The following is a 72089-nucleotide window of genomic DNA, read 5'->3' on the forward strand; positions in this document are numbered from 1 at the left end:
TTATTACTTTTAGCAGTGAGAAGCTATTATCAGCATCCATATCTTGCATCATCATTAGAAAAGAAACAAGATCATATAAGCAGGATACTGTAATTCTTGTGTATTTCAGGTATGTGCTTTGAACTTGTCAGATATAGTAGATGTATCTCTGCACCCCAGGATAAGATCTCATGAGAGCAAGAGTAGTCTTGGGTGCTTGTCAGTACAATGTAGAAAACATCCTTGTGAACATCATCATGGAAAGGTATCTCTGTGTAACAGTGAATGTAGTTAAAAGTTTTGAAACATTGAGAAATAATGACCCAGAAGTCATACTCCACCATACCTACCTTCCACAAATAAAAAGAAAACAATGAAAAAAGACAGGATATAAGAATGATGACAAGATTCTGAATACTTGGGCATCACATTACAATTTTCATGTGTATCACATATCACCTGAACATTCAGGAATGAAAGTGTTTTCAGCTGCAAAAGGATATTTTTCTGTCAAGAATTGGAAGCATTGCTACATGCATGCAATCCAATCTATCTTGCTTGGTAACCTACTGATAACACAGCCATCACTTTTGAGGTCCTATCAATGTTGCCTCCTGCTAGGGAATTGGAAACAATTCCTAGCCCATCCTTTTAAGGATTCTAATATTTGGTTGAAACACCTAGAGATGTTGGACAGCTTAATTTTGCAAACCAGAACTATAGAGGTTTTAAAAGAGCCTGAAGCCTGAAAATGCAACAAGCTCAATATTTTGACAAGATCAGGTATAGCATAAAGTATGTCTTTAAGGTCCTCATATAAAGCTACAATGGCCATTGAGCTCAGTTGGGAGTTTCTTGCATCTTCCTCCTTTGAAAAGCCAAACAGTGGGGTACAATTATGGAAGGTTTGCTGACCCCACTGCCTCCATAGCCTTTTGTGCTCTTCAGTTTTTAAGCCCTTTTCCTTCTTCTTGGCTCCATTGAACCTGCTCCCTACAAAGCATGGCAGCAAACCTCCATCCTATAAATAAACAGCAGAGCACCAGTGCAAATATTCTGAGAAAAAGCATGTGACATACTTGTGTGTCATTTTATAGGTTGTCACCTAGGATGATATGAGTGCCTGCTTGCTGTTAGTGAACCCATGTTAACATCTGAATTAATGCTAAATCGTAACACAAACAGATTAACTATACCTCTGGAGGTGTAGGTAATTTTTAGGCATTAATGGAGCCATTTAGCACTTGTGGTATTCGACTCTCATTAACAAATCCCATATTAGAGCACAGTGAATATATTTGCACACATTTGCAACTTATCAACTCATTAAAATGAATGTTGGCATTATGTTAATGCAGGCCTACGTTAGGGTTAGTGCAAGGCTCTTAATGCTGCTACACCATGCATTAAGGCCCCGAGGATCTGTACATTGGCAATTGAGGTTGTTAACACAGGTTAACCACTCACTGTAGTACTAAAGTTATTTTGTACACTGACCCTTTAGTTTCCTCTGACAGAAATGTCTGCCATTTCAAAGTATTCTTGAACTATCATTTCACATTTCTTGCTAGAGCCCTTTTCTATTAAACCACAAATCAATACTTGCATTGAGAGCAATTTGGAAATTATAGTCAAGAACAAGTAGCAAATTTCAAAGTGATAAAAATGGGAAAGAAAATAAAAGAAAGGAGAAATACCAGGGTAAGAATAAAAGGTTTAGCTGCAAAAAGGATTGAAATAATGGATCTGATATACTATGCTTTGCTCCCTTGTACATGGAATGGGGTGAAAAAAAAGTCTTAGTAAATCAGGTCCAATGAGAGATCATCCCTGTTCAGATGAAGTTAGATGTTTTAATGAACTATCTAGCTTACCTCTTTCCTAGAAGCATGCTCGTTATGCACTTTGTAATTGTGAGTACAATAACATTTTATTTTCGGAATCTGAGCACTAAAATATAATCTTACCTACTTTGCATTTTAATATCTTAAAGCACAGTACTGTGGAGCCATTTTATTTTATGTTTTTATAAAACTGAAGTTGAGTCTTTTGAGTATATGTCTTAAATGAAATGCCATGGGCATTTGTTTAAACAGCTGCTGCCAAAGAAACTCTTACCATACAATATAAATTCTATTTCTGCATAGTGAAAATTCCAATGGGTAAAAAAAAAAAAAGATATTTTATTTTGAAAATGAAGACTCAGAAAGAAATAACAACTTAATACATCATGTTTTCATTGTAAAAGCTTTCTTTTTAATAATAATCACATAAATTAATTTATTTTAACATTTTTAATGAGTACAACTACTGAGTTTAGTTTATTGTGACATTGTTACATAGCACACTATTGTAAATTAATGAAATGGGTATTAAAGTAGCACTAAGATATAACTGTGATTTTATTAATTAATTAACTAGTTAATTTATTAATTGATTTATTTATTTTATTATTTGTTGCTATTTATATTCTGCCTTTTATCATTGGCCTTAATGTGGTGAAAAATAAAATCATCATAACAGGGAAACAAAAAGAGGTCCATATTCATCTGCTGTGTTGCTAGTTATATGAATAAATTTATCTGGCTAACCTAGTCCATATATTCAATAGTATGACTGCATCACTGAATATATCCAGCTATCTTAAAGTACTTTAGGACAGGTCTGCAGGCCAACCAGAGTTATCCAGATAAGTTATCCCACTAATTCTGAATATCAAAGTTAGCCATATAACTTATCCAACTAAAATCTGGATTCATCATTCATCGCTGAATGATGAATTCAGCGAAAACAGGGGGCAGAGGGGTGAAGGAGGGGGGCGTGCCTGAGAAAGCTAGCAGCCTTCGCACCACTGCGGTGTCTTTGCTGCTGGCTTTCGCATCGAATAGCGCCACCGTGAAAGATGGTGCTATTCGGTGTGCTATTGGCGACGATAACGCTAACCTTATCACCGCCAGCAAAGACATCGCTGAGTCAACCCCCTCTCCGCCCCAACTCCAATTTCCATGCTATTGCATGCGAAAAGGGCCTTTTCGCATGTGATAGAGGTTTATCGCATGTGATACGGCCGTATTGCGTGCGATATTTAGAAAATAACCCCCCAACTCAGCTTCTCCCAGGTACACCCCAGGAACACCCCTAACTTAGCCACATAAATTCTAGTCATTTAATGTATTATCTATGTAGAATTTAGCCAGCTAAGGAGGTTATTTACTAAAGCTTTATCGCGTGTGTTAGGGCCCTAACGCACATGATAAGGCCAACCATATCGCATGCAAAAAGGGCCATTTCACATGCGATATAATGCAAATAAGGGGGGTGAGTCGGGGCAGGTAGGGGAGGAGTCTGGGAGGGGGAGGGGGAGGGAGAAGTCAGCTGCGGCACTGCTACCAGTGATAATGTGAGGAACATTATCGCCAGCAATAGCTCGGCGAATAACTACACCTTTTATGGTGTCGCTATTCGCTGCGAAAGGACATAGCCAGCCCTACCCTGGCATTTGAAATCGCACTGCCATGGTGCAAATGGCTGCGGCCTTTCGCAGGCCCATCCTCCCCTTCGCCCCCCCGCCTTTTTCACGGGATTCATCATTCCGCGAGGAATGATGAATCCTGCCCTAAGTGCCCAAATATTCATTTTGCCAGATAACTTCTGAGTTATTCAACTAAATGCTTTTGTATATGGACCTCAACATAAAATTGATGCATATAACTAAAAACAGACTACAATATGAGAGTCATAATTCACAAAGAATAACCATAAATGTATACATAGCAATTAATAAAAAAAAAGAGTCTAACCTATCTTTCCCTCTTTAGCAATAAGCCATTGCTCTGAAAACAAGTATATATTATACTATTATACAGTATAAAGTACCTGCTGGGGATGGAAATAAAGTATCTCCTAAACTTCAGGACTACTTTTGGTCCATTATATCTGGCTGTCCCCTAATCTCTGATGGGCCTGATCAAGAAATGTCACGTGATGTTTACAACTTGATTGGATTCATAGCAGTTGTGTTCTCAGATATAACTAGCCAAAATATTATAGAAGATTTTTGTAATATATTAGAGCAAAAGTACATATAAATAGTACTTAACATTTATTTTTATGCAGGGTTTCTTTTGCAGATGTTTGGAGCTAGGTAGAAGAGGTTAAGGTCACAAACATTGCATTAAGAAGCTACTTAGATTTAGTCACCTATCCTGAAACTGATAAATTACCCCAATTGATATTTTAAAAATTTCAGAAATATTGGATGAGGATATATTTTCTTTTAGTGTGTATAAAAGCTTAACCTGCTGCATATCTGGAGATGTCTTAATTCAGATGAAAAAAAGACTACTTTCTTCTTTTCCTCCCTCAGTTTGTTTTTTTTTTTTATCACACATTGGTCATATTTTAGGTGACTGAGCTTGAACTATCTATTTATCTATCTGAAAATGAAAAATGATATTGAATGTGCTCCAAAAAGCAGAGCACCTGACACAGACTATCAGCAGAAATAATTAAAGCCACAGGAGACTTAGGAATAAAATGGCTTTATATTTTGAATCAGCACAGATATAAAAGGAAATACCAAACACTTGGCTGGTTGTTATCATGTAGTTTCAAATTTTGTTTTTATTGATTTACATGCTTTTTATTTGAATAAATTATTATTTATCATTTTGTGTTTGTCAATGGTTTTATACTTATTAAGGTAAATTTTAAAAGTTCCTCGATTGCCAAAACTGGGACAAATGCGCACAAATCAGGATGGCTTACCCCAAGCGGATTTGAAAAGCTTCACAAGGGTGCGCGTATCTCTCGCTGTATGCACAAGGAAAAAATCTGCAAAAAGGGACAAAAGTGGGTATGATTTGGGCAGGGCATGGGCATGTCGGGAGAAGGCCAAGAAAAGTGCACAAAAATACTTATACACACAGGTGTGCGCCAGGATCTCCTATTGCATAAATTTACTACTGCGATGGATAGCATGAAGTAATAAAAACTAAGAAATCTAGGCTAGTCATTGGGGTTTAAGGGTTGGGACTAATAGATGGAAAGGGAGGCTATTACATTAGAAGGCGGTTACCTGAATGAACTGGTAATGAACTGGAAAAACTGGTAAGGAGGTCGGACTCGGCATGTGTCCCTTATAAAATTCCCCTACTTATGAAGTAGGGATGTGAATCGTGTCCTCGATCGTCTTAACGATCGATTTCGGCTGGGAGGGGGAGGGAATCGTATTGTTGCCGTTTGGGGGGGTAAAATATCGTGAAAAATCGTGAAAAATCGTTAAAAATTGAAAAATCAAAAAACCGGCACATTAAAACCCCCTAAAACCCACCCCGACCCTTTAAATTAAATCCCCCACCCTCCCGAACCCCCCCCAAATAACTTAAATAACCTGCGGGTCCAGCGGCGGTCCGGAACGGCAGCGGTCCGGAACGGGCTCCTGCTCTGAATCTTGTCGTCTTCAGCCGGCGCCATTTTCCAAAATGGCGCCGAAAAATGGCGGCGGCCATAGACGAAAAAGATTGGACGGCAGGAGGTCCTTCCGGACCCCCGCTGGACTTTTGGCAAGTCTCGTGGGGGTCAGGAGGCCCCCCACAAGCTGGCCAAAAGTTCCTGGAGGTCCAGCGGGGGTCAGGGAGCGATTTCCCGCCGCGAATCGTTTTCGTACGGAAAATGGCGCCGGCCATACGCGTATGGCCGGCGCCATTTTACGTACGGAAAATGGCGCCGGCAGGAGATCGACTGCAGGAGGTCGTTCAGCGAGGCGCCGGAACCCTCGCTGAACGACCTCCTGCAGTCGATCTCCTGCCGGCGCCATTTTCCGTACGAAAACGATTCGCGGCGGGAAATCGCTCCCTGACCCCCGCTGGACCTCCAGGAACTTTTGGCCAGCTTGTGGGGGGCCTCCTGACCCCCACGAGACTTGCCAAAAGTCCAGCGGGGGTCCGGAAGGACCTCCTGCCGTCCAATCTTTTCGTCTATGGCCGCCGCCATTTTTCGGCGCCATTTTGGAAAATGGCGCCGGCTGAAGACGACAAGATTCAGAGCAGGAGCCCGTTCCAGACCGCTGCCGTTCCGGACCGCCGCTGGACCCGCAGGTTATTTAAGTTATTTGGGGGGGGGTTCGGGAGGGTGGGGGATTTAATTTAAAGGGTCGGGGGTGGGTTTTAGGGGGTTTTAGTGTGCCGGCTCACGATTCTAACGATTTATAACGATAAATCGTTAGAATCTGTATTGTATTGTGTTCCATAACGGTTTAAAACGATATTAAAATTATCGGACGATAATTTTAATCGTCCTAAAACGATTCACATCCCTATTATGAAGTAGAAGCGGCATTTGCGTGCGTGTCCATTTAAAATCGTATGTACATGTATGCATGTCAAAGCTTTTTTATAACATGCGCACATATATGTGCATATGTTATGAAATGGATGTATCTCTGGATGTAAGCAGGCAAATATGTGCACATTAGGGGTGTGCATTTGTTTTCGACATATTATGAATCCACAACGTATATGCCATATTCATGGAGGTTCTGAAACGTATGGCGAACCCCCACGAATACAACGGATCACCAATGAATAGGCCCCCCACCCTCCTCACCCCCCCAAGAATTGCCAAAAGTATCTGGTGGTCCAGCATGGTTCCTGGAGCGATCTCCTGCACTCGGGCTGTCGGCTGCCGGTATTCAAAATGGCGCCGATAGCCCCTATGACATAGTAAGAGCAAAGGATATCATCACCATTTTGAATACTGGCAGCCGACGACCCGAGTGCAGGAGATCATTCCAGGACCCCCGCTGGACCACCAGGGACTTTTGGAAAGTCTTGGAGGGGGGTCAGGAGGGAGGGGGGTTGTAGATAAATAAATTTAAAGGGTTGGGATGGGTTTTTTTGGGGGTAACGAATGTGTTCTGACATATGAATGGATCAGGGGCCCCCGAGAACGGATGCAACGGATTTGGGCCCCCTACGAATGTGAATCCTGAGTGGGATGAATCCGTCCCTGCTGCACATCCCTAACACACATGTGCGCTCATGTGCCAACATTAAAGATATGTCCCTATGTTTTGAATTTGTTGTTCACATTATATACATATTTTGTAAAATGCCTAGAAGTGTAGATAGACAGGTATAAATATTGCATGTAAATAAATAAATACATAAATAAATAAATAAATAAATAAATAAATAAAAGGGGCTTATGTAATAAGGCATGCTAATCCTTCTGCCAATCTTATTTTGATTTATTTATTTATTTGGCTCTTGATATTCCTCTTTATGCCATGAATTACCTAAAAGCGAATTTTTATAAATTTAAACTATGTTACAATAGTATTAGATCAAACACCATTGGTTGAGGATATAAATATATATATATATATATATATATATATATATATATATATATATATATATATATATATATATATATATATATATATATATATATATATATATTTAAAGACAGATTCATTGGTTATTTTATTATTGCTGTAGAAATAGTAATAATTCTGTTTAAATAGATTGTTGGACAGGAAGTCTCTATTGGGAATGCTTGGCTAAACAGGTGAGATAGTTTGGCTACAAGCATGTTTCAGATCTTTGATGTGTAACATCTAAAGGCCAAAATCTGGTGAAGGACACTCTAGCAGAGGCCAGAAGCAGGGTAGAAAGTAAAGCCAGTTAGGAAGATCTCTCTTGGGGATGTAAAGGAGACGGAGTTGTGTGAGATATTCTGGGAGCCCTTTGCTTTTGCATGCAAGGCAATTTAAGAATATAAGAACATATGACTTGCCATACTGGGTCAGACCAAATGTCCATCAAGCCCTGTGACAATTCAGGTGACAAGGAACTGCCAGGATCCCACCAGGCATGTCAAAAGAAATCAAAGGATAACCTTTCTGGATTGGGTAGCTATAGCCATTAGGGTTGCATATCACCCAATTGTATGCTGTTTGGGTATAGGTACCCACAAGTGCTTACCCTTTCATATCACTTGTCGAACCTTGCACTAAAGGTCTTGTATGCAAATCTGTACCCAAGTCAGGATGCCCAGTGCCAGTCTTGCATGCAAGGTCATTTTGATCACACTCCTTCTAACGTCATGGTCTAACTTCTTTACTCATGTTTCAAAAGACTTTTTAAAGCATTTTTCTTATTAGTGTGGATTTTTCAGATTAACTGAAATTTTAGTGCTTTTTTTCATTTAGCACACTTTTGTTTTCACTTGCTAGATTTGCATCCTATTAGCTTACTGCATCCCTCTGGGACTCCTGGTTTTAACGTGAATGTTACATAAATCCCACACTTAAATTTAACTCTGATTTTAGCATGGGTTTTATTACATCAGACCTTACATTAGATATGTTCCAAGGCTGGGCATTGTCACCTTTGCTTTTTTTACTTACCTTAATATTTATGAAAAAAAAAGGCAAACTGCTAAGATAGTAAGATCATCAATGACTATGGCCTGGATTTTCTAATGGCGCACATGTCTGTGAATCCCGCAGTAACAGGGGGCGGGGGAACGAAGCAGGGGACGGGCCTGCGAAAGCCGGCAGTGATCGCACCACTGCGATCCTTGTGGCACTCCTGTTTCAAGGGGGATGGCTTCAGATGAGTTGTTGTTGATGGAGACTTTGAAATATCTGTCTTTTAGGAAGGATGTGAACCAGTCTAGGATTCTGCCTGAGAGACATATGTTTGTCAGTCTTGATATTAGGCTATTGTGGTCTACTGTGTCGAATGCAGCGAGTAGGATTAGTAAATGACTTAGTTTGTTATCAAAACCTCTTAGGATATTGTTTGATAAGTTGAGTAGAAGGGGATTCGGTGCTGAGGTTTTTCCTAAAACCATATTGGGTGGGATTTAAGATTTTATTGTTTTCGAGGTGTTCATTGAGTTGTATCAGGGCTGCTTTCTCTTGCAAGAAGGGGTAGGTTTGAGATTGGACGGTAGTTGTTCAAGTCGTCTGGATCTAGGTTCTTCCTCTTTATAATTGGTTTTATCGTTGCAATTTTTAATTTCTCTGGTAGCTCACCTTCTTCGAGTGATTTGTTTATAATTGTTGTTAAGGTTGGAGCTATGGTATGAGCAATTTCCTTTAGCACTCATGTTGGGATTATGTCTAGATCATGTCGTGCTGGGTTTATTTTTCTTAGCATTTTTTCTTTTTCAGTGGTTGAGATTGGTTCGAAATTGGACCATGGAGTTATATTTGAAGTGGATGTATTGTCTCCTGTGATTGAGGATTTGTTGATGTTATCAGTTATTTTGCTTATTTTATTCTTGAAGAACGTGGCAAGGTCTTGGCTAAAGTTTTTGGTTTCGGTTGTGGGGGAGTTGTTTTCAGAAATGAGGTTGTTTACGATGTTGTATAGAGATTTGGAGTTATTGGTTGAGTTTTTTATCTTTTGACTGTAGTAGTCACGTTTAGGCGTATATTTTAAAAAAGAGCATGATCGCGTACTTTTGTTCGCGCAGCAAGTGCAAACAAAAGTACGCTGGATTTTATAAGATACGTGAATAGCCGCGCATATCTTATAAAATCCTGGATCGGCGTGCGCAAGGCTTCCGATTTTGGGGAGCCTGCGCGCGCCGCGCAGCCTGCCTCCGTTCCCTCTGAGGCTGCTCCAAAATCGGAGCGGGCTCGGAGGGAACTTAGTTTCGCCCTCCCCTCACCTTCCCCTCCCGTCCCCTACCTAACCCACTCTCCCCGGCCCTATCTAAACCCCCCCTTACCTTTGTCCCTCGATTTACGCCTGCTAGAAGCAGACGTAAATCTACGCGTGCCAGCGGACTGCTGGCACGTCGTCATCCGACCGGGGGCTGGTCCGGAGGCCTCGACCATGCCTCTGGGCCGGCGCCATGCCCCCGGTCCACCCCCGAAATGCCACATCATTCGGCCCCACCCCCGACACGCCCCCTTAAAAAACCCCGGGACTTACGTGCGTCCCGGGGCTCTGCGCGCGCTGGCGGCCTATGCAAAATAGGCGTGCCGGCGCGCGAGGGCCCTGCTCGTGTAAATCCGGGCGGATTTACGCGAGCAGGGCATTTAAAATCCGCCCATTTGCGTTCAAAATCATTTTTTTATACGTGGAGTTGTGTGCAGAAGAGATGTGAATCGTGTCCTCGATCGTCTTAACGATCAATTTCGGCTGGGAGGGGGAGGGAATCGTATCGTCGCCGTTTGGGTGTTTAGAGTATCGTGAAAATCGTTAAAATCGAGAACCGGCACACTAAAACCCCCTAAAACCCACCCCCGACCCTTTAAATTAAATCCCCCACCCTCCCGAACACCCCCCAAATGCCTTAAATTACCTGGGGGTCCAGCGGCGGTCCGTAGCTAAATCGGGGGAAGGGGGAGGGTAGGAAAACCAGCACCCTAAAACCCACCCCCGACCCTTTAAATTAAATCCCCCCCCCCAAATGCCTTAAATTACCTGGGGGTCCAGCGGCGGTCCGTAGCTAAATCGGGGGAAGGGGGAGGGCAGGAAAACCGGCACACTAAAACACCCTAAAACCCACCCCCGACCCTTTAAATTAAATCCCCCACCCTCCCGACCCCCCCCCCCCCAAATGCCTTAAATTACTTGGGGGTCCAGCGGCGGTCTGGAACGGTCTCCTGCAATTGAATCGTGTTGTCTTCAGCCGGCGCCATTCTGCGCCGCCATTTTGCAAAATGGTGGCGCAAAATGCAGTCGATCTCCTGCCGGCGCCATTTTCTGTACGGAAAATGATTCGCAGCAGGAAATCGCTCCAGGACCCCCGCTGGACCCACAGGGACTTTTGGCCAGCTTGGGGGGGCCTCCTGACCCCCACAAGACTTGCCAAAAGTCCAGCGGGGGTCCGGAACGACCTCCTGCAGTCGAATCGTGTTGGTCTATGGCCGCCGCCATTTTGTGCCGCCATTTTGCAAAATGGCAGCGCAGAATGGCGCCGGCTGAAGACAACACGATTCAATTGCAGGAGGCCGTTTCGGACCGCCGCTGGACCCCCAGGTAATTTAAGGCATTTGGGGGGGGGTTCGGGAGGGTGGGGGATTTAATTTAAAGGGTCGGGGGTGGGTTTTAGGGGGTTTTAGTGTGCCGGTTTTTCTGCCCTCCCCCTTCCCCCGATTTACGATTTTTTGATGATAAATCGGGGGAATTGGTATTGTATCGTGGCCCTAATGATTTTTGACGATTAAAAATATATCGGACGATATTTAAAATCGTCAAAAAACGATTCACATCCCTAGTGTGCAGTATCTTTGCAGTGTCACGGGACATTTGGTTTTTTTGCCATTCCTTTTCTATTTTACTGAGGTTGAATTTTGTTATTCTTAGTTGTGAGTTGGACCATGGGTTGTGTTTTTCTCTGTTTTTCTTTATCTGTTTTAATTTCTCAGGGTTTATATTATTTGTGGTTTCCTCTGTCAGTTGGAACCAAGATTGGGTGGCGTTGTTTATATTTGAGAGGTCTAGATTTGCTAGTTGTTTTCCAAGTTCTTGTTGGTTTAGAAGGCTGGTCAGTATTTAAAGGATAGTGATTCATTTGTTTTTGCCGTGTTGTTTATGTTTGCTTGTGTCTTGCAATGTATGATGTAGTGATCGGACCAGGGGAGTGGTCTGTATGATATTGATGTATCTGAGAAATAGTGATTAGTGAAGATTAGGTCCAATGTGTATCCTGCAATATGTGTGGGGTTGTTCACTTTTTTGTTTACATTTGCACTATGCAAGGGCTGAATATTCCCTCCCCATCCAACAGAGGACTAATACCTTTATTTTACATGGAATTATTGCAGCCTTAACTGCACCATTTTTAATTCAGAGATGATCACTATTTTGGAAAAGAAAGAAATATAATTACTGTTGGTTGATATGTGTTATAAAACAAAATCACCCAAATTTACTATTATGAGTAACACTAGCATTGAGAAATTATATTGAAATGACCTCCAAAAAGAACATTTATTTTATGAAACATGGCTATTAAAACAGACTTGTAATGACTGATTTAAAGAGTTTTATTTTAACTTTTAGTAAATTCTAATCTTAGCTATATGTCTTAGGGATGTGAATCGTTTTTCAACGATTAAAATTATCGTCCGATAATGTTTATATCGTCTTAAATCGTTATAGAACACGATACAATAGAAATTCTAACGATTTATCGTTAAAAATCGTTAAATCGTGTTAGTGCGCACTAACTCGAGTTAGTGCGCACTAACTCCCCGTTAGTGCGCACTAACTCGATTTAGTGCACACTAACTGAAAATGATACAAATAAACACTTTCCAGGTCACTGAAGGTCAGTTAGGAATGAATATGTGTTCCTATTGGCTGGCTGCCCTCTTATCTATTGATGTTACCAAGGTTACCACTGAGGTGATGGTTGGGGGGATGGGAAATGGAACTGGAAACTAACGAACACCAACAGAAAATGAAACAAAGTGTTCACACTTCCCAGGTCAGTAAAGGTCACTTAGGAATGAATATGTATGTATTCCTATTGGCTGGCTGTGCTCTTCTCTATTGATGTTACCAAGGCTAATACTGAGGTAATGGTTGGGGGGATGTGAAATGGAAACAGTTGGAAGCTTGACAAAAAAAGTAATGTAATGATCAGCACTCACGTGACTAGAACTTGTTTGTTTATTATTTTTGTTAGCAGGCACCTGAAATGCTAGTGCATGTTGAATTTGCCAATCACTGTGCATTTTAGAAAGGTGGTCCTGGCTGGAACTGTACACAGTTCAAATATATGTAATTGATTGTTGGTAAGTGTATTTTTTAAGTAGCCACACTGGCACAAGTATGTTTACTTTTCCTCCTACTTAACTCACTAGCTCAGCTTTGTAAGAAGGGCTTCTCTGCTTGTGTGTTGTTTTTGTTTGGTGTGAGGAGAGCAGAAACATCAGATCTTTCTTCAATCTACTACAGTCATCTCTTACAGTGCCCTATCCCTATTAATACCAGGAGTGTTGTGATCTTCCTGCACACAGTGCCCTAACCCTGATACCAGTCTGAGACAGCTCCCTCCCTGCATTACTAGTGAGAGGCTGGCTTCACAGACAGGGGGGAGCTGCCTGACCCTCACTCCTGACTTCCCCCATGTCCCAGCTAGTGAATGGTGTGTGGGTGAGGGGGGGGGGGAGGATGGTGAAGTCTGAGACAGCTCCCTCCCTGCATTACTAGTGAGAGGCTGGCTTCACAGACAGGGGGGAGCTGCCTGACCCTCACTCCTGACTTCCCCCATGTCCCAGCTAGTGAATGGTGTGTGGGTGAGGGGGGGGGGATGGTGAAGTCTGAGACAGCTCCCTCCCTGCATTACTAGTGAGAGGCTGGCTTCACAGACAGGGGGGAGCTGCCTGACCCTCACTCCTGACTTCCCCCATGTCCCAGCTAGTGAATGGTGTGTGGGTGAGGGGGGGGAGGATGGTGAAGTCTGAGACAGCTCCCTCCCTGCATTACTAGTGAGAGGCTGGCTTCACAGACAGGGGGGAGCTGCCTGACCCTCACTCCTGACTTCCCCCATGTCCCAGCTAGTGAATGGTGTGTGGGTGAGGGGGGGGGGGAGGATGGTGAAGTCTGAGACAGCTCCCTCCCTGCATTACTAGTGAGAGGCTGGCTTCACAGACAGGGGGGAGCTGCCTGACCCTCACTCCTGACTTCCCCCATGTCCCAGCTAGTGAATGGTGTGTGGGTGAGGGGGGGGGGGGAGGATGGTGAAGTCTGAGACAGCTCCCTCCCTGCATTACTAGTGAGAGGCTGGCTTCACAGACAGGGGGAGCTGCCTGACCCTCACTCCTGACTTCCCCCATGTCCCAGCTAGTGAATGGTGTGTGGGTGAGGGGGGGGGAGGATGGTGAAGTCTGAGACAGCTCCCTCCCTGCATTACTAGTGAGAGGCTGGCTTCACAGACAGGGGGGAGCTGCCTGACCCTCACTCCTGACTTCCCCCATGTCCCAGCTAGTGAATGGTGTGTGGGTGAGGGGGGGGGGGGAGGATGGTGAAGTCTGAGACAGCTCCCTCCCTGCATTACTAGTGAGAGGCTGGCTTCACAGACAGGGGGGAGCTGCCTGACCCTCACTCCTCCGGGGTATTGTGATCTTCCTGCACACAGTGCCCTATCCCTGATACCAGGGGTGTTGTGATCTTCCTGCATGCAGTGCCCTATCCCTATTAATACCAGGAGTGTTGTGATCTTCCTGCATGCAGTGCCCTATCCCTAATACCAGGGGTGTTGTGATCTTCCTGCATGCAGTGCCCTATCCCTATTAATACCAGGAGTGTTGTGATCTTCCTCAATGCAGTGCCCTATCCCTGATACCGGGATGTGTGCAAGAAGATCACAACACCCCCGGTATCAGGAATAGGGCACTGTGTGCAGGAAGATCACAACACCCCTGGTATTAGGGATAGGGCACTGTGTGCAGGAAGATCACAACACTCCTGGTATTAATAGGGATAGGGCACTGTGTGCAGGAAGATCACAATACCCCTGGTATCAGGGTTAGGGCACAAGTTCTAGTCACATTGACTGATCACATTACTTGTTTTGTCAAGCTACCAACTGTTTCCATTTCCCATCCCCCATATACTGTCAGTAGGAAACTTGGTAACATGAATAAATAAGAGGGCAGCCAATAGGAATACATATTCATTCCTAAACTGACCTTAACTGACCTGAAAAGTGTCAAATTGTATCATTTTCAGTTAGTGCGCACTAATCGGAAAAAACGATTTTTAACGATTTTTTAACTAAAAAATTGTGCCTAAGACGATTTTCTTGCCCTGCCACACGATTTCTATCGTTAAGACGATATGGAAAACGATTCACATCCCTAATATGTCTATAACTTGAGTAGTCTACAATTTATGAAACTTGTTTACTATTGACTGTGTTTTTAGTTATTTTTTATTTTAAAGAATGATTAATTATTCAATCTGTTATACTCGGCTGGATTTTAAAAAGGTTACGCGTATAAGGTACGCATGTAACCCTTTCAAAACCCAAACTGCGAGCACCGAGCCTATTTTGAATAGGCTCGGCGGTGCGCGCAAGCCCTGGGACGAGCATAAGTCTCGGGGCTTCGCTAGGGGGGCATGTCGGGGGTGTGTCGGGTGGGCTGCCCAACGATTGGGGCATTCCCAGGGGCATTGGTGGGCATGGTGCTGGCCCGGGGGCATTCCGGGGGCACGGTTGAGGCCTCCGGAACAGCCCCCGGGTCGGGAGATGGCTCGCCAGCAGCCTGCTGGCGTGCGCGAGTTATGCTTGCCGAAGGCAGGTGTAACTTTTAGAATAAAGGTGGGGGGGGGGGATTAGATAGGGCCAGGGGGATGGATTAGGTAGAGGAAGGGAGGGGAAGGTGCGGGTGGGTGGAAGGAAAGTTCCCTCCGAGGCTGCTGCGATTTCGGATCGGCCTCGGAGGGAACGGGCAGTGCGCACAGGGCTCGGCGCACGCAAGGTGCACAAATGTGCACCCCCTTGCGTGTGCCGACCCCGGATTTTATAAGTTACGCGCAGCTACACGCGTATCTTATAAAATCCAGCGTACTTTTGTTCGCGCCTGGTGCGCGAACAAAAGTACGCGCGCGCACTGTTTCTTAAAATGTACCCCTAATATTTTAATAATGTGTTTATGTTTGTTTTATTGTTTTAAATGCTAACCACTTTGATTATATCTAGAAAGCTGGTATATTAAGTCAAATGAACTAAAATAAACAAGTTGTACATATATAGGGTAATTTTATAACTACCTACATTTATGCAAAGTCTGCAGGCATTTTTTTAACCATAGATGTGAATACATTTCTTTTGAAAATTATACCAAAAAAACTACCCATACATATTTTTACCTGATAAACTTTGTGAGTAGTTTTTCCCAGAAAAAATACAGGATTAAATTTGAAAATTCAAAATTATGGGTTAAACTTTCAAAGAGTTACATAAGTAAAAAGGAACATATACACACATAAATAGTCTGTACTTGTGTAAAAACTACTTTATAAAAAGTCAAAAGTAAACAGATACATTTTCATTTTGCATGCATATATACTCACTGAGAAAAGAGCTCTTGGGAAGTAGGGGATTTCAATTCTTGACACCTCAGTGACTCATCCATACTTGACCCACAGCAGCTGACATGGTGTTTTCACAGGTTGCAAACAGAGGACATTTTTTTAACTGTCAGACCTAAAAAAGCTTTTTGATTATGTGCTTTTTAATTGGAGTGAGGATACAAGAAAGGAGCCCAAAGTAATATCTTGTTGGGTGATTAATGTCATATTAATGTCATATTATCTAACACCACAATAGATTTACATGGAGACTATGTGTCTGAACCCTGCAGCTTCACATTTCTGCTCCTTAGAGATGAACAAGATCTAGTGCTTTATGTAATTATCAAGTAAGCTTCTGCTTAAAGACTTATGTGATGAAGCATTAGGGTTGTGCGTTTGTTTCCAACATATTGGTAATCCGCAACGTATAGGGCCATATTCATTGTATTCGTGGGGAAGTGAAATGTATCATGATTCCCCACGAATACAACAAATCTTCGCTGAGCAGATACTTGAGCTGCAGGAGATGGCATAGATAGCGAGAGAGGTAAAGGTGGTTCGGCTTGCCTACCATAGACAAAATGAAAGGGAGACATCCCTGTGGCTGAGTGGACATGATGATTGTAAGAAAATTCAGCCCATGGTAATATAGACACCCAATCATCCTGCTTGTTTCCTATGAAAGCTCGGAGAAAAGTCTTTAGTGAGCAATTGGTTGGATCCACTTGTCCATTACTCTGGGGATGGAACGCAGCTTTGTACAAACTGTGGAAGACTTCCCAGAACTGGGTCGGGTGATGGCGCGCCAGCAGCCCGCTGGCGCGCGCAGATTTACGTCTCCTGGGGTAGATTTTATAAATTTCAGCGCGCGCGTACTTTTGTTCGTGCATCAGAAGAGAACAAAAGTACACTGGATTTTATAAGATACGCGCGTAGCCGCACGTATCTTATAAAATCCGGGGTCGGCGAGCGCAAGGGGGTGCACATTTGTGCAACTTGTGTGCGCCGAGCCCGGCGCGCGCTGCCTGTTCCCTCCGAGACCACTCTGAAATTGGAGCGGCCTTGGAGGGAACTTTCTTTCCACCCCCCCACACCTTCCCCTCCCTTCTGCTACCTAACCCACCCCCCCGGCCCTATCTAAACCCCCCCTACCTTTGTTGGCAGATTTACGCCTGCTTTTAGCAGGCGTAAATCTGCGCGCGCCAGCGGGCTGCTGGCGCGCTATCACCCGACCTGGGGGCTGGTCCGGAGGCCTCGACCACGCCCCCGGGCCAGCGCCACACCCAGGGCCTGCCCCGAACCGCCCCCTGACCCCGGACACGCCCCGGACATGCCCCTCCCCGCCCCTTTTACGAAGCCCTGGGACTTATGCACATCCCGGGGCTGTGCAGGTGCCGGCGCCCTTTGCAAAATAGGCGTGCCGGCGCGCGGGTCCCTGCGCTCATAAATCCGGCCTGATTTACACGCGCAGGGCTTTTAAAATCTGGCCCACTTTCAGCAGGCGTAAATCTGCCAAGAAAGGTAGGGGGGGTTAGATTTTAGGTAGGGGAAGGGAGGGGAAGGTGCGGGGGGGTGGAAAGAAAGTTCCCTCCGATTTCGGAGCGGCCTTGGAGGGAACAGGCAGCGCGCGCAGGGCTCGGCACGCTAAAGTTGCACAAATGTGCACCCCATTGCACGCGCCGACCCCGGATTTTATAAGATATGCGTGGCTACACGCGTATCTTATAAAATCCAGCATACTTTTGTTCGCGCCTGGTGCGCGAACAGAAGTTCGCGCTCGTGCAAATTTATAAAACCTACCCCAATGAGAGTGGAAGAATTTTCAAAAGACAGGAAAACTCATATTTGTTGTTGCTAAGAAGAAATTGCAACCCATCATTTTTGACAAATATTTAAGTTAGTTCTAAGTAGAGATGTGAATCGTGTCCTTGATCGTCTTAACGATCGATTTCGGCTGGGAGGGGGAGGGAATCGTATCGTCGCCATTTGGGTGTTTAGAGTATCATGAAAATCGTTAAAATCGTGAACCGGCATACTAAAACCCCCTAAAACCCACCCCGACCCTTTAAATTAAATCCCCCACCCTCCCGAACCCCCCCCCCCAAATGCCTTAAATTACCTGGGGGTCCAGCGGCGGTCCATAGCTAAATCGGGGGAAGGGGGTGGGCAGGAAAACCGGCACACTAAAACACCCTAAAACCCACCCCGACCCTTTAAATTAAATCCCCCACCCTCCCGAACCCCCCCCCCCCCCAAATGCCTTAAATTACCTGGAGGTCCAGCGGCGGTCCATAGCTAAATCGGGGGAAGGGGGAGGGCAGGAAAACCGGCACACTAAAACCCCCTAAAACCCACCCCGACCCTTTAAATTAAATCCCCCACCCTCTCGAACCCCCCCAAATGCCTTAAATTACCTGGGGGTCCAGCGGCGGTCCGGAACGGCCTCCTGCAATTGAATCGTGTTGTCTTCAGCCGGCGCCATTCTGCGCCGCCATTTTGCAAAATGGCGGCACAAAATGGTCCGGAACCCCCGCTGAACGACCTCCTGCAGTCGATCTCCTGCCGGCGCCATTTTCCGTACGGAAAACGATTTGCGGCAGGAAATCGCTCCCGGACCCCCGCTGGACCCCCAGGGACTTTTGGCCAGCTTGGGGGGGCCTCCTGACCCCCACAAGACTTGCCAAAAGTCCAGCGGGGGTCCTGAACGACCTCCTGCAGTCGAATCGTGTTGGTCTATGGCCGCCGCCATTTTGCGCCGCCATTTTGCAAAATGGCGGTGCAGAATGGCTGAAGACAACACAATTCAATTGCAGGAGACCGTTCCGGACCGCCGCTGGGCCCCCAGGTAATTTAAGGCATTTGGGGGGGGTTCGGGAGGGTGGGGGATTTAATTTAAAGGGTCGGGGTGGGTTTTAGGGTGTTTTAGTGTGCCGGTTTTCCTGCCCTCCCCCTTCCCCCGATTTACGATTTTTTGACGATAAATCGGGGGAATTGATATTGTATCGTGGCCCTAATGATTTTTGACGATTTAAAATATATCGGACGATATTTTAAATCGTCAAAAAACGATTCACATCCCTAGTTCTAAGTATATTAGTAATTTTTACCTCTAGTTCTTCACTACAAAACAGGTAAATTGTCAGAATATCTTCAGTGAACAGGACATACTTTCATATATTGAGACAAACAGCCAAGTCAATTTGCATTTTTTCATTCTTTGAAAATGAAACCTGGCTGAGTGTCAAAGGAATGAAATTTGAGACCCATTGCATAATACAGAACGCTTAATTAATTTTCATGAGATCCTATTAATTTCCCTCTTTAATTGTATTGATTTTCAGGCTTATTTTTCCTGCAAGAAATGTCACAATTATATACAATAAGAAATGAAATGAAGGTCTGTCTACAAATACATTTTCCAGCCAATTTGGAAATGAAATACTACAATTATTCATAGTAGTTTAACATTCAAAGTTTTTAAAAATTGTAGTTGAACACTAAGAACAGTTTGTAGGGACAGATGGTGAGAATGCAGACAGGATATTCTGCTACCAACAAAGAGAATGTGTTTGGATAAAAGGCAGCAAAGAGAAAAGAACATGGTAAGCTTATTGGAAAATAATAAATTTGATTTTATTTAGAGATGAACTGAAAGTGAACTGAGATTTATGATTCCAAACCCTGTGACAATGATTTATGTCTTTTCTTTTTTCTTACTACATCATGGCCCTAATAATGATTGAAATTGATGTGTATTGTCAAAGTAGTAAAATAAATATTTTAAGGGTTAACCCATTTAACAAATGCGAAAAAATGAACCAAGTATTTTCATATTTTATACTAATTTATGAATTTTAAATTTCTCTACTGCCTTTCCAATTTTGCTGAAGGTGGTTTATAATATAACTAATTATAAGACCCATATTCAGTGCCATTTCTCTGAATAAATTTGAACTTTCACTTGTGGGTCACACAGCTTGGCTAGCATATGTGTTTGGGAGAATGATTTCATTGTATCTTGCACCTGTTGCTGCAAGGAATCTATGAATAGCAACACTTTGCATGTCAGTCAAAGTTCCTGCCAGAAATCTCAAAGTTATTGTCAAAGATGTTGATTATAGGAATGATCTCACCCAGGGTAGTTCTTGAGGAACTGAGATCTTCCATGGCATCTTGAAGAGCTTTAGGACTGATATAAACTGTATTATGTATAATTAATCATGATGATCCAGGGGGGTCATCCACACCTATATTGCCTTCCAGAGTCAAATCATTGCTCCACTAGCTTATATAATATTACATAGATGGAATTCTATCTGAATGACTCAGTATAGATGTGACCCACTGCTTTCTGCTTCTCACAGAGCTGATACTTATCCTTCACTACCCAATAAAAATGTCCCTCTATATTCTTGTTTCTTTTGATCAGTTCTTTCAGGACTAAGCTGATGTGTTGCTCTTTGTACGCAGGGAGTCCTTCATGGCTAGGTGAAGCAATTGTGCAAAGCATTGGATCCCTCATAACTTTAATCTTCCACTGTTTTGTTTTTTTTTCATATTTTACCACTGTCTGTCATGAAAAAAACAGGAACAACATTCTTATCACTCTGCTCTACTTTCCAGCTTTCTATCATCTTCTTTATTGCACCTAATCTAACCCAGACCTCCTATGGGAAGTGACTCTCATGCTGCTATAGTGGCTGCTAAGTTTCTGAAAATTGGGTTTCTGATGGTGTAAATGGACCAGTTCACTGGATGTTGAAGACTATCTCCTTCCAACCATGTTTATTATAATGGAAAAGTTGTCTGGAATCCACCTGGTTAGTCTCCCAAAGGTAGAGAGATACATCAGTTTAAAAGTTAAATAAGATGAAATCAAAATAATATCAACAATTATAAAATTTAAAATTTCATTTTTATGCACAAATAATTATAAGCTGGCAAAAACAAATTAAATGAAACAGGTTAACGTGAAATAAAAACAAATAATATAAAAAACTAATAAAAACTTTTCTTTTGAAGCACTTTTAAAGAATGTTGAGAACTAGTTCTGTATCTGACAAGTTGTAGCTATCAGATAAATATACTTTAAATTCCTGGTCACTGATGTTAAAGCAGGATGTTGTGTTGCTGCTGAAATGTAAAAGAATTTGATTCTTTTATGTAAGTTCTTTTTCAGAAGTCACTGGGTTCTACCAGATGGAAGATGTGAGAATAGCATAAATAATTTCTGTCCTCCTGACTTAATGGTGCCAGGCTGTGCTCAGCTCTGTGACTGTTATTTTCAACATTCCCTGCGTAAGAAACCTGTACATCATTCTGACATGGATTTATAGCAGTAAAAAAAAGATCAGATTATGAGGATAAGAATTCCTCAACCTTTTTCTGGCTATCTGCAAGATGAGCTTGCAAGGTTTGGACAACATTTGTTAGCTGTTTATACAATGACAAAAAAACAAACAAGCATTGCCTGCAGGCATTACCAGGAGAGATCCAAGACTGCTGCATATTCAAGCTCTGGTGTCCCTTTAGCAGTAGAATTGTTAGTGTTAACTAATATGACCCTGCTAGAAAGGAAAATGTCTCAGAATTTTGAGTCTGTATCCTGTTTAAATTCAACCATATCAGCTGTTCCCTACACAACCACTAAATCCTGCTCACAGTGCCAAAGGTACTGCCAAGGTGGAGTGACTGGATGTAATGGGTAAGTCACTGGTAGTAAGTCATATGGGGAAATAGATAACATAGACACAGGAGATTAGTAGAAATGTTTACTAATATGTCTGTGTATTTATTAGTGGTATGATTGTGTGTGGGCAATTTTGGAGGGTAATTTTCAAAGAAAACTTATGGATATAAATTAATTTTGAAAATTTGTGCACAGTAACTTATGCCCAAATTTACCCTCAAATTTATATGTTCAATTACAAAATTATCCCTATGCCTTGTCAATCCAAATGGACAATACATTTGTTTTAAAATATGGCTTCTACCATTCTGCCCTACATTAACATCAGGCTCACTAGTCTATTATCTGCAAGACCATTTATGGATCCCCTCTTAAAAATTGGCATTAGATTGGCCACTCTCCATTTTTCCAGTTTCATGGTTGTTTTTAAAATTAGGCTACAGATTCCTAATATCAGGTCTTCAATTTTATATTTGAGTTATTTCAGAATTTGGGGTGAAAACCAACTCATCCTCGTGATTTGTTACTTTTTAATCCTTCAGTTTGTTCTATTTGGGCTTCCAATTTCATAGTAATTTGATTTAGTTCCCCTGAATCATCATCATCATCATCATCATCATCAAATAATGTTTCCAGTGTGTTAGGATTTGTAGGTATGTGGGTCCCTGGGCTGAGGTGAGGGATGAAACCGCCGACAGGGAGGAGCCCTGTGAGCCTCACCATCAGGAGGTGAGGTCTCAGTGATGTCAGACACAGCTATAGATTAAAGTCTTTATTAAGAGATAGAGAGGCACTGCCCGAGGAGCGGGGAGTGCAGGAGAAAGTCTCAGAGTCTGTGCAATGGGGTATAACCAAACGAATACCTCTGTAGTGAAGATACAGTAATGGTCTGCAGAGCGGACTACACCAATGAGGTTCCTTAGTAGAGATGATACAGTAGTGGTATGTGGAGCAGGGTACGCTGGTGAGGTTTCTTCAGTAGAGGTGATATGGTAGTGGCCCACAGTGCAGGGTACACCGATGAGAGTTCCTCACTTAGCGATGACATGGTAGTGGTCCGCAGCACGGGATGTACCAATGAGGGTTCCACACTAGAGATGGTATGGTAGTAGTCCACAGTGCAGGGTACATCGATGAGGGTTCCTCACTAGAGATGGTACGGTAATGGTCCACAGAGCGGAGGTATTTAAAGTAGTGAAGGTTCCAAGAGAAACCCCAGGGAATGGGGTAGGTAGTAATCCAAGGCGATAGGCCCTCCAAGGAGCGGATAGCCAGAGATGAGGAAAGGGCCCCCGAGGAGCTGGTACCCAGAGCGTCTCACGCCAAAGAGGCAGGAATGGGAAGTCTGTAGTGAGCGAAGCAGATTCAGCAATGAGGGAACTTGTTGCCAAGTTATTGGTAGGCAGGTCCAGCTGACTTAAGTATCCTGGTGGAATGACATCATTTGGAGGGGACGCCCCCAAGGTTCCCGCCATGATGTGCTTAAGACTGGGCAAGATGACGGTCGTTAGCATCTGTGCCGTCCAGGGAGGCCTGAGAGTGGTAGGCAGGCTGGCGATAGCTGGCAGAGGCCGCAAGTCTACCCAACGGAGTCAATGCAGTAAAGAAAGAGGTGAGCAAAAGTGGTCGCAGCCATCTGCGACCAACGGGCATAACACAGTGTTGGTATCTTCCCAACATTCTCTTCTGTAAAGACTGATGCAAGAAATTAAATTTTTTTCTTTGCAATTGCCTTGTCCTTCCTGCTTGCAACTTTTACCCCTTTGGTTATCTAATGGACCAAGTGATTACCTCATAGGCTTCTTGCTTCAAATGGCTTCAAAAAACACTATAGCACCGAAACATTACTAATCTCTTTAACAGATAACGTACTACGCAGATTTGATAATAGAGATGTGCATTCATTTTTTCCGAATTGGAAAATTGCAACGAAATTGTCCAATTCGGCATGTTTCAGGGAGCCCGAAAAAAATCAGGATTTTCCCGTTTTTTTGCAAAAATGTGTTTTTCCGATTAGTGCGCACTAACGGGAGTCAGTGCGCGCTAACTCCCCGTTAGCGCGCATTACCTCCCGTTAGTGCGTACTAACAAAAACTAACAAAAAGTAACAAAAAGTAACAAAATCTAACGGTTTTTGTTAGTGCACGCTAACAGGAGTTAGTGCGCGCTAACGGGGAGTTAGCGCGCACTAACTAAAAATTGATTTTTCGCAAAAAAAAAGAACCGAACCAAAAAAAAACGACAATTTCCATGGCGGCCGAAAAACGAAGAACGACACGAACACAAAAAACGATGCACATCTCTATTGATAATGGAAAACACTACATCTTGATACTACTAGATCAATCCGCAGCATTTGACACAGTAAACCATACCATACTATTAAAAAGGCTGGATGAAATTGGATTACAAAAGAAAACAATTGAATGGTTCACATCCTATCTTTCAAATAGACCGTACCAGGTACAGATAAAAAACACAATATCAGACAAGATCGACCTAAAAACAGGAGTCCCCCAGGGCTCAGCACTCTCAATGACTCTATTTAACATTTACATGCTCCCCCTCTGCCACCTACTGGCAGGGCAAGGTATCATACACTACATATATGCTGACGACATTCAACTAATTCTACCAGTCGAGGAATCTATTGAGAAAACACTGAACTTTGCAATGTTGTATCTAGACATAATAAAACAACTACTAAACCAAAAGGAACTAGTAATTAACATAGAAAAAACAGAATTCATACACCTTGAACAGAAAAACATAGTAAAAATTCAAAATCCCATCAAACTTGAAAATGATAAATCAGTGGAGTTAACTGATAAAGCTAGAAACCTAGGAGTAATTATAGACACAGAACTCAGCCTTAAGCAACACATATCAATAAAAGTAGGAGAAGGCTATGCCAAACTAATGGTACTTAGAAGACTAAAACCCTTGTTAGCTCAAGAACACTTTCGTACAGTACTACAAGCACTAATATTTGCTAGCACAGACTACTGTAACACACTTTTACTAGGATTACCATATACCACAATCAGGCCACTGCAAATACTACAGAACTCAGCTGCCAGAATACTTACTGGAAAAGGCAGGAGAGATCATACCACCCAAACACTTGCGGATTTACACTGGCTCCCAATAGAACAAAGAGTGCAATTCAAAACACTATGCACAATCCATAAACTAATAAATGATGAAAATGCTGACTGGCTAAACACTGCACTATGATTACATGTCCCTCAAAGGAATCTCAGGTCGGCCAATAAAGCACTGTTAACCATACCCTCAGTCAAAACAGCAAAGTTGACCCAAGTTAGAGAGAGAACACTATCTTTGGCAGGACCATTATTATGGAACACATTACTACTTGAACTAAGACTAATGAAAGAATTAAAACTCTTCAAAAAAAGCCTAAAAACTTGGCTTTTCAAAAAAGCATTTCACAGTGAAGGCGCTGAATAACAACAAATGAACACAGCTGGAAGTCACCTATATATATATATATATAAATAAATAAAAAATGATTATTTTATTATTTTACTCATAATTAAATATTAAATTAAAAACAATATACACATATATGATTATCCTAACAATCATATAAATGGCAACTCCAACCCACTTCTCAATTAGAGTATATTACTGAACTATGTAACCGTAAAATATTGGCACACTATGGATAACTTATAAACCAAACTATCTCGTGCCTAAATGTAAACCGTTGTGATGGTACATTACTAAATGACGGTATAGAAAAGATTTTAAATAAAAAATAAAAATAAATGTACCTGAAATAAAGTTTTTATTATTAGTTTTTTGTCTTTATGGAAAGCTTCTTTGCAAATTATTTCTTGGCCTTCCTTATTAGTGTTTTACATATGACTTGCCAGTGATTATGCTCGTTCCTCTTTCCTTATTTAGATCTAATTTCCATTTTTTGAAATATATCTTTTTGGCTTTAATTGCCTCTTTCATCTTACCATTTAACCTTGCTGGCTGTCATTTGGCTTTCCTTTGCCCTTTTTTAAATGCATAGAATACATTTTATATTTGGCTTTCAAAATGGTATTTTTCAAGCAATCATTCCTCATGCAAACTTTTAACATTTGCAAAACGTCTTTGCTTTTTTTTTCTAACCCTTTCATGTTATCATTGTCTACCTTTTTAAAATTAAATGCTACTGAAACAGTTCTACTCAATGTCTGATCTCTAGTGAATATTTTACATTTACATCTCTTTTACTAAGCAGCACCACCACAATTACCTCTTGTACCAGGTCCTATATTCCACTGAAGATTAGGTCCAAAGTCCTATAACCTATTTTATTTACTGAGCTGCTGTTTATATCTCTAAGGGATATTTTTCAAACTCTTTTATGTGCATAAAAGCCAACATTTTTTATGTAAATGGCTGTTGTAATACTGACCTAGGCTCAGTGCACATAAAAGTAAGTTCATAACTCTGTTTTATGAGTACTTTTATGTACACTGAGGAGAAGAGTTCTGGAGGAAGAGTTAAAGCAGAGACATCACTTAGGTGAATATGGTTTTTTTTTAAAATACATATTTGTACAAAAGCACATTATTCACTGTAAAGAAGAAGTTTAAATTTATTCTAGTGAATGTGTGTGCACACTTGGGCAATTACCCAAGTATTTTCAAAGTCAACTTAGGCATACAAGTTCATTTGGAAAATATTCTATAATGTCTGCATGAGCAATGTATATACAGACAATATGCAAGCTGTTTGGAAATTATCCTCTTATTCTATATTAGTTTTAGACTGAAAAATTTATTATATTGATACCCCCGTAGATTACCCTCTCATGGCTTTCAGTACCATCTACCTGCTGATGATTCTCGGATTTATTTCTCTAAGGGCCTCATTTTCTAAAGTATCGCAGGCCTGCGATACTTTAGGGAATGAGGGGCGGGGGGGCCGAAACGGGGGGGGGGGGGGGGCGGGCCTGCGCTAGCCGGCAGTGATCGCACCGTCGCGATGCGATCGCTGCCGGTTTCGCACCCAATAGCGCCACCATAGGAGGTGTAGCTATTGGGAGCGAACTCCCACCTTTTCATCATCCGCGGCGTCTTCACGGAGTCGGCCCCAGTGACGCCCCGACTCCTCCTTTTCCGGGGCTGACTCTGCCCCCATTTTGGTATCACACGCGAAAAGGGACGTTTCACGTGCGAAACGTCCCTTACTGGTGCGATACGTTTAGAAAATAAGGCCCTATATCAGAAATTTCATTAGAAATCCACTCCTAGATTTAAGCCTGATGATCTGACATTGCTGCCTTCATGTCCCACCGCTAACATCAACATCATCAAGACAGAGCTTCTTATCTTTTACCCCAAGCAAACATCCGCTATTCCTCCTTTCTCTATTTTAGTGGAATAACATGGTCATCTTTTCAGTCCCCTCAGCCCATAATCTAGGAATTAATGAAGTTTGAGGATTTCCCCCCTTCCCCACTTATTTAGAGTTACATGTTCAATTACCCTCCACTTGAGATCCTGAAAATGATGGGAAAGTTGAATTCAATGTGCAACCATTGGGGCTTGAATCTTGGCTGTTTGTATACAAGAACAATGTTCAATTAACCATGTATGAATTGAACATTTTGTTCTGCCAACATAATATTTATTATATGGCCAGATTATGATATAAATGAAATTGGCGGTAGTGCATTCTGTATAAGATCATGCTGGGCACAGACTACCTTGCTGGTCATGCTGATATTGTCCAGTAATTGCAGAATCACACAGGGGTAGATTTTGAAAAACTGCGCGATCGCGTACTTTTGTTTGCGCAGCAGGCACAAACAAAAGTACGCTGGATTTTATAAGATACGCGTGTAGCCGCGCATATCTTCTAAAATCCTGGATCGGCACGCGCAAGGCTGCCAATTTTGGGCAGCCGGTGCGCGCCGAGCCACGCAACCTGCCTCCGTTCCCTCCGAGGCCGCTCCGAAATCAGAGCAGCCTCAGAGGGAACGCTCTTTCCCCCTCCCCTCAACTTCCCCTCCCTTCCTCTACCTAACCCACCCCCCCGGCCCTATCTAACCCCCCCCCACCTTTATCCATGGATTTATGCCTCCCGGAGGGAGACGTAAATCCACGCGCGCCAGCGGGCTGCTGGCACGCAAAGACCGGACCCGGTTCCGGAGGGCGCAGCCACATACCCGGAATGCCCCGACCCGAAACCACGCCCCCGGGCCCGCCCCTGAAATGCCATGCCCCGCCCCCAAAATGCCGCGTCGTTCAGCCCCACCCCAGACATGCCCCCGGCACACCCCCTTCCGAAAATCCCAGGACCTACGCGCGTCCCGGGGTTCTGCGCGTGCCGGCGGCCTATGGAAAATAGGCGCGCCGGCGCGCAAGGCCCTGCTCGCGTAAATCCGGGTGGATTTACGCGAGCAGAGCTTTGAAAATCCACCCGACAGTGTACATTTACCAGAAATCCAATGTCCAAGCTGTGAAATATTGTCTGGAATGGATAGTGCTGGCAAAAAAGAACGTACTAAAGAGTTGCACAAGTTTTTACTGTGACTATATGTGATGAGGTAGATCTTGAAAAATTAAGTGAACTTTCAAAATGAAGTTTGAGGATCCTCAAACATCATTAAATATTAGAGAACAACAGTGGATATTTTATCTAAATACCATCCAACCCCATGGACTTAACATTTCAGTTGAATGGTAATATCTTTTCAGAGTTTTTCTGGGTTTTTGACATCACCAGTTTGATTGACATAAGGCTATTTAAATTGTTTGATTTGAAGTTTCCGGTTGTGATACTAGAAATGCATGCTGGACTGCAGATGTTATAATGCTGTGCTTAAAATTCAGTAAGTACGTTGCCCCTATTTTGTACAAAATTATTGATTATCTTTGGGACATTACATTCATTTTTTTTTCAGACATACTGTTTTGCCCCTTGAAGAAAGACAGTTTATCTGAAACATGGTTCCATGTCAGCCATTAGACTTTGGGCATTAATTGGAAACCTGCAGATGTTTCATAAGGAAGATTGGCAGTAAATATACAAAGTAATACCATGTAAATCGACAGTGAACATTGAATGTTGAAGACAATGTTATAGTTTGTCTGAAGATAATTGCTATCGTTGATTGAATGAGAATTTTGCAACACAATTTTAAGATAAGTGGTTGTATACTTAATGATATATACAGTTAAATAATAGTATGCAATGATACAGACATACCCTTTTTGATAATTATAATTTTATTTGCCAAAAAACTCTTAAAAAATATATTTTTGGACTGTAATATTGTTTTGATTATGACCTATGAGTTTATATAAGGTTGAGTATTAAAGTGTTTTCTCTCTCGATGATACCTAGTATGATGGTCATAATATTGTGTGTCTTTATCTATAACTGAATCAGCTGAGATTTGGTGGAATATTTCTTTAGTCATAGATATACTCATACAGAAATGATATTCAAAGATGATGATTCAGAATAGCTGAAATAAATCTCAATGAACCTGGAAGATGTACTAGGGCAAATTGACAAACGAAAGAGTAGAAAATCAGCTGGACCAGATGGTATATCTCCCAGAGTGCTGAAAGAACTGAGAAATTAAATTGAAGGCCTGCTAATGGACATTTGTAAACTATCAGTAATATATTCTATGATACCTGAAGACTGAAGATTTACCAATGTAATGCCAATTTTTAAAAGGGGATCAAGGGATGATCCAGGGAACTACAGACCAGTGAGCCTGATGTCTGTGCCAGGCAAGATGGTAGAAACTTTCATAAAAAACAAAATTGCTGAATATATAGTAAAGCATAGTTTAGTGGGACAAAGCCAACATGGATTTAGACAAGGGAAGTCTTGCTTCACAAATTTCCTATATTTTTAAGTTGAGCCAGTTTATATAGTGTATCTGGATTTCCAGAAGGCATTTGACAAAGTTCCTTTTGAGAGACTTCTTAGGAAATTGAAAAGTCATGGGATGGGGGCAGCATCTTATTGTGGATTGCCAACTCGTTAAAAGATAGAAAATAGAGTAGGGTTAAATGGTAATTTTTCCCAGTGGAAAAATGTGAGTAGTTGAGTGTCCCTGGGATTTGTTTTGGAATCATTGATTTTTTAATATATTTATAATGACCTGGAAATGGGAACAACAAGTGAGGTGATCAAATTTGCTGATGCTACAAAATTAATCTGTTATTAAATTGCAAAAGGAATGTAAAAAATTGCAAGAAGACATTGTATAAACTGAAAGACTGGATATGCAAATGGCAAATGAAATTTAAAGTGGACAAGTGAAAAATTATGCACTTAGGGAAGAGTAACCCAAATAATAGCTACATAATGCAAGGTTGCACATTAGGAGTCACCACTAAGGCAAAGAATCTAGATGTAATTGAAAAGAAGTTGAAATCTTCTGCTCAGTGTGCAACTGCAGCCAAGAAAGCAAATAGATTGCTAGGAATTATCAGGAAAGAAATGAAGAATAAAACAGAGAATATCAAAATGCATCTGTAGCACTGCATGGTGCAACCTCATCTTGTGTTTAGTATGCATTTCTAGTCATCATATCTCAAAAAAGATATAACAGAATTTAAAAAGATGTAGAGAATAGTGACCAAAATGATAAAGTGTATGAACAATTCCCCTATGAAAAAAGGCTAAAGAGGTTAGGAGCACTGAGAGGAGAGGATCATCTTGCTGGTTGCTGAAAGGAATCAGTAAGTTTTTGCTTGGGACATTGTCTTTTTTAAAAGTATTGGGGCGAAGTTAACTATTTGGGAATATTATTTAGTGTGTTTGTGTGTTTGTGCTTTTAATAGTCAGTAAGGCAGTGAATAAACAGAAGTTAGACTGTATTTTAAATAGTCAGTCAGTAAGGCACCTAGAAAGTAGTAGTTAGTGTGTTTATTTTTAATAGTCTGTAAGGCAGCTAGTAAGCAGAACTGAGTGTTTGTATTTTAAAAAAAACCCCCAGAAAAAAGTAGCAAGCAGCTAGAAATAAGCTAGGAGCAGTGTATACCTAAGTAAAAAGGTTGAAAAGTTCAGTTCAGTTACTCACCTTGGAAAGGTGTTGAGGTAGTGTGATTTTGTTTGATTAGGTACCAACATGTGTTAATCAAGAGAGCAGTGAGTCACTCTGGCTGACTAACTAAAGTTAGGCTGTCTGTTTTTCACAACCCTCCCACCCCTCACCCACCCACCCCTAGCTCATCCTTTAATATATAAGCTGATGCCACTTTAAAAAAACAAAAAAACAAAACAAAACAAAAAAAAACCTTATTGAGAGTTTGATCATTCACCTGTAGGCCACTACTAGAAATAGTCCAGTCCGACGCCGTCAAGAGGAAAAGGAGGCAAGGTTTGAGTGAAAATAACTAAAGACCATATGTATGTGGATATGATAATCGGACTTCAAAGTGGAACTTATAGGAGTATTACGTCTGCAACAGTCCCTGAAGCAGCAGTAGCCCTGCAAAACGTACGATGGACCTTAGAAGCACGGTAGTACCTTTCAAAGGACTGGATCTTGGAAGCGCAGTAGTGCTGTTTAAAGAATATACTGTGCTACACCAACTGGACAGGACCTCCGAAGCACGGTAGCGCCATCAAAACAAGGGAAGTACGGGCCCACATCAATTTTATGAAAAAGTGAAAAAGAAAGTTAAAAATAGATTCATTCAATAAAAAGGACTTTGAGATATTTCAACCGATGATTAAACATGACCCGTAGCAGTTAAATACACAGGCTAAATTGCTTGGTTACCGCGGGTGTTATGATGGTCCTACTCATACATTAAATGAGATTTGACACATAGGAAGTTAAAAGATTTCAGTTACCCCAATATTGACTGGGTAAATTTATCATCAGTTCATGCTAGAGATATAAAGTTCCTGGATAGAATAAATGACATTTTATGGAGCAATTGCTTCAGGAACTGACAAGAGAGGGAGCAATTTTAGATCTAATTCTCAGTGGAGCACAGGATTTGGTGAGAGAGGTAATGGTGGTGGGGCCGCTTGGCAATAGTGATCATAATATGATCAAATTTGAATTAATGACTGAAAGAGGGTCAGTAAGCAAATCTACGGGTCTCGTGCTAAACTTTCAAAAGGGAAACGTTGATAAATGAGAAAAATTGTTGGAAAAAAACTGAAAGGAACAGCTACAAAGTTAAAAAGTGTGCAAGAGGTGAGGTCATTGTTAAAAAATACCATCCTAGAATTAAAAAAGTCCTTGTGAGACTGGAAAATTGGGCATCAAAATGGCAGATGCTATTTAATGTGAATAAGTGCAAGGTGATACTTATAGGGAAAAATAACCCATGCTATAGTTACACAATGTTAGGTTCCATATTAGGTGCTACCACCCAAGAAAAAGATCTAGGCATCATAGTGGATAACACATTGAAATTGTCTGCTCAGTGTGCTGCAGCAGTCAAAAAAGTAAACAGAATGTTGGGAATTATTAGAAAGGGAATGATGAATAAAACGGAAAATGTCATAATGCCTCTGTATCGCTCCATGGTGAGAGCACACCTTGAATACTGTGTACAATTCTGGTCGCCACATCTCAAAAAAGATCTAATTGCAATGGAGAAGGTACAGAGAAGGGCAACCAAAATGATAAGGGGAATGGAACAGCGACCCTATGAGGAAAAACTAAATAGGTTAGGACTTTTCAGCATGGAGAAGAGACGGCCGAGGGGGGATATGATAGAGGTGTTTAAAATCCTGAGAGGTCTAGAACGGGTAGATGTGAATCAGTTATTTACTCTTTCAGATAATAGAAAGACTAGGGGGCACTGCATTAGCATATGGCACCTTTAAAACTAATTGAAGAAAGTTCTTTTTCACTCAAAGCACAATTAAAATCTGGAATTTGTTGCCAGAGGAGTGGTTAGTGCAGTTAGTATAGCTGTTTTTAAAAAAGGATTGGATACGTTCTTGGAGGAGAAGTCCATTACCTGCTATTAATTAAGTTGACTTAGAAAATAGCCACTGCTATTACTAGCAACAGTAACAGGGAATAGAATTAATTTTTGGGTACTTGCCAGGTTCTTATGACCTGAATTCACCACTGTTGGAAACAGGATGTTGGGCTTGATGAACCCTTGGTCTGACCCAGTATGGCATGTTCTTATGTTCTTATGTTCTTATGACTGTTCAACTTGGAGAAGAAACAAGTGAGGTTAGATATGATAAAGCCTTAAAATAATGAGTGGAATGGAATGAGTAAATGTTAATCAATTGTTTACTCTTTCAAAAAGTATAAATACTAGGGGACATACAATGAAGTTACTGGGTAATTCATTTAAAACTAATAAGAGAAAATATTTTTTTTACTCAATGCAGAATTAAGTTCTGGAATTCATTGCCTGAGGATGTGGTGAAAGTTATTAGTATAGCTATGTTTAAAAAAGGTTTGGTCAATTTTGTGGAGGAAAAATCCATTAACCATTATTAAGGGAGAATTGCAGAAATCCATTGTTTATTCTTGGGATAAGCAGTTTGCAATCTATCTACTCCTTGTCATCCTAGGAAGTGCTTGGCCACTGTTGGAAACCCAATATTGGGCTTGATGGACCTTTGATCTGACCCAGTATGGCAAGTCTTATTTTCTTATGTTTTTATGTTCAGTTATGTGATGGCACAACAGGTCTTTTTCCTCCTTGAGTTCTTTAAATTTTGCACATAGCATGCACACACATCTAAGATAGGTCCAAGTAGAGAAGGAAGAATGGCAGTGTCCCTGCCATGAAGAGAAACAGATGGCATCCCAGGGGTTACAGTACTCCTAAGCCCCCTCCCAGGACTCTGGGTCTAGGCTTAAGCGAGAAGAAGTAATGGAAATCTCTGGTGAAACAAGGAGCTTGAACATTCGAGGCTGGATCCCAAGAATTCTCTTCTGGACTGAAGCCTTTCCATGAGATAAGATAGAATAGTTTCATATTCCATGTCCTTCTTGGATATTATCCTGATGGGCTTGGGAATGGGGCATTATGGCCAGGTCAAAAGCAATGGCTTGAGTAATAACACGTGGTATGTACCATGAACTTTATGTGTGGAGGGTAGTTAAAGTCTTTAGCAAACTGTGATTGACTGGCAAATGACAGAAAATGGCCTGATGAAACATGGTGAAAATGTCATGGATGATGTTTTCAGGCAAAGATTAGGGGTGTTCTACCATACCATATCACATGGTTTAAAGTAAGGAGCTGGGCAGAGCCTCTTATTTGACCTCTCTGTGGACAAAGTGAGGAGCTGGTGAGTCCTTTGTCATAGTTCTCCTTGGTTCTGGCCCACAATAGGAGATGGTACTGTCAGTGGGACTCAATAAGGCACACGTGGATGTCTGCTGTACACATCCTTGAAAGGGAAGGACCCCATAGATTCTCCAGATGATTGTTATGGCAGAATTCTGCTTATGGGAGTAAAGAGTAGGGATGTGCATTCATTTTAAATGAAATAGATAATGGAAACAAAATTGTCTATTTTGTCTTGCTTCGGGGGTGCCCCAAAATGAAAGAAAAAGACAAAATTTTGTTTAATTAGTATTTTTATTTGGTGAACACTAATTGCATATAGTGTGCACTAAGGGGTAGATTTTAAAACCCCTGCGCGCGTAAATCCTCCCGGATTTACGCGCGCAGGGCACTCGCGCGCAGGCATGCCTATTTTGCATAGGCAGCCGGCGCGCGCAAAGCACGTACGTCCCGGGGCTTCGTAAAAGGGACAAGAGGGGGCGTGTCCAGGGGCGTGTCTGGGGCAGGGGGTGGTCCGGGGGCGTGTCCGGGGCGTGTCAGGGGTGTGTCCGGGGGTGTGGTGACAGTTCGGAGGCAGGCCGGGAGGGCGGTCCCGAGTCCTCCGGCACTGCAACCTGTGCCGGGGGATGCCGGGGCGGCACGCTTCAAGCAGGCGTAACTTGCCCAACAAACGTATGGGGGGGGATTTAGGTAGGGCTGGGGGGTGGGGTAGATAGGGGAAGGGAACGGAGGCAGGCTGCGTGGCTCGGCACGTGCAGGTTGCCGATTTTGCGCAGCCTGGCGTGCGCCGACCCCGGATTTTATAAGATACTCACAGCTACGTGCATATCTTATAAAATCCAGCGTACTTTTGTTCGCGCCTGGTGCGTGAACAAAAGTACGCCCTCGCATAAATTTATAAAATCTACCTCAGAGCGTACATCACCCCAGATGTAGCATGCAAATGGAAGATAGCAGGTTCAGCGTCCTGTTTGAAATGTAATGCCACTAATGCCACTTTTTGTCATAATTTCTGGGACTGTACAGACATTCAACAGTTTTGGGATAGAATTTTGGACTATCTCGGCCGACTTACTGCATTGGACCTACCCAGAGACCCGAAGCTGTGTTTACTGCACCTCATGCGAGAATCTATTCCGGGACTTCGGCATCAGGCGCACTGTAATTTCCCGTATAAAGCTCTTTTGTTAGCCAAACAAACAATTCTGCATGGTGGATGGATCGAGAACCTCCAAGCGTAATCCATTGGAGATTGAGATTACACAGATTAGTGGTATTTGAACAGTTATCGGCAAAGACATCATCATCTAAAAAACTATATGATCAGTTTTTGGAGACTTGGAACCCTTACTTTCTATCCTTGAATCCATGGGCTCGAAGCAAAATTTTGGATCTCACAGCCTAGTTCCTAGACACTTCTCTTTTCTTCGACTCTCGAGGGCTGATTATGCACTTCAGACCATGCTCCACATTACGCGATGGTTGAGATTCATCTAACCACTAACAGGAAATCTGGTACTGACCTTGAATCTGGGTATTACAGCACAGATCCAGACTTCTCATGTCAATGATGGACTCACTGTCTCGAACGGCTAGCGTGACCCACATGCATAAGATCAGACACCTCCCTTTATGTCTCCTAGTACTGAGAATAGGATTAATGATATCCTAGCGACCACTTGGAAGGGTGTAACTGGGGAGGGGTGGAGGGGGGCAACATGGGAATCAGCTGATACTAATGTAACCAATTATATATGTGTTTTCTTACTTGTTGTGCTGGATATTTACCAGGTATCTTATTACATTGTTCCCTGCGCTGCCTGTCCTCCCATGGGTCAATATGTTTGTTATTATACATGGACAGTTTATTGTTGATCTGTTTATACTTGAAAATTATGAAATAAACATGTTAAAAAAAATTATCTACTCCCATTTCCCAATGAAGTTTGGGCTTTACAAAAATAGAAATGAAACATAGAAATGACGGCAGAAGAAGACCAAATGGCCCATCCAGTCTGCCCAGCAAGCTTTGCACATTTTTTCTCATACTTATCTGTTACTCTTGGCTCTTAGTAACCTTTTGGTTCTATTTCCCTTCCACCCCCACCATTAATGCAGAGAGCAGTGTTTGAACTGCATCTATGTGAAATATTTAGCTTAATTAGTTAGGGGTAGTAACCACCGCAATAAGCAAGCTACACCCATGCTTATTTGTTTTCCAAGACTATATAATTCAGTCCTTTTTGGTTGTTGTCTGTGTATAGATCCTCTTTTCTTCATTCCCCCTGCCACTGAAGCAGAGAGCCATGCTGGTTATATGTGAAGCATCAGTCTTTCTCCCCTGCCGTTAAAGGAGAGAAATATGCTGGATATGCATAAAGTATCAGTCTTTTTCCCCTGCCGTTGAAGCAGAGAGCTATACTGGATATGCATTGAAAGTGAAGTATCAGGCTTATTTGGTTTGGGGTAGTAACCGCTGTAACAAGCAAGCTACTCCCTGCTTTTTTGTGAATGCAAATCCTTTTTTCCACATTCATTCACGTCCTCTAGACTTTATGGATCCACAGTGTTTATCCCACACCCCTTTGAAGTCCTTCACAGTTCTGGTCTTCACCACTTCCTCCGGAAGGGCATTCCAAGCATCCACCACCCTCTCTGTGAAGAAATACTTCCTGACATTGGGTCTGAGTCTTCCTCCCTGGAGCTTCAAATCGTGACCCTTGGTTCTGCTGATTTTTTTCTGACGGAAAAGGTTTGTCGTTGTCTTTGGATCATTAAAACCTTTCAAATATCTGAAAGTCTGTATCATATCACCTCTGCTCCTCCTTTCCTCCAGGGTGTACATATTTAGATTCTTCAATCTCTCCTCATAAGTCATTCGATGAAGGCCTTCCACCTTTTTGGTCGCCCTTCTCTGGACCGCCTCCATCTTGTCTCTGTCTTTTCGGAGATACAGTCTCCAGAACTGAACACAGTACTCCAGGTGAGGCCTCACCAAGACCTGTACAAGGGGATAATCACTTCCCTTTTCCTACTCGATATTCCTCTCTCTATGCAGCCCAGTATTCTTCTGGCTTTAGCTATCGCCTTGTCACATTGTTTTGACGACTTCAGATCGTTAGACATTATCACCCCAAGGTCTCTCTCCTGCTCCGTGCACATCAGTCTTTCTCCCCCCATCGAATACAGTTCATTTGGATTTCCACTCCCCATATGCATGACTCTGCACTTCTTGGCATTGAATCTCAGCTGCCATATCTTCTACCACTCTTCCAGCTTTTTTAAATCCTGTCTCATTCTCTCCACTCCTTCTGGTGATTCACTCTGTTGCAGATCTTAGTGTCATCCGCAAAAAGACAAACCTTACCTTCTATCCCGTCCGCAATGTCGCTCACAAAGATATTGAACAGGACCGGTCCCAATACTGATCCTTGCGGTACCCCGCTTAACACCTCTCTTTCTTCGAAGAGAGTTCCATTTACCAAATACACATTGTTTTCTGTCCTTCAACTAGTTTGCAATCCAGGCCACCACCTCGACACTCACTCCTAAGCTTCTCATTTTATTCACCAGTCTCCTGTGCGGGACCGTATCAAAAGTTTTGCTGAAATCAAAGTAGATGACATCGAGTGCCCTTCCTTGATCCAATTCCTTGGTTACCCAGACAAAAAAGTCAATCAGATTTGTCTGACTGGATCTTCACTATTCTCTCTTTCAACAGTGACTCCATTACTTTTCCCACCACCGAAGTGAGGCTAACCGGTCTGTAGTTACCAACCTCTTCTCTGTTCCCACTCTTGTGAAGCGGGACCACCACTGCTCTTCTCCAATCACTCGGCACCACTCCCGTTTCTAGGGATCTATTGAACAGGTCACACAGTGGTAGGGATGTGCAGAGCAAAATTTTATGTTCATATTTTTTATGCCCGAAAGGGGGTCCCACTTGCGGCCAATATGGACATAAAAAAAATCCAAAGAGTTGGGTATATGTACATATGTGCAAAAAAAAAAATTAAACCCCCTCACCCTCCTTAATCCCCCCCCCCCAGACTTACCACAACTCCCTGGTGATCGAGCGAGGAGTGAGGACGTCATTTCTGCAATCCTTGGCGAGAAGCATGTGACGTCGGCGGCACGTCGAGTGACGCGGCGTCACGTGATTCCCGGCTCGTTCGCGCCGGACGGCTCGTTCGGCCCAAAAAGAACTTTTGGCCAGCTTGGGGGGGCCCCCCAAGCTGGCCCAAAAAGTTCTTTTTGGGCCGAACGAGCCGTCCGGCGCGAACGAGCCGGGAATCACGTGACGCCGCGTCACTCGACGTGCCGCCGACGTCACATGCTTCTCGCCAAGGATTGCAGAAATGGCGTCCTCACTCCTCGCTCCATCACCAGGGAGTTGTGGTAAGTCGGGGGGGGGGATTAAGGAGGGTGAGGGGGTTTATATTTTTATTTTGGCTCAGCAATCGCGATTTCCCACATATCGAACATATCTATGTTCGATATGTGGGAAATCCGATCGTTTATGTCGAATCAATTTTTTAAGTAAAAAAAAAATATGAGTTGCGTTTTACTAATGCGGTCAATCCGAATGCACACCCCTACACAGTGGACACACCAGCACATCTCTGAGCTCTCTCAGTATCCTGGATGAACTTCATCAGGCCCCATGGCTTTGTCCACTTTCAGTTTCTCCAGCTCTTTCCATACATTTTCTACTGTAAATGGAGTTACATCTACTCCACTCCCCTCCAGTTTCTTGTTAACTAGCGACGGTCCTTCTCCAGGGTCCTCTTTAGTGAACACGGAACTGAAGTATTTGTTTAATATTTCTGCCATTTCTTCATCTCTCTCCACACATTGATCCTTTCCACCTTTCAATTTCACTATACCACTATGAACTTTTCTCTTTTCACTGATATATCTAAAAAAGTTTTGTCACCTCTCTTTACCTCCTTGGCAATCCTCTCTTCCGCTTGACTTTTTTCCGTCTTGATTAATTTCTTCGTCTCCCTCAGTTCTTCTTTGTGCTCCTCCCTTTGGGATCTTTTATATTTCTTGAATGCTGTTCTTTTAGCCTTTATTTTGTCAGCCACCAACTTTGAGAACCAGATAAGTTTCATTTTTCTTTTGCTTTTCTTTACTTTTCTAACATATAGATTAGTTGCCTTGGTAATTGCTCCTTTTAGATTGGTCCACTGTTGATCCACATGTCTCTCATTCTCCCAGCCTTTTAGTTCTTCCTCCAGGTAATTCCCCATTTCATCAAAGTCCGTGTTTTTGAACTGCAAAACTTGGGTCTTTGTGCTTCTTTTCTGTATCTTTTTTGTGATATTAAACCATATCGTTTGATGATCACTGGTGCTGAGGTGGGCGCCCATCTTGACATCAGAGACATTATCTCCATTAGTGAGCACTAAGTCCAGTATAGCTCCTTCTCTCGTGGGTTCCATAACCATTTGTTTGAACAAAGCTACTTGCAGGGCATCCACTATTTCTCTACTATTATTAGATTCTGCAGATGGGATTCTCCAGTCTACATCCGGCATATTAAAGTCTCCAACGATCACCATTTCTCCCTTCTTTCCTATCTTTTGGATGTCTTCAACCAGATCTCTGTCCATCTCTTCCTTTTGGTTTGGAGGCCTGTAAACCACTCCAATAAAAATGGATGGCCCATCTTTTTTTAGGTTGGCCCATAGTGCTTCTTCATTGCCCTATCTTCCTTGCAGCTCACATGTTTGGATATTGTGTCTGACATAAAGAGCCACTCCTCCCACTTTCCTATCCTCTCTATCCTTCCTTAACAAGTTATAGCCTGGTATTGCCATATCCCAGTCATGAGATTCCGTAAACCACGTTTCCATTACAGCAACAACGTCCGAGTTCGCCTCTACCATTAGGGCTTGCAGATCTGGGATTTTATTGCCCAAACTATGAGCATTTGTGCTCAGAGCTTTCCAGCTTTCTTTGTACAGGTTACTGCTGTTCCTGGACTTTTTTTGTGACCTCTTTAGTTGAGTTTTGTTATCCACGATTCCTTTTGTTTTAGTGCCTTTGATTGCAGAGTCACCCATCACAGTGAGCTTTTTTCTTTGGTTTCTGATCTGGAAATTCTGTATACATTGGGTTTCTTCTCTCTTTTCAGATAACACTTCAATCTTTTTCTCAAGAACTTCTTCAGTATTTAAAACAGAGAAGGCATTTTGTACTTGTTGCACTTGATACACTGTGTGTCTCCAGATCACAGGTCTAATTCTACCAGAGCCCACTGTAATACTGTTTTTTAAGTTCCTTAATGCCCTGTGTGAGGGGGGGGAGGGGTAGAGTTAGAAACATAGAAACATAGAAACATAGAAATGACGGCAGAAGAAGACCAACCGGTCCATCCAGTCTGCCCAGCAAGCTTCACACATTTGTTCTCATACTTAACTGTTTCTCTTGGCTCTTAGTAACCTTATGTTCTAATTCCCTTTTCACCCCCACCATTAATGTAGAGAGCAGTGCTGGAGCTGCTTCCAAGTGAAATATTAAGTTTGATTAGTTGGGTAAGCGGCAGCATAGCTCTCTGCCATGAAGCAGAGGGCAATGCTGGAAATGTGTGAAGTATCAGTTTTTCTTTTCCCCTGTCATTGAAGCAAGGAGTCATGCCGGACATGCACCGAAAGTGAAGAATGCCTTGAAAGTCACATTAACTATCATCAAATATTGAAAAGCCTAATAATTGGTAATACCTATAAGCCCATGAACCCATCCCTGTTTTTTTTCTTTTTTTCTTTTCTTTTTTTTAATTGGGAGATGGATGCCCTTCATCCTTCTACTCTGTGAAGGTGGACACCTACCACCGGCCACTGGCATCCCGCTCCGTTAATGCCTCTGTGGCTACTGCCGCTCCATGCAGTGTTTTACTACCTGCTCTTTATATGCGTCCTCTAGAACTGATGGATCCCATCCCTGGGTTTTTTTATTATTTATTTAATTGGGAGATGACAGCCCTCCATCCTTCCGCTCCGTGAAGGTGGACACCTACCACTGGCCACTGGCATCCCGCTCCGTGAATGCCTCTGTGGCTACTGCCGCTCTGTGCAGTATTTTACTACCTGCTCTTTATATGGACACCTACCACTGGCCACTGGCATCCCGCTCCGTGAATGCCTCTGTGGCTACTGCCGCTCCGTGCAGTATTTTACTACCTGCTCTTTATATGTGTCCTCTAGACCTGATGGATCCCATCCCTGTTTTGTTTTTTGTTTTTGTTTTTTATTTAATTGGGAGATGACAGCCCTACATCCTTCCGCTCCATGAAGGTGGACACCTACCACTGGCCACTGGCATCCCGCTCCGTGAATGCCTCTGTGGCTACTGCCGCTCCGTGCAGTATTTTACTACCTGCTCTTTATATGCGTCCTCTGGACCTGATGGATCCACAATATTTATCCCATGCCCCTTTGAAGTGCTTCACAGTTTTGGACTTCACCACTTCCTCCGGAAGGGCATTCCAGGCATCCACCACTCTCTCCGTGAAGAAATTCTTCCTGACATTGGTTCTTAGTCTTCCTCCTTGGAGCCTCAGCTCGTGACCTCTGGTTCTGCTGATTTTTTTCTGTTGGAAAAGGTTTGTCATTGTCTTTGGATCGTTAAAGTTTTTCAAGTATCTGAAAGTTTGAATCATATCACCCCTGCTCCTCCTTTCCTCCAGGGTGTACATATTTAGATTCTTCAATTTCTCCTCGTATGTCAACCGATGAAGACCCTCCACCTTCCTGGTCGCCCTTCTCTGTACCGCCTCCAACTTGTCCTTGTCTCTTTGTAGATACGGTCTCCAGAACTGAACACAGTACTCCAGGTGAGGCCTCACCAAGGACCTGTACAAGGGGATTATCACTTCCCTTTTCTTACTCGATATTCCTCTCTCTATGCATCCCAGCATTCTTCTGGCTTTTGCAATCGCCTTGTCGCATTGTTTCGCCGACTTCATATCATTAGACACTATCACCCCAAGGTCTCTCTCCTGCTCCGTGCACATCAGCCTTTCCTCCCCCCATCGAATACAGTTCATTCGGATTTCCACTCCCCAAATGCATGACTTTGCACTTCTTGGCATTGAATTTCAGCTGCCATATCTTCGACCACTCTTCCAGCTTCCTTAAATCCCGTCTCATTCTCTCCACTCCTTCCGGCGTGTCCACTCTGTTGCAGATCTTAGTGTCGTCCGCAAAAAGACAAACCTTACCTTCTATCCCGTCCGCAATGTCGCTCACAAAGATATTGAACAGGACCGGTCCCAACACCGATCCTTGCGGTACACCACTTAAAACCGCTCTCTCTTCAGAGAAAGTTCCATTTACCATCACGCATTGTCTTCTGTCCGTCAACCAGTTTGCAATCCAGGTCACCACTTCGGCACTCACTCCCAAGCTTTTTGTTTTATTCACCAGTCTCCTGTGCGGAACCGTATCAAAAGCTTTGCTGAAATCCAAGTAGATGACATCTAGCGCTCTTCCTTGATCCAATTCCTTGGTTACCCAGTCGAAAAAGTCAATCAGATTTGTCTGACAGGATCTTCCCCTGGTGAATCCATGCTGCCTCTGGTCCATCAATTCTCCGGACTGTAGATATTTCACTATTCTCTCTTTCAACAGTGACTCCATTACTTTTCCCACCACCGAAGTGAGGCTAACCGGTCTGTAGTTACCAGCCTCTTCTCTGTTCCCACTCTTGTGAAGCGGGACCACCACCGCTCTTCTCCAATCACTCGGCACCACTCCCGTTTCTAGGGATCTATTGAACAGGTCACACAGCGGACCCGCCAGCACATCTCTGAGCTCCCTCAGAATCCTTGGATGAATCCCATCAGGCCCCATGGCTTTGTCCACTTTCAGATTCTTTAGCTCTTCCCATACATTTTCTACTGTAAAATGATTTTCATCTATTCCACTACCCTCCAGCTTCTTGTGTAGAAATGGTCCTTCTCCAGGGTCTTCTTTAGTGAATACAGAGCTGAAGTATTCATTTAATATTTCTGCCATTTCTTCGTCTCTCTCTCCACACATTGATCATTTCCACCTTTCAATTTCACTATACCACTATGGACTTTTCTCTTTTCGCTGATGTATCTGAAAAATGTTTTGTCACCATTTTTTATCTCCTTGGCAATCCTCTCTTCCGCTTGACTTTTTGCCAACTTGATTAATTTCTTCGTCTCCCTCAGTTGAATCAAATATTCTTCTTTGTGCTCCTCCCTTTGGGATCTTTTATATTTTTTGAATGCTGTTCTTTTAGCTTTAATTTTGTCAGCCACCTCGTTTGAGAACCAGATAGGTTTCATTTTCCTTTTGCTTTTCTTTACATTTCTAACATAAAGAGTAGTTGCCTTGGTGATTGCTCCTTTTAGATTGATCCACTGCTGATCCACATCTCTCTCATTCTCCCATCCATTTAGTTCTTCCTCTAGGTACTTCCCCATTTCCTCAAAGTCTGTGTTTTTGAATTGTAAAACTCGGGTCTTTGTGGTTCTTTTCCCTATTCTTTTAGTGATATTAAACCATATTGTTTGATGATCACTGGTGCTGAGGTGGGTGCCCACCTCGACATCAGAGACATTATCTGCATTAGTGAGCACTAAGTCGAGTATATTTCCTTCTCTCGTGGGTTCTAATACCATTTGTTTGAACAAAGCTACTTGCATGGCATCCACTATTGCTCTACTATTTTTAGATTCTGCAGATGGGATTTTCCAGTCTACATCTGGCATATTAAAGTCACCCACGATCACCACTTCTCCCTTCTTACCTATCTTATGGATGTCTTCAACCAGGTCTCTGTCCAGCTCTTCCTTTTGGTTCGGGGGCCTGTAAACCACTCCAATATAAATTGATGCTCCATCATCTGTTTTTAGGTCTACCCATAGTGCTTCTTCCTTGCCCCAACTTCCTTGTAGCTCAGATGCTTGGATATTGTTTTCTGACATAAAGAGCCATGTGGGCTGCAAGGCTGTCAGTAACGGGTATCTGTGGGTCACAGGACTTATCCTACCTGAGCCCACAGTAAATCTCTTTTTCCTTGACTTTTGGTTATTCTGTGGTAATGGGAAATTAATTCTTGTATAATGTAAAGTGGCTGAGACTTTCTTTATTGAAGCTAATTCAGATTTAACTTCAGGCAGATCCTTTTCCAAGGTAGAGAGTTCTGAACAAATGGGGCAAGCCTTAAGTTTCCATATGATTACCCTCAATATAAAGGCTCCACAACAGTTGCATTGGAAAGTCCTCATTTTGGTAATTTGTTTGATGGATAGAAATTAGGAAATACTAATTTACCTTGTTGGCAATTATGAATTTAGGTAGACTATATTAGAAACACAAACCTAGGGGTGGAGTGTGAGAGCCCGGAGCTCGTGGATGGATGAGAAATGTGACCAGGCCCGGCCACAGAGCAAATGGGGTCCGTGAGCACAACAGGAAGCACAAAGCAGATATGACATTGTACATTGTATGGTCACAGGATATGGTTAAGATTCTTATTATAGTTAGGTTTAGAGAAGGTTTGGACAAGTTTATGGAAAATAGATCCATAAACAATTATTAGTCAGGCATACTTGAGGTTTACCACCTCATATCTCAAGGAATAGTTTATCCTATTAGGAACTATTATATACTAGGGATATGAATCATTTTTAGACGATTTAAAATATTGTCCGATATTTTTTAAATCATCAAAAATCGTTAAAGAGTGCGATACAATAGAAATTCCCCCGATTTATCGTGAAAAATTGTTAATCGGGTTTGTGTCCACTAACGGGAGTTATTTGGGGGGAGGGCGGGAAAACCAGCACACCAAAACAACCCCTAAACCCACCCCAACCCTTTAAAACTAATCCCTTACCTTCCCCCACACTCCAAATCCCCCCCCCAATAAATGTTTTAAAATCACCTGGTGGTCCAGTGGAAGCCCCGGGACCAATCGCCCGCTCTCGGGCCGTCGGCTGCCACTAATAAAAATGGCGCTGATGGCCCGATAAAAAAACAACCCACCCCGACCCTTTAAAACTGACCCCTTAACCTCCCCCACCCTCCCGACCCCCCCAAAAAATGTTTTAAAATTACCTGGTGGTCCAGTGGGGGCGCCGGGAGCGATCTCCCGCTCTTGGGCCATCGGCTGCGCTAATAAAAATGGCACCGATGGCCCTTTGCCCTTACCATGTGACAGGGTATCCGTGCCATTGGCCGGCCCCTGTCACATGGTAGGAGCACTGGATGGCCGGCACCATCTTTAAAGATGGTGTCGGCATTTTTAAAGATGGCGCCGGCCATCCAGTGCTCCTACCATGTGACAGGGGCCTGCCAATGGTACGGATACCCTGTCACATGGTAAGGGCAAAGGGCCATCGGTGCCATTTTTATTAGCGCAGCCGACGGCCCGAGAGCGGGAGATCGCTCCCTGCGCCCTCACTGGAACACCAGGTAATTTTAAAACGTTTTTGGGTGGGTTGGGAGAGTGGGGGAGGCTAAGGGGTCAGTTTTAAAGGGTCAGGGTGGGATTTTTGTTTATCGGATCGGGCACAGCTGATAAACAAAAAAACAATCGGGCCGGACGATAACAATTATAAGATTTGAATCGGAACCGGAACCGAACCGATTCTTGTTCCGATTCACATCTCTATTATATACTTCCAAGTGACCCAGTTTGGCCATTTCCAGAGACAAGAAATTTGGACTGCATGCACCATTGTTCTGACTCAGCAAGGAACTTCTTATGTTCTTATGGTCTTGTCAATCTTCAACATAACTATGACCATGTAACTCCTCTTCTCTGAATCTCTGTCTACTTCTGCATGCATTTCAAGCTTCTTTTATGTGGCTACAAATGCATTCACTTGCAGCTCCTCATTACCTATCTTCATTTCTTTCTCCCTACACTCTTTCTCATAAACTCCGTTCATCCAGAAAGTTGCTCTTGTCTGTGCCTTTCTCTTCCACAACCAGTTCTCAGCTCTGCAATTTCCAAGTTGCTCTGCTGTATGCCCAAAATAGACATTCTGAGCCTTTGTGTTATGTTCCATCTCTGGCCATATTCAAACTCATAAAATAATTAAAAACTCATATTTTTGAAGCTGCTTTTAAATTTTATGTACTTTTCTACAATAAATATATGTCCCACAGACTTGTTTGTCATGTATGGTTGTCTTGACTAGATTGTAAGCTCCATGGAGCAGGAATTCTCTCTTATGTGTATCTGTATAGTGATGCCAGGTACGTTGAGATGTGGCTACATAATGTAGCTACTTACACGATGTAGGTAATTTAAAAGGATGAAGTGGTTTAAAGTCAGGTATCTGTACTTGGAATTAATGTATATTGGGCATGGCATTAATAGTAAACGGGTATTAATTCATTTTGTATTTGTGCGATAAGATAGTGTTTGGAAAGATGGTGAAGTTTGGGGTGAAATATCTAATTAATCATTATGAAATCCGAGAAAACAACGTTGCAGACGTCATGACGTAGTCTGGGACGCCTACAACGTTGTACCGGATAGGATACATGTAATTTAAAAGGATGGCGCTTTGCACAGTTAGGTAATAGCGTTTGGAAAGAAGGGATCAACAATGTATCCGGCCGGGTTGGTAACAATGTTTGAAAGCACTTTGTGTTGAATGAAGGCGGCAAGTTTATGACCTCGAGATTGAGAGTTTATGGAGGTTTAATTTTGGTAAGTGTAAAGAAACGATGCATTAGTAAGCATTAAGAAAGTAATTCTTTCTTGACAGTGGTATGAGTAGCATGACAGTAATTTATTGTATATGTTATAGGATTTCAAAGATATACTCGGCAATAGAAATGTGGAGATTGAATTTAAGCCAGTTGAAGCCAGTTGGTGTTACTCTCCGCGTATGTAAATGATACAACAGTTCCGCCCGGAAAAGGCAAGGAGGTTATCGGCGTCTGGTTGAAGGAGCAGTTGTTTAATAACTATGAGTTTGTGAATGCGGGTAAGAGCATATTAGGGCACGTTTTAAATTTAAGGTTCGTTTCGTGAGATTTAAGCAAGCTGATTTATTTACTTTGATATATTTCAGTCAAGAGCTGTGTGAGGACTGCATTTAGAGTGGGGAGAGTTACAGAATATCGTCATGAGAAGATTATAATACGGAGTGGAAACTTGAAAATAAAAAAAATATATTATACATGATTAATTGAAGGATTTGCTGTAAATTCATTTTTGTAAACAATAACAACTTGACCCGTAATTGTAAAATCCAGAGGTTCCCTGAAGAAGCCTGGTTACGCAGGCGAAACGAGAAATCTCGTAGGAACATTTGAACATTTGTTAATAGGTCTCAGCACAGTTGTATACAAGTTACATTATTGATGATATATATGCATTGGGGTTTTTATGGATGAATGGTATGTATGGAGTATGAGGGTGGATCAACATATTGTATTGATCATATTTTAGGATTCATTCTAAATGTATAGACGCCTCACACATGACTGTATTGTATAAATTTATAAATGTTTTTGTACACATAATAAATTAAATAATTGGTGGGCTTGAGATTTAGCCTATTGTCCTCTGGTATATTTACATTATTACATAATAGACAGAGGTATTGCACGTATATTTATATCTGTATAGTGCTGCATATGTCTAGCAATGCTTTAGAAATGATAAATAATAGTAGTCAGTAATAGTCATAAACTAAAATCTTAAATTAATAGTAAGCTTTAGGCTATTATTTTTCAAACACGGGAATTCTTCTTGCTGCATTTGAAGAGATAATATTCCTCTCTCTTCTTTAGTAAGGGAAAGAGAATCTTCAGGTTTATGCACAATCCTTTCCACATAGAAGATGAGGAAAAAAATGTACATTACAGTACCAGGGGAATGTCAAACTCCATCTAAGATGACAGAGAGCTCTTTTTTTCTTATTAGCTGGGTGGGGGAGGAGTAAAATAGAAAGCCTTCTGTAGAACAGGACGATTACACAAGATGAGTAAATGTTTTTCTCTTCTACCTAGACATATGTGGATGCATGTGTGTGGAAGGGCCTAACAATTTTGAGGAAAGTAACTAAGGCAGGGAAAATGCCTTGAGGAAACCCATATAAGTGATCACTCATATATGTTTGAAAGAATATAGCTGTTTTGTTTTGTGACTCATGATCTATAACACAATAATTTGTATTGAACCCTCTCTAAAAGATAATATAGGCTAGTTATAGCTAGATGTTAAAAAGTGTTTATAATGTTCATGGGAAGCTGTGCCATCATTTTGTTTGTGACATCATGCTAAAAATATTTGGAATTTCGTATTCCTAAGCAGAAGAGAAAGCAAGAGTTCTAATTCAAGGCATCTATCAAAGAGAATGAGCATAACCTAACGTCAGTGCTGAATCGAGCCATCAATTTATTGCTTTGTAAAAGCAATCAGCAAGCTATCAAGCAATAAAGTGTATGAGATAAGTGCTTCTTTTGAGACAGCCCAGCCATTGACAATGATATACTGATGGAGAACAGCAACTATTTTCCAGCATGCAATGTCTATTACTTGTTAAAAGCCTTGTACTGTGCAACAGATGTGAAATATGTTTCTTATTATTATGGAGCAATCTAGTTTGTTTAATAGCCTTGTATGCCACTTAGACTTGCTGTCTTATTTAATGAAGTTAGATTGTACCCTTTTGCATTTTTTTAACTTGGTATAGCAGGCTGTATACCTCTCTTTACTCAGTGAAGCATTGAACAAGTGGGTATTGTCATGCAGAGTATCTTATTATAGAGAAAAAAACAGAAGGTCTGCAGTAAATTGCTAAGTATAAAGTAGTGTCATTTTCAAATAAGAAGAAAAAATTAAAATGGCCTTAATAAGATGGGAATAGCACTCAATATTTATTTTTTCTATTGCTGTTTGCTTCTGATAAAAGGGGAGTTATGGAAAAGTCTATTGGGACCACATAATTGTCACTTCATCTAACCTGCACATACCTAAAATGTATTTGATTTTATTGGTATGCTGACCTCTAACCCTAAGCTGAACCAAGCAGGAGTTCTAAAGCAAATAATATTTTCGTTTCATTTCTCTTGAAAAGACTGAAGAGTCAATGGTGATTATAGACTTGTGAATAGTATCTCATGAAGTTTCTCTTTTTAAGTAGACTCACAGTTGTACAGTATAAGGACATAGGATTGGAATTCCCTGCTTGTTTTACATAGTTCTTTAAAAACAGCTCCAATAATAAATCTTCACTATTAACACAACTTGTTAAAAGTAATTTAAAAAAACCCATCTTATCTTATTGTTCTGTTTTGATTTATCAGATACTCATGGTAAAATACTTTCCTCGAATATATTAGGGTCAATTTTCAAAGGCCTGCACTCGTAAAAAGTGGGGTTTATGCGCGTGGCCGGGGCTTGAGCATGACACATGCATTTTTAAATGGGCCCGGCCACGTGCGTAAACCTCACTACGTGCACAAGTGCCGGGCCTCTTCAGGGGGGGTGGGGCAGGGTGGGCCAGGACAGTGCCATAGTACACTATCCCAGGGAAGCGGGTGCCGGCAGCAAATCATGCTGCTTTGAAAATCTACCCCATTATTTTTAGTTGATTAATAATGTCATTTTGAAAAAAATATAAGCATCCTGAAGCAGAGAAACATTTTAACTTCCTCATTTCTTATTTAGAACATCCCAAGAAGCTGTGGTATTTTAAACAGGTCATATGCATGTGAAGGGTAACTAGGATGAAAGCAACATATCCCAGTATAACACACAATTACCAAAGTAAAAATGTACCATATATGTAATCTTCTTTAGAAAATTGTTTCTTGTATGCTTAGTCTAAAGAAAAACTTTTCATAATCAGGTCACATTCCCAATTTCTGTCAGATCTGCAAATAGAAAAGAAACAGAGAAAAGTGATGGCAATAAAAGACAATATGGCTTATCTAGTCTGCCCCTTTGCCCAACTAATAAAGTTAGATGACTGAGGGGTTAAAGTAGATCTTAGAGAAGATAAGGCCATCGCAGAAAGACTAAATTAATTATTTGCTTCCATGTTTACTAATGAAGATGTTGTGGAGATGCCGGTTCTGGAAATGATTTTCAAGGGTAATGATTTGGAAGAACTGAACCAATCGCGGTGAACCTGGAAGATGTAGTAGGCCAGATTGACAAACTAAAGAGTTGCAAATCACCTAGATCAGATGGTATACCCTCCAAGGTTCTGCAAAAACTCGAAAATGAAATTTCAGATCTATTAGTAAAAATGTGTAACCTATCATCAAAATCATCCATTGTACCTGAAGACTGGAGGGAGGCCAATATAACCCCGATATTTAAAAAGGGATACAGGGGTAATCCAGGAAACTGTAGACCAGTTAGCTTGACTTTATTGCTGAGAAACATAGTGGAAACTGTTCTAAAAAACAAAATCACAGAACATATAGAAAGACATGGTTTAATGTAACACGGCCAGCATGAATTTACTCAAGGGAAGTCTTACCTCATAAATCTACTAAATTATTTTAAAGGCATAAATAAACATGTGGATAGAGATGAACAGGTAGATGTGGTATATTTGGATTTTCAGAAGGCATTTGACAAAGTCCTTCATGAGAGACTTCTAAGAAAACAAAAATGTTGTGGGATAGGAGGCAACCTTCTTTTGTAGATTGCAAACTGGTTAAAATACAGGAAACAGAAAGTATGATTACATGATCTGTTTTTACTGTGGAAATAGGTAAACAGTGGAGTTCCTCATAGATCTGTACTTGAACCATTGCTTTTTTATATATTTATGAATGATCTGGAAAGAGATACAATGAATGAGGTGATCAAATTTGCTCAGGGTAGTTAAATCACAAGCGGATTGTGATAAATTGCAGGAGGACCTTGAGAGACTGGAAGACTGGGCTTCCATATAGCAGATGAAATATAATGTGGCAACTGCAAGGTTCTGCATATGGGGGGGGGGGGTGAAATAACCCATGCTGTAGCTAAATGATGTTAGGTTCCATTTTAAGGGTTACCACCCAGGAGAAAGATCTGTTTTAGGACAAATCATTGAGAACGTCTTTTTTTTTCTCATTTAACTCAATGTATGTTTTTTTTTAGCTCATCATGCCATTTGGACTCCTTGGATCATGCATAAGGCTAGCCTCTCTTCCTGACATAACTGCTGGTCTTGAGGCGCACCTAAGCCTAATTATCTCATCTTTTGTATTATTGCCTTTCCAAAAATGTTCTCTAGCATGACATTTTGAATATGATTTTGTAAATGTATAATATGATTCTCCATTATCATTTAGGATTATTGTATTTAAGTATCCTGCTGTTCTTCCTTCTTTGCCTCCCCCACAAAGGAAATTGTTAAATTTCTTGATATCTGTTGCACTTAAAATGGTTAGAAGTCTACTAGCTTAAATCTTGCCTTTTAGTGGAATACTGTGTGTCTTTACTATAGATATGAAAGGAAAGCAAGGAGGTGATGTTGTTGGGTTGCCAGCTGGGTGGCAATGTAATGATCAGTAGATCATTATTTTCATAATGCTTGATATATACCCCTAATTGTTATTTTGTTCCTCACGCAGACATATCTTTTATTTCATATTTGATTATTGACACCTTGCTCATATACTTTATAATGCCTTATCTATGAGAAATGCATACTATTCTATTTATGTTCCTTTTTATTGAGATGGCTGTAATGAAAACTGTTCTCCTTTTATCTTGTTGCAAATTCTCAATACAGATATTTAAGATTTAAAAAAAACATTGTGGAAAGCAAAAACCATCAATGGAAAACGATCTGAGTGCAGCAGCAAGAACTGAAAGACCGACTTGATATGTACCTTTGCCAATAAGGTGCCAGGGCCCACTCACCTCACCAAAGATGCCTACTTATCGAAAGAAAAGTAACAAATGGAAGAGCAGACATCTGGAACATAATCTTTCACAAAGAACTGAAGGAAAAGGCAAGTTAAGAATCAACTGATAGGGATGGCATACACATATTGGCAATCCGCAACATATATGCCATATTTGTAGTATTTGTGGGGGTCACAAAACGTATGGCGAACCCCCACAAATACAACATATCACTAACGAATAAACCCCTACACTCCTGACCCCCCCAAGATTTGCCAAAAGTCCCTGGTGGTCCAGAGGGGGTCCTGGAGTGATCTCCTGCAGTCGGGCCATCGGCTGCCAGTATTCAAAATTGTGCCAATAGCCTTTGGCCTTACTATGTCACGGGGGCTTCCAGTGCAATTGGTCGGCCCCTGTCACATGGTAGGAGCACAAGATGGCGCTGGCCGTCCATTGCTCCTACCATGTGACAGGGGCCGACCAATTGTAGCAGTTCCTCTAACTAGTCTTTCAAAATCTTCGTTTAAAAACTGAACTAAGAAAGCAATTATTTTTTCTTTGGTGGTTACTTTGTTCTGTGAGTGCGCCCTTTATCCCCTACTCATCTAGTGGTAGAACTAACTCCTCCCAAGGCTTCTTGCTTCTCAAATTTTAGTTTTAAGTTTAATCTGTTTATTTAACAAAGACAATTCCAATGAAATAACATGAACCATTAAATATCATGCAATACAAAAAGAGATTTTGTGCTAATCTCATTATATATGAGAATATTGAACATAGATAGAATACTAAGCAGAAGACCATGATTCATGAGCAGCTTAATTCAAACCTGGAACATGAATGAAATAGCAAACATCCAATTTTCACGTAAGTACCCATAAGAAAGTGAGATAGAGAAAGAGGAAACAAAGAAAAGAGGAGTCATAGAAAGAGATAAAGGATAACAGGGAGAAAATCAGAGCAAGAAGAATGTGAAAATGTGGAGATGAGAGAGAAGAAAAGAAGGAAGAAAAGTGGGGTATACCAATGAGCTGTATGGATTGGGAGGAGGAACATAGCAGACTGCCGGGTATTCTTATGAGAGGATGATACATATCCATCTAAAGTCTTCCACACCCTGGCCCAAGAAGAAAGCCTATTACATTTGATGGCCATGGCTTTCTCATATTTATAGTACATACATACCGAATTCCACCATAGAGGATAAGATAGCAAATCACTGCGCTTCCAGTTTGAGATTATATTGTGAAAAGCAACTGCGAACAGAAAATCTATTAATATCCTGTGAGGGGGGGATAGTTGAAGAGAAGGATTAGCACCTCTCAAAAAATAAGTGGGTAGGTGAGAGGAAGGTTAAGGGGTAAAATGGAAGAAATAGTCTGCCAAATCTGGCGCAAAAAAAGTATGTACATAAGAGCATGAGTAGATCATGTGCTCCAAGGTCGCTTTAGGATGTGAGCAGGACCAACATTGATGTAAGGAAAGTAAGCTAGCTCTGTGCAGCCGCCATGGAGTCCATAAGGCTCTATGCATAAAAAAAGGACAACTTTGTCAAACTGGAAGATAGTGAGATGCGTGTAGAAATGGACCATAAATGATTCCAATCCACAACATTCATAGAGACATCAATTTCTTTTGTCCATATGGGGTATAAACGAGTACAAATTCTATTGAGCGACCCAGCAATAACTTTGTCAAGTCTAGAAGTTAAATGGCCTTTATGTCCATGTTCCTGGAATATCTGAAGAAGAAAAGGGGGATTAGCAGAAAGATTAAACAAGATTAAGGAAGAGCGTAGAGCACTTTGGAGCTGCAACCAGGCATAAAACTGAATGGAAGGTAGCCCATACTTTTCTTTCAGTGTAGAAAACTCCATTAACTTGGAGTCTTCCAATATGGAAGATAAAAAAACAAATCCCCTGCTGTTGCCAGGTAGGCCAGTTAAGAGAGTGGCCATTTACCATAATGTAGGGGTTGTACCATAGGGGGGACAGATTGGAGAAACTCCATGCCCTCAATTGAAAAGGGTGAGCAGAATCAAACACATGATATGTTTTATGCAAGGAGTGTAGAATCGGGATAGTGACATGAGAAGTGAGCAACTTCATGCCTGGAAAACATGAAAGGGGAAATGGGGACAAAAGAGTGTGCTCTAGTCTCAGCCATCTAGGTTCCTCCCATTCAGTTTCAACAGTATGAAAATGATGGTATGCCTGCTGTAGGATGAATGCTTGATGGTATGCTAGAAAGTTTGGAAAGTTGACCCCTCCATCTTATTTTTTGGACTTCAATTTGGATAGTGTGATTCTCGGGTTCTTGTGCTTCCAGAGAAAAGAGGAGTGGATCCTATCAATTTGTTGATAAAAAGCTTTAGAGAACAGTACAGGGAGCCTGGAGAGTATATATGTAATTTTTGGAGCTACCATCATTTTGATGGTGTCTAATCTTCCCCACCATGTAAGGTGTAGAGGAGACCACTTGAGGGTTAATTCCTTTTAGGACTGTAGTATACGGGACTCAGCATTGGTAATAGTTGTTTGAGGGTCTGAGGAAAAGTATATACCTAGGTATTTAAGGCTGTGAGGGACTTTTTGTATACTTGACGTGGAAAGATCTACTAGAGTGTCCAAAGAGTTAAGAGGCAGGAGTTCAGTTTTATGCCAGTTGATTTTGTACCCAGAAAGAGAGGAGTAGAGGGTGATTTGATGCAGCAGATGGGGTAGTGAAGAGTCAGGGTTAGAAAGGAATAGTAAAATATCATCAGCATATGCAGAAAGTTTATATTCTTCATTACCAACATTTATTCCTTCAATAAGGGGATTTTGTCAAATTGCAATAAGTAGGGGTTCCAAAGCCAGGTTAAAAAGCAAAAGTGAGAGAGGACACCCTTGACGAGTGCCTCTGTAGAGTGGAAAATTTTGAGATATCTTATTGTTGATATACAAAAAGGAAGTTGGGGAATGGTATAAGTTTAATCCATGAAAGGACATTAGGACCAAAACCGAAATTATGGAGAGTGTGAAAAAGGAAAGACCATTCAACCCGGTCAAACACTTTTTCCGCATCCAGGGAAACTGCAATCGCTGGGAAAGGGGTAGAAAGAATGGCTTGATGGATGTGGAGGAATAGTCTGGTGTTATTTGCTATGAGCCAAATTTTTATGAAACCGGATTGATCAGAGTGGATTAGGAAAGGTATTACCGCTGATAATCTAGTAGGGATGTGCAGAGCAAAATTTTATGTTCATATTTTTTATGTCCGAAAGGGGGTCCCACTTGCGGCCAATATGGACATAAAAAAAATCCAATGAGTTGGGTATATGTACATATGTGCAAAAAAAAAATTTAAACCCCCTCACCCTCCTTAATCCCCCCCCCCGACTTACCACAACTCCCTGGTGATCGAGCGAGGAGTGAGGACGTCATTTCTGCAATCCTTGGCGAGAAGCATGTGACGTCGGTGGCACGTCGAGTGACGCGGCGTCACGTGATTCCCGGCTCGTTCGCGCCGGACGGCTCTTTCGGCCCAAAAAGAACTTTTGGCCAGCTTGGGGGGGCCTCCTGACCCCCCCAAGCTGGCCAAAAGTTCTTTTTGGGCCGAACGAGCCGTCCGGCGTGAACTCGCCGGGAATCACGTGGCGCCGCGTCACTCAGACGCGACGTCATGTGATTCCCGGCAAGTTCACGCCGGACGGCTCGTTCGGCCCAAAAAGAACTTTTGGCCAGCTTGGGGGGGCCTCCTGACCCCCTCAAGCTGGCCAAAAGTTCTTTTTGGGCCGAACGAGCCGTCCGGCGCGAACGAGCCGGGAATCACGTGACGCCGGCGTCACTCGACGTGCCGCCGACGTCACATGCTTCTCGCCAAGGATTGCAGAAATGGCGTCCTCACTCCTCGCTCCATCACCAGGGAGTTGTGGTAAGTCGGGGGGGGGGATTAAGGAGGGTGAGGGGGTTTATATTTTTATTTTGGCACAACAATCGCGATTTCCCACATATCGAACATATCTATGTTCGATATGTGGGAAATCCGATCGTTTATGTCGAATCAATTTTTTAAGTAAAAAAAAAATATGAGTTGCGTTTTACTAATGCGGTCAATCCGAATGCACACCCCTATAATCTAGTGGCCAATATTTTAGTAAAGATTTTATAATCCGCATTCAATAGAGATATGGGTCTATAATTGCCAATTTCTGTTTCGTCTCTACCTAGCTTTGGAAACACCGCTACACAAGCTGCGGAGAAGGAGGAAAAGAGATGTGGCTGTGATGAAGCTGCCGAGTAGTAATCCTATAAATAAGGGATCAGTTCCTTTTTGAAGGCTCTATAGAAGTCAGTAGTGAAACCATCAGGGCTGGGATCTTTTCCTGTGGGAAGAGCGTTGATTGCCATTTCAATTTCTTGTGGGGTAATTAGGCATTCAAGGGTCGTGCATTGTTGTTTGGAAAGTGCCGGATGAGAGAGATGAGAGAAAAATGACTGGATCTCATCGATGGATGGTGTCACTTCTGTCTGATAATGCGTAGCATAGAAATCACAGAAAGCTTGTAATATATCTGCATCTTGAGTCAAAACATGGTTGGAGGCCGATTTGAATTTAGTGATCCGTTTTTTTTTCCATTTGTTTCTTTAAGTACGCCGCCAATAAGTGACCACATTTATTATTTTCTGCGTAATACGTAGCATTGGAATGGAATGTATGAAGATGTACAGTGGCACTTAATAGTTGATTATATTGAAACTTAGCTTTTAACACAGCATCTAAGGAATGCTGAGTCGGATGTCGAATATGTTCCGCTTCTGAAAAGGCCACATTTTGCAAGAGATTGTCTAGAGGCTTCTGTCGTTTTTTTCGTTGATGAGAAGAATAGCTGATGATCTCACCCCGAATAGTGGCTTTAAAAGCATCCCATAATGTGGAGAGCGAGATATCCGGAGTATTGTTGAGAAGAAAATAATCTGCAATCTTTTCATGAATCCTAGGCACAAATTCTTGATCGGATAGTAGCGAAGGATTAAATCTCCACATTTGATCAGTGAGTACGGGACATTGCAATTCACACTTAAGGATGACTGCAGCATGATCCGATATTAGTATAGGTGCAATCGAAGCAGAGATAATCCTTGGCAGTAAACTGTTGGAAGTTAGAAAGAAATCTATGCGAGAGTATGAAGAATGAGGGGGCGAGAAAAAAGTAAATTCTCGCTCTTAGGGTTGAGCAGTCGCCATGGGTTGGAAAGACTAAATGAGGACAGAAGATGATTAAGTGCTTTATAGCATTTTGAAGTGGTGATACGTGTTGATGATTTACTGTCTATGAAGGGATCCAAAGTTTGATTAAAGTCGCTTTCAATGATCGTGGAAGGAGAGTTAATGGTGAGAAGGTGGGAAAGGTATCATGAAAAAAAGAGGGATTATCCAAATTAGGAGCATAAATATTAAGAAAAGTGTAGAGTTCCTTGTTGATGGAAACATGAAGGAGGTTCCATCTGCCGTCCAAGTCTGCGGATTGATGGAGAACAGTGGCATCTAGCCGCTTGTGGAGGAGAGTAGTGGTGCCACATTTTTTATGTATCGCCGGGCTGAAAAATACTTGGCCCACCCATTGTTTTTTAAGCTTTAAAGATTCCGTGGAGGTCAAATGGGTTTCCTGAAACAGGGCGATATCTGTTTGCAAAGAATTTACATAAGTTTGTATTTTCTTTGTTTTGATAGGATGTGAAAAGCCTTTAATGTTCAGAGAAACTGCAGTGAAGGAAGTAATCTTGGTAGCCATCGGAGTATGATCACAAATAGAGTATCATAATGGTCAATACTGTGTCCCTCCACTTGCGGTAAATATTGTATGGGTAAGGCGGAAACTGAAAAGAAAGAGGAGGAAAGTAAGAAGGGACCCCAGAGAAGAGAAAGAGAAAAAGAAAAGGAAAGAAATAGAAGTGGAACCATAAGGGTTCCAAGTATTAGTAACACTAGCATGCAAGCACGTGTGTCCCTAAAAAGGGAATAACAATAATGAGCCTTCTGGCAGACCAGTGGCCCCTCTGAGCCCTCAGCTCCGCTCATGGATTATATATATCCGATTCCAACAGGGAAAATAAACATTCTGAGAAATAGCCATCAGGTACCTTCACCATGCACTGGAAACAGTTTTTTGAAGAAGAATAAATTGAGATAGCATCAGGGCACCCCAAAAAATAGGCACCAGGGTATCTTGTTCTCAGGTAATGATTGACTGAGCATTCTCAAAGGATTGAAGAAAGACTTCCAGTTCCTGAGGGTGTTGAAAGAGTTTCATTTGGTTATGGTGTGTGACCCGCATCTGTGCAGGGTATAACAAACCATATTTTGCCCCTAAATTCTGTAAGCGTTGTCTTAGCGCCAAAAAGGCCTTATGCTTATCAGCTGTTGCCTTGGCCAGGTCCGGTACAAACAGTATATTGCGCCACTGATGTTGAATAGGCGACTGAGACCTGGCTGCAGTGAAAATTTGCAAAACCTGAGAGTAACGCAGTAGTTTGAAAATAATCGGTCGTGGGTATTTTGAATTATGCAGAAGTTTAGACGGAACCCTGTGGGCCAGTTCTATTTCAAGTGGATATTGAAAATCCACTCGTAAGCTGTTAGTAATCAACGAAATGAGGAAACCCGTAATGTCATTACCTTCAGTGCCTTCACTTACACCCAAAACACGGATGTTGTTGCGCCTGTTCCTGTTAGACAAGTCTTCCATGTTTTGTTGAAGGCGCTCCAAATCTTTAGCAAGGCGCGGGACCGGAGATGCCACCAGCAGCAACGATGAAACCTGTGATTCCACACCATCCAATCAGGTCTGGTAAGACTCCAATTGGGTGGAAACATTGTGCAATTCTCCCCAAATTGTGGTAGTAGTCTTGATATTCACGTTGATTAATTCTTTCAATTGTTGGAGCTCCGTTAACACAACGTCCGCTGATGCCATTACTTTCGCCGGCAGGGCCTTGTCAGGCGAGGGAGGATCGGCTTTAGATCTTTTAGTTCCCGCCGCCGCCGCGAAGGCTGCTTCAATTTTTCTGGTTTTGCTGGTTGCCATCAAGAGCCTGGATATTTAGCTAGTGAAGAGTAAACCTGAAGAACGTCTGTTCTAGTTTTTTCCCGTACTTTTGGAGCGTGCTCAAGCGGAGCTGCAGGTTCAGGCAGCCATCTTGCTCGCTGCTCAGGAGCGCCCACAAATTTTAGTTTTGATTGCCTGATTAATGCTTTACATTTAGCTTGCCAATATTTATGCTCTTTCTTATTCTCCTCATTTAAACTTCCTTTCCATTTAAAAAAATTGTATGTTTGGCTTTAATAGCCTTTCTACAGTACCATTTAACCATACTGGCCAGTCAAGGATTCAGTTTGAAAAACCATAATCAACTATGAGACAGTTACTACAATAACAGCATCATAGTACAAGTAACAGTAATAACAGCAACAGACATGCAGCCTCTGCAGCACCAACAATACTAACAACATCACTGGATGCAGAGAAAGAGAGACCCACATGAAAGGGCATCAGAATAACTACTAGGAAGAGACAAATGGCTGCTGGTGATTCCCAGTCCAGCTTTTGGTCGAGACTCTTCCATGAGGGTTAGATTTGTAAATGTTGTATCCCTATTCTAAAACACAACTGGCACACACTAAAATGTACAATAATAAAGCATTAGAGACTGGACAGGACTACCAAGGATTACATTTACAGTAAAGGAGAAGGTCAGAGCTGGAGAAGTTATTCTGGAAAGACTAGGCCTCTGAGAATTCCATAGGAAATAAAGTGTGGTAATATTTCTTGTTTTCTACTATGAAATATACTAATAAAGCTTGAGTGCATGCTTATCTATCTCTGCTTGTCAGTGTGTTTTTTAGTTGCATTTGTTATAATAGGATGGGGACCTGGAAGTTAACTAGGGTCAGCCTTGAACCAAATTGGGAAGAGATCTGGGGGTGAATGAAGACATTCACCAGGGTATCTCCAGAGCTTACAATGTGCATAAGTAAACACAGCTGTGGCATGATTATTTTGATTCCAGCTGCAGTTCACCTGCTAATAAGGACTTTGAACACAACAGACTGCTGAATTCAATGGCCCCTGCTGAATCAGAGCCATTTTTTAAATAGCTTTCAGAAATGGAAGTATGGGAGCAGAGAGACTTAGTGGGGTGGGAGCAGTTGCTGAGTATGAGAATTGATTATTGGATCAGATCTAGACTGAGAGGACATTATTTATTTATCTATTTATTTATTTATTTATTTACTTATTTAATTGTAGAGTTTTATAGACCGTTATTCGGTAGAGCCATCATAACGGTTTACAAAATATGCAATTAGCATACAAAATATGCAATTAGCATACAATCAAATGGAGTTAACATGGTAGTTGGGAACAGTAGAGTATTGTGAACAGTAAACATTTTTTCTTAGTAGTTGAATAACAGAATAGTGAGGAGAACATTTTCAATGAACTTAATGAATCAAGTGAGAGAGCAGGGAGGGGTGAAAAAGGAGGGTACATCAGGAAAGCATGAAGAGGAGGTTTATGCTTGCGAGTTCTGTTGAGGGCTGGGATGATCAGGTGTCAGATAGTTAGAATAGAGTTTGCGGAATAAAAATGTTTTTAGGTCTTTTTTAAATGTTTTCAGGATGTGATGGGTCCTCAGTTCTTTGGGTAGGGTGTTCCAAATTTTGGGGGAGGCAATGGAAAATGCTCTTTCTTGTGTAGTTGAAAGATGAGCGTCTCTTAAGGTGGGGATGTTTAAGAATCCTGCGTTGTTAGAACATAGGTTTCTTTGTGGGTTTTGGGGGGTTATGTTTAAGCCTTTTAGTCCATAAAGATCATCATTTAGGATTTTATGAATGATGGTCATTGATTTGTAGGTAATTTGTGCAGAAATAGGTAGCCAGTGAAGAGAGGATAAAATGGGTGTTATGTGTTCGTTTCTTTTTTTTCCTGTAAGGATTCTGGCAGCTGAATTCTGCAGTATTTGGAGTGGTTTGAGGGATGATGAAGGGATTCCAATAAGTAATGAGTTGCAGTAATTGAAGGTGGAGAAAATAAGCAGCTGCAGAATGGTTCTGAAGTCAGAAGGGTTGAGAAATGGCTTTATATGTCTTAGGGTTAGTAGCTTGTGGTATCCTTCTTTCGTTTTATTTACTATGTGGGATTTGAAAGAGAGATCAGCATCGATGGTAACTCCAAGGTTCCTGGTATGGGTGGTAGGGATTATCGTTATCATTTGTTTATCTAGTATTGTCAGGGGTGGCGGAGTTGGATTGGGTTTTTTATCCATGAGTATGATTTCAGTTTTGTCAAAGTTGATTATGAGTTTCAAGGAGTTTAGTAGATGCTTGATTGAGATAAGTATATCTGAGGTTTTTTTGTATGCATCTTCAATTGAGTTTTGTATGGGAATTAGAAGCTGGGAATTAGTGTCAAGGGGCCCAGTTGGCTATATTTTGGGGTCTCAGTGGGGTGCATTAATGAGTAGGGTTACATTTGTGGATGGAGGCATAGTAGGGTACTAGAGTGGGAGGGTTTCTTAACCTGGTGGCTTAGATTTGGGGCTTGTGGGCCTGGGAGTCTCATGTCCACTCTTCCTGGGTCCATGAGTCCAATACTTGGATCTCTTAACCCTAACTTCAGGGTCTTGTTTCTGAGGATCTGGAATACTGAACCAAAAGGTTTCTTATTTTATTTATTTATTTAATATTTTTTATTTTATTACTTAGAGGTATGAGTTTAACTTAATTTCCATCTCTGGTCCTTGAAGAAAAAAATGGTAGTAAAGCTAAAAATAGCTACCATTTTAGTGCACATTTCAACTTTTCTACTGTGTAGTGAACATTTTTAACTGCCATATGTTATACATATAATTAAGTGATTACAATGGTAGTAAATTTTAAATTTGTACGTTAAAAAATATGTGCTATAGGAACTGATTTCCAAAAGCATTTACACAATTAAAATGAGATTCACAAGTGAAAATTTGTACAGTATATCCATTTGTACAGTATATCCATTTGTACAGTATATCCATGGAATTGTCCATATGAATTACCTTTTAAGAGCACTTTATGTAGGTAAATGACTTTTCAAAATTGCTTCAATAGTAGCTACATTAACATATGTAAATCATTTTGAAAATTATCCCCATAGGGTATAATATTCAGTCACTGGCTGGCTTCTAAAGCTAGCCAAATAAATGTATCCAATTAACTTTGGAGGGATATTAAGTGGTGCAGTCGCACTATTGGATATAGCTGGCTATCTTAAAGATATCAGAAATCTTTATACAACTAACTTTTAGACTACACTTTTGTATGGCCAGTGTTATCTGGATAAGTTAACACTGCCCTGGAATGCCCCCATGTCATCCAGCAAAATTTTAGATGGATAATGAGTTATTCATCAATAATTTAGCCAGGTAAGTGCCCAAAATATTCAGAAGTTGGCATTTATCTGGATAGCTTATGAGTTAGACCCAAAAAACAAAGCGGAAGCTGATCCAAATTGCCGATGAGCGAAGAAACAAAAGGTGATCGGTGTAAAACAGCCTTTATTAGAGAGAGCCCAACTCTGGCCGAGTTTCGCTCCCAAATGGAGCTGCCCCAGGGGCTATCGCTGTAGTTTGTCTTCAGTTGTGATTAAACACTGTACTTTCAGAAAACATGTACAGTCCAGGCTGTACAGCTTGGCATGTTAGTCTTGTGTGAAATAGTATAACAACATTATTCAGGGTGTAAACCAGTATGGATGTGATCCTCTTAGAGCCGTGTTCAAAACCAGATTTTGAAATTCTGTCAGGTCATAGATCCACACATTGTTTAGCGCTTCTACAGGGAACAAAAAGGTTTGACCTGACAGAATTTCAAAATCTGGTTTTGAACACGGCTCTAAGAGGATCACATCCATACTGGTTTACACCCTGAATAATGTTGTTATACTATTTCACACAAGACTAACATGCCAAGCTGCACAGCCTGGACTGTACATGTTTTCTGAAAGTTCAGTGTTTAATCACAACTGAAGACAAACTACAGCGATAGCCCCTGGGGCAGCTCCATTTGGGAGCGAAACTCGGCCAGAGTCGGGCTCTCTCTAATAAAGGCTGTTTTACACCGATCACCTTTTGTTTCTTCACTCATTAGCTTATGAGTTATCCAGCTAAATGCCTCTGAATATTGAGCTCTTAGCACCAGTTTATTTTATCTGTTCATAAAGGGGTTAAATAAGCTGTTCTGTAGGGCTAGTTATACACAGCCAAGTGCTGATTCACACAGGACTCCCTGTTTGTTACCACACATTAAAAAGTATCTCCAAAAATATCAGGGATCATTTGGTTCCTCTGTTCAGGGACTATATGAAAATGTCTTTAATGTTTTTCTAATCACTTTAAGCATTATACCCTACATTGATTATCTTGTCTCTGTATTTCCTATGTTTCAGCACAACATCTTTTACCATAGTATAATTATCTGAAAGTATATTTATCCTGCTATCATAGCAAAAGCTATATGCGTATTTACAGGGTGATACTATAGAATATAAATAGTGGTGCTGGGATTTGAACAATACAAATAGAGGAGAGGCAAATTTAGTTTCCCTCGCTTGTTCTATGTTTTTTGACAGGCACTATTTTAATAGATAGTGATTGTTTTCATAAGAAAGAATATATTGCAGACAGCACAGGCAGTTCTTTTGTGAATATATTTCATGATTTGGAGGTGAAAATGATTTTCTATTATTAATATCTGCTAAAGACACAACATATGTCATAATTAGTACTGGGTTCATTTAATAATATGAAAGCTATGCTCATGTTTTATAGCTTGTACTTTTAATAGTATACATGGTAGCACTCAGACTTGCATATCAGTATGCAGAGCATAGCAACATGAAACTTCAGGACAGATTGAAGGCATAACTATGGGTAAGCCTTATGGGCCCCTTCCCTCTCAGTTTTGGCTAGGCCCCTATCCATTCTAGTAAGGTGATGTCCTGAGTCAGGTGCAAGCATTAGAGGGCCTGGAGACGTTGGAATCACTGCCAGTCCATGATCCTCTTTGATTTTAAGGGGGTTAACTTTAACAGAAACACCTTGGGCTAGATATATAAAAATTTGAGACCATAGAAGTCTTTCTATATACTACTGGCATTCGTTTTAAACGAATTAGACAATTTCAACAAAATAGTCTAATTAATCGTGGTTCAGGAGTGCTCTGAAACAAAGCATATTTTTCAGGGAGTTAGTGCACACAAATGGGAGTTAGTGCGCACTAAGACGAGATTCGGGAATCACAAAATAGCCTAGTGGTTAGAGCACTGGACTATGAACCAGGAGACCAAGGTTCAAGTCCTGCTGTCACTCCTTGTGACCTTGGGCAAGTCACTTTACCCTACATTGCCTCAGGTACAAAAAACTTAGATTGTAAGCCCTCTGGGGATAGAGAAATACCTACAGTACCTGAATGTAAACCGGTGTGATATCTCAATTGAGATGAATGTCGGTATATTAAAAAAAAAAAAAAAAAAATTCTGAACCGTGGAAAAAATGAAATTACCCACGGGGGACCTGAACCAAACAATGAAACGAGAACCATATTTCTAATTATCCCCCTTTTTCTTAGCCCTAAAAGTTAAGAAATGACCGAGCTGGGTGGAAAACAGGCAGTCTATTTACATAATTACTCTTCCATAGCCTGAGAGATTAACCCTTCTATAAAGTACCTTCATGACATTCAGAGAGAGAATTAGAAACAGCAGAGACAAGGCAGGAAGAAGGTTAAAAGACATGATACAAAGCATAGCCAAAAATTAAAAGACCTTTGTAGCCACTGCCATGAATAGCCACATAGGTTGGGGTAATAAGTGCATTGAGTGAAAAAGAATTGTTCACAGAAGAGAAGTCACACACAACATAAAAGTGTTGCCCAAAACACATTTCCAGCTAATAAATGTGAGCTTGGGTTTTCTATCCTTTTTAAACCAGTGATTTGTTAAATTAAAATCAACAATATTCTTTCTCTATGCTCTACTATGCTTTCCTTTAATGTACATATAGGCAATGCAGGTTTGATACAACGGTAACTCCTAATTCTCCCAGATATTAAGTAGTAGGGATGTGAATCGTTTTTCAACGATTAAAATTATCGTCCGATAATGTTAATATTGTCTTAAATCGTTATAGAACACGATACAATAGAAATTCTAACGATTTATCGTTAAAAATCGTTAAATCGTGTTAGTGCGCACTAACTCCCCGTTAGTGCACACTAACTCGATTTAGTGCGCACTAACTGAAAATGATACAAATAAACACTTTCCAGGTCACTGAAGGTCAGTTAGGAATGAATATGTGTTCCTATTGGCTGGCTGCCCTCTTATCTATTGATGTTACCAAGGTTACCACTGAGGTGATGGTTGGGGGGATGGGAAATGGAACTGGAAACTAACGAACACCAACAGAAAATGAAACAAAGTGTTCACACTTCCCAGGTCAGTAAAGGTCACTTAGGAATGAATATGTATGTATGTATTCCTATTGGCTGGCTGTGCTCTTATCTATTGATGTTACCAAGGCTAACACTGAGGTAATGGTTGGGGCGATGTGAAATGGAAACAGTTGGAAGCTTGACAAAAAAAGTAATGTAATGATCAGCACTCACGTGACTAGAACTTGTTTGTTTATTATTTTTGTTAGCAGGCACCTGAAATGCTAGTGCATGTTGAATTTGCCAATCACTGTGCATTTTAGAAAGGTGGTCCTGGCTGGAACTGTACACAGTTTAAATATATGTAATTGATTGTTGGTAAGTGTATTTTTTAAGTAGCCACACTGGCACAAGTATGTTTACTTTTCCTCCTACTTAACTCACTAGCTCAGCTTTGTAAGAAGGGCTTCTCTGCTTATGTGTTGTTTTTGTTTGGTGTGAGGAGAGCAGAAACATCAGATCTTTATTCAATCTACTACAGTCATCTCTTACAGTGCCCTATCCCTATTAATACCAGGAGTGTTGTGATCTTCCTGCACACAGTGCCCTAACCCTGATACCAGTCTGAGACAGCTCCCTCCCTGCATTACTAGTGAGAGGCTGGCTTCACAGGCAGGGGGGAGCTGCCTGACCCTCACTCCTGACTTCCCCCATGTCCCAGCTAGTGAATGGTGTGTGGGTGAGGGGGGGGAGGATGGTGAAGTCTGAGACAGCTCCCTCCCTGCATTACTAGTGAGAGGCTGGCTTCACAGACAGGGGGGAGCTGCCTGACCCTCACTCCTGACTTCCCCCATGTCCCAGCTAGTGAATGGTGTGTGGGTGAGGGGGGGGGAGGAGGATGGTGAAGTCTGAGACAGCTCCCTCCCTGCATTACTAGTGAGAGGCTGGCTTCACAGACAGGGGGGAGCTGCCTGACCCTCACTCCTGACTTCCCCCATGTCCCAGCTAGTGAATGGTGGGTGGGTGAGGGGGGGGGGAGGATGGTGAAGTCTGAGACAGCTCCCTCCCTGCATTACTAGTGAGAGGCTGGCTTCACAGACAGGGGGGAGCTGCCTGACCCTCACTCCTGACTTCCCCCATGTCCCAGCTAGTGAATGGTGTGTGGGTGAGGGGGGGGGGAGGATGGTGAAGTCTGAGACAGCTTCTTCCCTGCATTACTAGTGAGAGGCTGGCTTCACAGACAGGGGGGAGCTGCCTGACCCTCACTCAAGCAGAGAAGCCCTTCTTACAAAGCTGAGCTAGTGAGTTAAGTAGGAGGAAAAGTAAACATACTTGTGCCAGTGTGGCTACTTAAAAAATACACTTACCAACAATCAATTACATATATTTGAACTGTGTACAGTTCCAGCCAGGACCACCTTTCTAAAATGCACAGTGATTGGCAAATTCAACATGCACGTGTCTGCTAACAAAAATAATAAACAAAGAAGTTCTAGTCACGTGAGTGCTGATCATCACATGTCAAGCTTCCAACTGTTTCCATTTCACATCCCCCCAACCATTACCTCAGTGGTAACCTTGGTAACATCAATAGATAAGAGCACAGCCAGCCAATAGGAATACATATTCATTCCTAAGTGACCTTTACTGACCTGGGAAGTGTGAACACTTTGTTTCATTTTCTGTTGGTGTTCATGAGTTTCCAGTTCCATTTCCCATCCCCCCAACCATCACCTCAGTGGTAACCTTGGTAACATCAATAGATAAGAGGGCTGCCAGCCAATAGGAACACATATTCATTCCTAACTGACCTTCAGTGACCTGGAAAGTGTCTATTTGTATCATTTTGAGTTAGTGCGCACTAACTCGAGTTAGTGCGCACTAATCGGAAAAAACGATTTTTAACGATTTTTCAACGAAATAATCATGCCAAACACGATTTTCTTCTCCTGCCACACGATTTCTATCGTTAAGACGATATGGAAAACGATTCACATCTCTATTAATTAGTGCTGGAAAAACCCCATTAAAAGAAAGGGCTCCCTAGGCCAGCTACATAGCCTTGATTAAAATTCTCAACAGCTGCCATAGTTTAATACAATAACCCTTTTTACACAACTACTAGCTCATCGTGGTTGTTAACCCCCAAAACATTTCATTTTCTTCATAGTAATTCCTACTTGGTTCCCAACAAAAATAAGTGCTCTCCGCATTTAAATAAAACCTTCTATCTTTGGTTTTTCAGTAATAGACCTAGTAACAATATTTAACCCATAACAGTGCTGGAGGCTCTTATCCAACAAACTGCTGCACAGAAGTGAAAAGGGACACCTCCTCACTTTTACAATTCTGCTCACGGCTAGAGCCTCTCACCTCTCCCGACGCTGTCTCCATGCAACCTGGAGGCCCATGACATTCCTTTTATCCTGCGATAGCGGGGAACATCCACCATGCTCTCCATGGCCTGGAGCCACTGCTGTTCCACCGCTGTGACCAGGAGGCCACTGATGTTGTACCTCCTGTGGCCCAGTCGCTGCAGACGTCTGTTCTTCTTCCGTGGCACGGTGACATTTCCGGCTTCCTTCTGCGGCCTGGAGGCTGCTGCTCATGCTGGGCCTGGTTTTTGCACCTAATGCTGCTCCTGCTCTGGTCTGCGGCATGGACGCCGCTGTCCCTGGTCCTGCCCTCTTCCTATGCACGCTGCCGCACATCTTCAGCTGATTTAAAGGGCCTGCAGTAGGAGTTGTCCTGCGGCCCCTCCTGATGATGTCATCTTGCAATTTCCTCTTCAGCCCTATAAGAAAGGCCTTTTGTCAGGTCTTTGATGGCTTTGCAAGGAGCCAGTCCGCTCCTGAACTTCTTATCATCTCAGCTTCTCCTAGGCATTCTGTTCTTTGTGGGAATTCCTTGTCTTCGTCTTTGGTTCCATGTCTTGGTTTCTTGTTGGATCCTGTGTCTCCATCTTGTTGGTTCCTGATGTCCCGGAAGTTCCAGATGTCTTATTCCCCAGATGTTTTGATGTCCAGATGTCCCATCTCCTGGAATCTCCTTGTTGCTCTTCACCAAGTGCCTTGGAGGTCCGAAGGCCAGATGTCCTGATGTCCTGTTCTCCAGATGTCCTGAGCTTCCGTCTCTCGACGCCTCCTTGGTGCACTTGACTGAGTGCCCTGGAGGTCCGAGGTCCAGGTGTTCTGATGTTCACTGTCCTGTAGTGGGGCATTGCCTTTTGCAGTCAGCAATGCTAGCCTCAAGAACACCCTGTTTTTAATGCCTTATTCCGAGGATCCTGAGCCTTGAATCCTGGCCTGGAATCCTGAGCCTTGTATCCTGTATCTTAAATGCTTTCTCAATCTTCAGAGTCCCTGGTGCCTGCTTTTCCACACTTAAGTCTTGCCAGAGTCTGCTTCACCTTCAGCGTGGTCTGCAACCAGCCATGAGTGGCTGTGTAGGGTGCTCGGTGAGGCAGCACCCACTCAGTACTTCTCTACAATCCTGAACCTTGCTTGAAATCTCCAAGCAACCTATGTCTTCGTCTGAGTTGTCTGAATATCCTGAGTCTTCATCTGAGTTCCATCACCTGTCCTTGACTTCTGTCCATCCTGTTGCATCTGCCGTTCCCAAGTGGCAGGTCCAAAAGGGCTATCGAATGGCCAGAGGGCTACCCCAGTGACCAACATTGTGTTTTTGGGTCTCTTTGATGCGTTCAGGTTCGGCAGAGGTAAGGGCTCCTGATCTTCAGCCTGTCTGTCCATGTTTGGACACGTCTCGCCTGCCTTGGCACCTTTCCGGAGCCCCTCTACGGTCGCGCCATGGTCCAAGGGCACACTACCTCTCCAGAATTGGGACCGCCTCCGCGCTCCCATAACCATCACATCTATCAAACTATGGACAGTGAAGGCTACCATATTTAAAAGGCCAACGGCCAATAGGATATGTTCTTGTACTGACACAACTGAGAAATGCTCATCATAAGGAAGATGTCAGGAGTCAATAAAACCTGCTGTGTGTTCATTACTAAAAGACTAAAACATCATTGGTAGAACATAATGGATCTCTGTCAAATAATGAAAAATGTATGAAAATGAATAAAAAGACAGACCAGTCAATCTCTTTGTTAAGTCCACTTGGAAAACTTGTTCCTAATTTGTGAATAAGTTTCTGTTCACTCCGTAGTAGCACTGTGTTCAGATCACCTCTCCACAGATTTCCTATTGGATATTCAAGCACTGCAAACTTCAAATCAGTAATGTCAGCTTAAGAACATTAAGTTACTGAATGAGTAAGTATTTACATCATATAAACTTAGGGGTAGATTTTAAAACATGTGCAATGATTTTATAACATGCGGGCATCGCTGTGTGCATGTTATAAAATACGATACCCGTGTGCACATGCATGGCTGATTTTTATTATCAGCGAGCACATGTGCAGGAGGGTGTAGTCTCACTCGTGCAAGGGGGGGATTAAAAAAAAAAAAAAAAAAGCACAGCAATGCGATTCAACCATTCCCAGTTCCCTATCTCCCTACCTAGCCTTCCTCCCTTTTCCCCTCCCCTAAACCCTACCTAAATTTTCAAATTTTTTTTGTTTTAGAACTTACATCCTCAAGTGAGTTGAAGTAACATCCGCGTGCTGACCGGCTGCAAGCGCACGCTTCCCAGTGACAGGGCCTAATGGCCACTGTCATGCTGGCCACCAGCACACCCCTTTTATCGAGCCTGGCACTTCCTATGCGTGAGGCCAGGCCATTTTTTAAATGCACTCGGCATGCACACGGTCTGGACAAGCATGTAGGCCCCAGTTTTCTGCATGTGTTGGAATTTTTAAATTTGGCATTAATTTTTTAAGGGAATTCAAAATAGGATTAAATGTTTTTTTTATTTTTATGGTCTGTATGATTGAATTATAAAGCTTTATTTTCTGTGTGTATTAGATGAATATGGTAGATGGTTAGAATATTTATTTTTGTGTATAAGAGTTTTGCAAAAGTGAACTTTGTGCTGAGAGGTGAAAAAACTCTTTCTTAATATCAGCAATGTTTGATTTTCCCACTTGCTCTCCTCATCACTCCCCAACCACAATTAAATAGTCTCACATAGCCTATAACCAAAATCACCAGGTTAAAAAGAAATATTTTCATAATAAAAAGTCAATTAGGGATTTAACATGAACAACTGAGTAATTAACTCTGACCTTAGCAGTTGATTAACTGTCCTATAAAAATTAATTGACAAACAAATTAAAATAAAATCCCTTTTTTTCTTTTTATAAGAGTATTTTCAATTGAATTAATCATTCCCACTCCATATACTACTTTAAATAAATTTTAGCAACTCAGCAACACTAGGATACAGACAGAAGTTCAGCAGTGGGATGAGGGCACTATACAGTCTTTTGCACTGAGTGCCATTTGAATGTGTATTAGTTGGTGAGAGGATGAATGTGCTAACCCAGTGCAAAGAGCTCCTGAATCTCAGAGAATGAATCCGATCTCTGGAGGCTAGAGTAGCAAGTCTATAGAAGATTAGATAGACAGAGAAGCATATAGAACCTTCAATGAAGAGCAGTCCCAACTCTAGTCAAGTAACCCTTGTCAAGCTTTAGGGAATCCGAGTCACATGAAAAGAGAACATCACCTTGTTGTGGCAGAAAGTGATTCTGTAATTAATTTCTGTATAGAACAGTGCCAAAACGTAGATCACAAAACCTTAATTGACTCTTTATTAATAATTTATAATTATTTACAATTTATAATTTAACTATAATGTAAAAATGTCATACACAATTAAAAAAAAAACCCTTATCATTCCATGAGCTTAATCTCAATTCACATTTCTACATTTCCAGATGTTGCAGTAGCCTTATATTATTCAGCAGTAGACATTTGATCTTTGCATTTATTTTTGTCAATATAGCTTTTGTTCGGGACAGATTGTGAATCTGACAGACGAGTGTATGTATGTGGGAGGGAGGTTGAAGTATATAAAGCATGAGGACTTTCACGCACATGTACAACAGTATTCACAAAGCTGTTCATTGGCAGAGGAAGGGACGCGGTGAGTTTAAGATATTTGGACTGTTGGTTTGTAAGTTGGTTTAGTTTGGTGTGTCTTGTGTTTGTGTGGTTTGATTGGTGTTATTTTTGGTTTTAGATTGAAATCGGGAGTCCCCTGATGGAGGCCTCGAGGACTGCCGAAACACTGCATCATCGGGAAATGTAGGGATGTGAATTGAGATTAAACTCATGGAATGATAAGGGTTTTTTCTAAAATAGTGTATGACATTTTTAAATTATAGTTAAATTATAAATTATTAACAAAGAGTTAATTAAGGTTTTTTATCTAATTATTGGCACTGTTCTAGTCAGATGTCATTATTATTGGTGTTTTAGAACAGTTTGTAGTGATGATTGTGTTTTTCTTACTAATTTCTGTATATCAGGTGATGCATTATTTTCTCACACCAAAAATGCTTCTCCAGGGGCATCTGCCTAGGAGGAAAAGCTTAGGACTGCCATTGTAGTTGGCAATTTTATCAATAGTTATGCAAATAGCTGGATGGCAGGTGGGCATGAAAAACACTTGGTAAGTTGCCTGCCTGGTGCAAAGGTAACAGATCTCATACATCAGCTAGATAGGATTTTATAGATTGTTGCAGATGTGTCTGCTGTCATGATTTATATGGTTACTGACAGCATAGTAACATGCTGGCGGGAGACTCTGGAAGCAAATATAGAAATTTATAGCTAGATTCATCATTCTGGTAGTAATAATGTGG

The sequence above is a fragment of the Rhinatrema bivittatum genome, chromosome 2 (assembly GCF_901001135.1).
Source record: "Rhinatrema bivittatum chromosome 2, aRhiBiv1.1, whole genome shotgun sequence".
NCBI classification, from domain to species: Eukaryota; Metazoa; Chordata; class Amphibia; order Gymnophiona; family Rhinatrematidae; genus Rhinatrema; species Rhinatrema bivittatum.